At 51.8% G+C, this 68,729-nt stretch overlaps 3 protein-coding genes and 1 long non-coding RNA gene across 12 annotated transcripts; 2 read left to right on the forward strand and 2 right to left on the reverse strand.

Annotated features, from left to right (window-relative positions):
• Positions 1-963: 963 nt before the first annotated feature.
• LOC130846126 (uncharacterized) lies at positions 964-4,174 on the reverse strand. The gene is made up of 3 exons (XR_009051513.1): positions 3,813-4,174; positions 2,126-2,286; positions 964-1,364 (listed from the first exon to the last, which is right to left on the reverse strand). It is a non-coding gene; the product is annotated as an uncharacterized LOC130846126 (long non-coding RNA).
• A 738-nt stretch (positions 4,175-4,912) lies between these two features.
• On the forward strand, positions 4,913-12,653 carry PTGES2 (prostaglandin E synthase 2). 2 transcript variants are annotated; one of them, XM_057724157.1, is made up of 7 exons: positions 4,913-5,258; positions 6,392-6,589; positions 7,262-7,320; positions 7,675-7,824; positions 8,090-8,290; positions 8,615-8,732; positions 9,302-12,649. In XM_057724157.1, the coding sequence occupies exons 1-7, from the start codon at positions 4,989-4,991 to the stop codon at positions 9,422-9,424; spliced, it is 1,119 nt and encodes a 372-aa protein (XP_057580140.1). In that variant the 5' UTR covers positions 4,913-4,988; the 3' UTR covers positions 9,425-12,649. The 2 variants fall into 2 exon arrangements, with proteins under 2 accessions (XP_057580140.1, XP_057580139.1); XM_057724156.1 differs by lacking the exons at positions 4,913-5,258; positions 6,392-6,589; positions 7,262-7,320 and adding an exon at positions 7,538-7,591 and having other exon boundaries at positions 9,302-12,653.
• A 5,061-nt stretch (positions 12,654-17,714) lies between these two features.
• SLC25A25 (solute carrier family 25 member 25) lies at positions 17,715-49,009 on the reverse strand. 6 transcript variants are annotated; one of them, XM_057723521.1, is made up of 11 exons: positions 48,669-49,009; positions 25,955-26,081; positions 25,777-25,864; positions 25,012-25,047; positions 24,640-24,751; positions 22,779-22,937; positions 21,346-21,498; positions 20,897-21,004; positions 20,638-20,805; positions 19,917-20,067; positions 17,715-19,803 (listed from the first exon to the last, which is right to left on the reverse strand). In XM_057723521.1, exons 1-11 carry the CDS (start codon positions 48,921-48,923, stop codon positions 19,619-19,621), a joined length of 1,542 nt encoding a protein of 513 aa, XP_057579504.1. In that variant the 5' UTR covers positions 48,924-49,009; the 3' UTR covers positions 17,715-19,618. The 6 variants fall into 6 exon arrangements, with proteins under 6 accessions (XP_057579504.1, XP_057579506.1, XP_057579508.1 ...); XM_057723523.1 differs by lacking the exon at positions 48,669-49,009 and adding an exon at positions 35,055-35,273; XM_057723525.1 differs by lacking the exon at positions 48,669-49,009 and adding an exon at positions 28,400-28,704.
• Positions 49,010-49,927: 918 nt separating this feature from the next.
• On the forward strand, positions 49,928-54,551 carry NAIF1 (nuclear apoptosis inducing factor 1). 3 transcript variants are annotated; one of them, XR_009051407.1, is made up of 3 exons: positions 49,928-50,618; positions 52,304-53,949; positions 54,035-54,551. XR_009051407.1 is itself a non-coding variant. In XM_057722684.1 (2 exons), the coding sequence occupies exons 1-2, from the start codon at positions 50,108-50,110 to the stop codon at positions 52,750-52,752; spliced, it is 960 nt and encodes a 319-aa protein (XP_057578667.1). In that variant the 5' UTR covers positions 49,928-50,107; the 3' UTR covers positions 52,753-54,551. The 3 variants fall into 3 exon arrangements, 1 of the variants encoding a protein (XP_057578667.1); XR_009051408.1 differs by having other exon boundaries at positions 52,304-53,825; XM_057722684.1 differs by having other exon boundaries at positions 52,304-54,551.
• Positions 54,552-68,729: the final 14,178 nt, after the last annotated feature.

Below are 68,729 nucleotides of genomic sequence, written 5' to 3' on the forward strand. Positions count from 1 at the left end.
CCTCAGGTCCCTCCCTTCTCTGATCAGAGCTCTCCCCTTTTTATCTATTAATTATCCCCACTAGGATCAGGGAGCTGCTTCCTCCAGCTCCTGCCCAGTGAGGGCTATTTTGGAGAATCACTGGGGAAGTGGAGGGCTGACTTCTGATCTTGGAGCTCCTGGACTGGAGTTGAACTACTGCCAAGAAAAGTCAAAAGGCAGGCAAGGGATGGGCAGGGTCCGCCCCTGCTGGAGAGGAGAGAAGGGGAGGCTATCGGGAAGAGTCTGCTGCTCCGAAGGGCAGCCAGGGAGGGGTGCCTGGTCTTCCTGTGGCCCAAGTGGACCTTGGGGAGTGCACCATGGGGAGGACCCATTTGAAAAGCAATCCTGGTGAACAGCAGTCTGGATACTCTGACGGGCCCTCCCTCTGCCAGACAACCAGATCTAACGTGAAATAAGCTCTTAATGCCCTGCTGGGCTCAGGATAAACAAGGGACATGCATGGCCTTAAGGGTGTGTTTTAGAATAATTAGAAAGGTGGCAAAATCATAAGCAAAGTGTCCAAAATAAAAATTTATAAAAGAAACCACAGAGCAAATCCAAAGAAAACAGAAGGAAGGAGAAAATGAAATTAAGATAAGAAATGAATAAAATAGAAAGATACCATAGGACTATCAAAGCCAAAAGTTGACTCTTGGAAAAGACTAATAACATAGACAGAAATTCAGAAAAATTTCTTAGGTCAGAAAGATACAAGGCACAAATAAACCGAAGTAAAAGAAGAATATAACTATAGATTCTATAGACATTAAAAGGGCAGGTAAATGTTACAGGTAATGAAATGGGAAATTTCCCAGTAAATTGTAACTTGCCAAAATGGATTCAATCTGAGCTGCCCTATAGCCACCACAGAAAAAGAATCAATCATTAACAAATCTTCTCACAAATACCAGACAAGCAGTGTAAACTAAGCATGTTCTAAATGCAGAATTTGACAAGCTTTTAAAAATAAACTTTTAATTTAAAAAGTTTTAGATTTACAGAAAAATTGTGAAGAGTTCCCATATACCCTGCACCCAGTTTCCCATATTATTAACATCTTATACTAGTATGATACATTTGTTACAATTAAAAACCACCAATGATACTTTAACTAAAGTCCATGCTTTATTCAGACCTCCTTGGTTTGTACATAATGCTCTTTTCCTGTTCCAGGATCCAGGTTACATTCAGTTGTCATGTCTCTTTAGGCTTCTCTTGGCTCTGACAGTTTCTCAGATTTTCCTTGGTTTTGATGACCTTGACCGTTGGGAGGAGCACTGCTATAGGCATTGGGTAGACTGTCCCTCTATTGGGATTTGTTGGGTGTTTTCCTCATGGTTAAACTAGGGTTATGGGTTTTGGGGAGGAAGAGCACAGAGATCAAGTGCTGTTTTTGCATCACATCCTATCAAGGGTGCATACTATCAACATGGCTGATCGCTGCTGATGTTGACCTTGGTCACCTGGCTGAGGGGTGACTTTCAGGTGTCTCCACTGCAGCTACCCTTCTCCCCCCTTCCCACACTGTCCTCTTGGGAAGGAAGTCAGTCTGCACAGCCCACACCTAAGGAGGGGGGAGTTTTGCTCTACCTCCTTAAGGGCAGAGTGTCTACACAAATTACTTGGAATTCTTCCCTACGGGAGATTCGTGTCTTCTCTCCCATTTATTTATTAATTCAATCGTTTATATCAGAATGGACTCATGGATATTTATTTTATACTTTGGGTTATAATTCAATACAACTTTATTTTGTTGATCAAATTGTTCCAAATTTGGCCATTGGGAGCTCCAAAGTCCTTGTGACAGACCACTTTCATTGTAGTTTTTGAGCAATCTTTTGTTATAACATATATAAATCCCCATGGAACCACCACTGCAATCAAGACAGTGAACATATTCATCAACCCCAAAAGATTCCTCATGTCCCTTCCCTCCTGCTTCTCTTCATCACACACCCCCTACCCCACACCCATGCAATCCCCAATCTTCTTTCTGTCATCGTAGATTAGTTTGCATTTTCTAGTTGTATATAAGTGGAACCAAACAGTATATACGCTTTATTGCCTGGCCTCTTTCATTCAGGATAATTATTCTGAGATTCACCTCTTCAGTAGATTTTGGGTGAGATGTAGGGGCAGTGGGACATCCGGGTAGAACCCACTGGGGTGTTAGAGAGGGGTAACTGGTAGGGTCAGGAGAAGTGGCAGAGCAGGCGCTGGGCAGTCGTGGGGGGTGAAGAGGTTGGTGGGGCTCTTGGGTTCTCCCTGGATGATGGAGGCAGGAGCAGAAGAGGAGAAAATGATTAGGTGGGGAAGACAGCCAGTTGGGTGGTTGTGCCAGGATGAAGGGGGGGGGGTGCCTGGGGGACATCCCAGCTGTCCCAGAGGCAGTTGTAAACCCAGGAGAGGGCTGACCTGAAACCACAGGCTGGGCATTCACGACACAGATGGTGACAGAAACCAGGGGAGGGAAGAAGTGGCCGAAGCAACGTGTATGGGGCCTAGAGGGGCCAAGACTGAACCCTGAAGAACCCAACTTTTAAGAGGCAGGGCTGCAGAAGAGGGTGAAGGAAAATGAGGGTGAGGCCACAGACCCACATTGGAGCTGTGTCCAGGAGACTGGCTAGTAGGGTCATATACCAATGGGAGGTCACAGAAGCTATCACCTGGAATGGGGCTCCTGGGTTGGCAGGATCTGGGCTATGCCTGGACTGAGTCTCTGTCCTCTCTTCTATGTGAGAGCCGGGCATCTCGGCCACCTGTCCCCAGATGTCCCACAGCAACAGGGAAGAGCACAGCTATCCCTGAGATTTGCTCAGACTTGAGCCTAGGGATCCACCCAGCTCAGCCACAGACAGAGGGCCCCTGGCTGGAATGAATTAAGGAAGAGGCAGGATAGGGACCCAAGGCAGTATAGGGACCCAAGGCAATGAACACTGGCCAGCAGACCAGGAGACATGGGCCTGCCCTTATGTCCTGCCAATCTTGGCCAGGAAGACAAAGCGAGAATTTGCCAAGTATTTTGGTGGAAGACTGGGTTCTTGGGTTTCCTTCCTATATTTGGCAAAGGTGAGCAAGCTGCCAGGTGGGCAAAAATAGGGGTCCCTAAAACACCCTCCTCACTAGCCTTCAGACTCTCCCCATTCGTTTTCCCATTTAATCCTGACACATCTCCATGCAAGAGACACTAACCATTATTTTTATTTTACAGACGGGGAAACTGAGGCTCCAGAAGGTAAGAAGGGAGCTGATGGTTCTCTCTCCATACCCACCCTCCTTACCCCCGCCCTGTAGTGCTGTACAGGCAACAGGCTGCTTTGTAAGCAAGTCACATTTGTCAGGGCTCCAGGCCACACCAGCAAAGGTGGCTGGGGACGCTGACTCAGCAGGGCGGCACGCCCACCCAGAGAGCCCCTCCTGCCAAGCCAAGAGGGTCCGCGCCCGGCCCCGCCCCCGCCCCCTTAGGAGTCTCTGTCTCCACCCGGACTGAAAGAGGTGGCTGGAGCAAATCCCAATCCCAAAGGGAGAGTGACCCTGAAGCGGCCTCAGTTTCCCCATCTGTAAAACGGGGCCGGTTGCTCACAGTTCTCGAACGCTGCGGCTTCCAGGGACCCGCTCGCAGGTGCTCGCCCCGAACCCCGGAGGGCGCCTGCAGCCCCGGAACCACCCTGGGGCGGGGGATGGGGAGGACTCTGCAGTTCCTTCCCGGCCCCTATCCCGGCCTCGATCCCCCTTCCCAGGAGGGCACCTCCGAGAACGCAAAAGTCGCCTCAGCAGCCCCCCTGGGTCACCTGCTGCCCCGAAGCCGTCGTCCTCGCCTTCCGCTCCCGCCTCCACCGGCATGCCCAGGTCCCCGTTGGGGCCCGACATTGCGGGCTCGGGCGCCGCCAGGGCCGAGCGACAATGGGACGCGACGACTGTCGCATAGAAAGCCGGCGCGGGGTGGAAGGTGGAGGCGGTGGAGGGAGCTCGGGACCAGCGGGGCGGGACTGCACGGCGGAAAGCGCCCGGGCCCCGCCCCCACCCGCTGTCAGCCTCCGCCCCACGTCCCGCCCGACCGAGAGCCGGGTCCCCGCCGCAGCCCAGCTCTCGCGCCTCATCCCGGGAGCGGAGCTCGGCGCGCACCTGGCCTTCAGACTCCGCCCCGCCGCGCCCTCAATCTGCACCGCCCTCAGGTCCCCGCCCCCTCCTCGAGTCCCACCCCCTCTAGGCCGCCGGGAGGGGCCATCCCGGGGCTGCCCGCCGCGAAGCCTAGGTAGTGGAGCCTCGGGCCCTCAGCTTGGGCGAAGGAGCCTGACGGAGGGGCGGGGCAGCTTGGAACCCCCGCCACTCCGCCACTCTGCCACTCCGCCCCGTCCCGCCGCTGGGGACCTGCGGGTCGGCGCCTCGGCGCCTCTGGGTGCGTGAAATCGGAGACACGTGGTTTCTAAGGCCCCCGGTGTGTGGAAAATTTTATGGTTCGCGCCACAGAAGAAACGGTGCAGCGGTGCGGGAGGGCAGAAAAAGCCCGAGTCGTGGACGCCCATCTACCGTGGGTCGGGCAGGGCAGTTTCTGTGGCTCTCATGGACCGGATGCCGTGACGCTTTCCCTGAGACTCCGAAGGGTTCAATCTCTTTCGATTGGGTGCCTATTACGGATGACGCTGAGGGCCACATGGCGAGCTGAGGGCTACGTGGCCGAGTTCCTGCGTTCAGCTCCGGCTCACCACCGAGGCCAGTTACATCTGCACTTTAGAAGCCGGGGCATTTAGCAGACATCCCCAGGTGTGTTTCTTCGGCTCTGACGGATGCGTGGGAAGCTGGGCGTCGGGGACTCCCGCCCAGTCCCACGAGCGTCGGTTCCGCCGGCTCGGCGTCACTGTCACCCCTGGCAACCTGCGGGGCGCCGGAGACGCGCCCTTTAAGAGAACCCTGCGCCCCGGCCATCTTTGTTTCTCGCGCCCTCCCGCGGCGCCGGCGGAGCAAACATGGCCCACGCCGTGCGGGCGCTGTGGCCTGGCGGGCGCGCTCTGACCTGCAGGCTGGGCGGTCGCCCCGCTCTGGGACTCCCCGCGCAGAGCCGGGCCGGCTTCACCGGGGCTGCGGGAGGCCCGGGCCCCGCCGCCGCCACCCGCAAGGGGGGCCCACGGCTCCTGGGGGCGGCGGCGCTGGCCCTCGGGGGAGCCCTGGGGCTGTACCACACGGCGCGGTGGCATCTGCGCGCCCAGGACCTCCGCGCCGAGCTCTCAGCCGCGCAGGTAAGCCCGGGTCGGACCGAGCTTTGGGTAGGGGCGCTGGCGTCAGCGCCGAACTTCAGGACTTCTGGGGGACCGGCGGGGACAGGATTCGCCTCTGTCCGCTCTTGACCTTGGGCCAGTGGCTTGGTTTTAAGCCTCCGTCCTCATCTGTGAAATGGGGCGCTACTGATGCCTGCTAACGAGAATTGTCTTTGTTTCAAAGTCGTTTTCCTAATGTGTTTTAAGAGTTTTTAACAAAAATTTGGAAAGATTTCACTGAAAAGGGAAAGCCTCTTGCACAGTTGATCGCTTTCCAAACATTTTATCATGTCCCTCCTACTCTCTCCAAATCCTGAGGTTGTGTATTTATTAGTGCTGTTTTTAGTATTTTTACGGAACTGATGACCCTTAGACTCCAGGCCCCGAGACAAGGAAGAACTAGGGTATGTCTCCCGAACGGGGTGGTGGCCCAGCTGCCCTTGCAATGCTTTGTACGCAGCACCAGCATCCGTCCCCACCACACCCACTGGCGCCCCTTTCTTAAACCCATGGGAACAGAAGAGGGTAGATGGGGAGTGGAGTTCTCTGTATCTCCTGCCCACCCACCTCCGTGGCCCAGCCTCAGTCTCCCATCTCTGAACAGTGGGGGCGGGGGACTGCAGCTGTGGCTTTCAGACAGGAATATGCTGCAAGCTCACGTGGGGCTCTCCTGCCGTGTGCAGGCCAGTGGCCCAGATGCAACCCTCCCCTCTTGTAGATTTGAGGTAGACCCCACTCGGAATCGCTGGGCTCTGCCCCTGCACCCCTTGAGGGAGTGGGGGTGGCGGTGTCTGAAGTTCCCTTGGGACAGGAGAGGAGAGATGTCTGTCTTGCGTTGGGCAGAGATGAGAAGATTCCTCCTACACAGAACAGACTTTCTACCTGGGGAGCCCGCTGGATGGGCGCTTGAGCCTGGGCTGTCCTTGGCAGGAGCCTGCTCTCCACCTTCCCGCCCTTCCCTTTCTCCCTGCCACCCATCCCCCATTCCTTCTGATGTTCTCAGGGTCATCCTAGAAAACTCCCCTGGGAAACCTTTCCTTGGGGGTGGAGCCTGGACCTGGGGGCGGGGCCTGGGCACCAGGCCTCAGAAGCCCCCTCCTCTGCCCCTCATCCAGCTCTCCCTGTCGAGCCGCCTGCAGCTGACTCTGTACCAGTACAAAACGTGTCCCTTCTGCAGCAAGGTCCGCGCCTTCCTCGACTTCCATGCCCTGCCCTACCAGGTGGTGGAGGTGAACCCTGTGCGCAGGGCCGAGATCAAGTTCTCCTCCTACAGGAAGGTGCCCATCGTGTTGGCTCAGGAAGGAGACAGCTTGGTGAGCCTTGGGGAGCTCCCCCTGCCCCAGTGTCCTGGCTTGTCCTGAAATACCCCTGAGTCAGTCCCTGCTCTGCAGCCCTGGAAGGAACTTGGGCTCTGTGGGCCTCAGATGAACCAGCAATTCTAAGGGAGGCAGAGCACCACAGAGCTTAACAATGTGGGTTCTGAAGTCAGGGTGGTCTGGGTTCAAGGTGGGGCTCTGCCGCTCACTGGCTGTGTGACTTGGGGCCAGTCACTTGGCCTCTCTGAGCTTTCTTTGTTAATCAACAGAGAACCATAGTCTCCAGGGTATAGGGCTTGGCTCCTAGTATGTAGCTTCTGAGTCCACCCGGCCCCTCAGTGCCCAGGAGGCCAGGCGGGTGAGTGAGCAGGGCTCAGATCCTGGGTGCGCCCCACATCGTCCTCCCCATTCGCCACACTTGGGTCTCCCTTACTCAGGACAGGGCGCCGTGAGGGTGGGGACTGGGTCCTGGGGGAGGGGAAAGCTCAATGGGCATTGATTTTACGGGTGAACCTCCAGGGACAGATAAACAGTGCCGCCCGACCAGATTCTGCAGAATGCCTGGGTGTCAGAATTGTTTAAGAGCCCCTGGTGATCCTACCAGTGGCCAGTCAGCCAGTCCCCCCTGCCCCCCACCACAACCTTCATCTAAACGATCCTCTTCTCCAGCAACAACTGAACGACTCCTCTGTCATCATCAGCGCCCTCAAGACCTACCTGGTGTCGGGGTAAGGAGCCCCTGAAGCCCAGGCCGGCCCTGCATCTCATCCCCTCTCCTGTCTCAGGGAGGCCTCCCCAGGTTCCTGCATGGGAGTGGGGTGGGGCTGCTGCTTAGATTTCCAGAATGGGCTGTGGGCATCACTCTGAGACCCTTCCTCTCCTCTGTGCATCTCCCTCTGTTGGGGAAGTGCTTCTGGTATCTGCCCCAGATCCCTCTTGCTGCAGGACCTCCTGTGTCACCCACAAGAGGGTGGAAAGCTGTTGTGGGTCAGTCCTGGGGTAGGTATTCATCGCGAGGAGGTGAGGGCTTAGTCTCCTGGAGGAAGAGGGAGTCGGAGTGAGACTCTGGATATCTCCCAAAGGCAGCCCCTGGAAGACATCATCACCTACTATCCACCCATGAAGGCTATGAACGCCCAGGGCAAGGAGGTGACCGAATTCTGCAACAAGTACTGGCTGATGCTGGATGAGAAGGAGGCCCAGCGGATGTATGGTGGGAAGGAGGCCAGGACGTGAGTGGGGCCGTGGGTGGGGGGAGGGGCTGGTCTTCCCCAGAGGAGACCAGGCTGAGCGAGATGCTGTGAGCGGGGAGCAGCACGGGAGAGGAGACCACGAGGGCTGGGGCTGAGCCATGGGTGGGACTCAGTCTTCTTGAGGACCTCCCGCTCCCATCCATACACTGGGTGGTCTAGATAGTGGTTCAGCTCCCCCATCTCCCAGGCCCTGGCTCGGGAAGCCCACCTGGCCGGCCCTGTGTCCCCCGCCCTCTGCCTGCAGGGAGGAGATGAAGTGGCGGCAGTGGGCAGACGACTGGCTGGTACACCTCATCTCCCCCAATGTGTACCGCACGATGGCCGAGGCCTTGGCCTCCTTCGACTACATTGTCAAGGAGGGCAATTTCGGGACCGTGGAGGGCGCTATGGCCAAGTACATGGGTGCAGCTGCCATGTACCTCATCAGCAAGCGGCTCAAGAGCAGGTGATGGTGCACGTGTGTGTGTGTGTGCCCCTGGGGGGCCTGCCCTCCCCAGGTCCCTGCCATCCCCAGGTCCCCAGCATTAGCCAAGCTGAGACTCAAACCCAGAACCCCTGATTGCCTCCCTGACCCCAGGGGAAGCAGGGCTGGCCTGGGGGTCCAGAGCTGGGTCCCTGCCTTGTCCCTCCCTCTGTTTCCCTCTCCATGGTTGGGCCTCTTGTCCCCCTCCGCCCCCCAGGAGTAGCCCTGGCCCGCGGGCTTTTGCGTGCTCCCCACCTGTGCCAGGTGTCAGAGTTCCACTGATGGACTTCCCCCATCCCTGCCCAGGCACCACCTCCAGGATGATGTGCGCGAGGACCTCTACGAGGCTGCCAACAAGTGGGTGGCCGCTGTGGGCAAAGACCGGCCCTTCATGGGGGGCCAGAAACCAAACCTGGCTGATCTGGTGAGTGTGGTGGTGACGGGGTGCAGAGACCGAAGGGTCTGTCCTTGGGGTGGGGGAGGTGGGGAGAACCCAGATGTAGGTAATACCTGCATCTCACAGCTCCTCCATCCCAGAGGCACCCGGCTCCACTGGTTGTCAAGGGCTTAAGGAAAACCAGTGCTCCAGGCTTCTGTCCAGCAAAAGTCCTGGGACAGTGTCTTGTGGGCCTGACTTCAATGCCAGTCCTTGAAGCCGTCCTACAGCCAGGGCAGAAAACATTAATTGCGAGGTTCAGGTCTTGGAGCAAATGGTGGGGCCCCCTCTTCCCAAATCTCAACACCTGAGGGTGGGGAAGGGCATTTTCCCAAAGGAAACGCTGGGGGACGGGGGTTGTTGCCCAGAAACGGGGTGTGGGTGCAGGACAGGCAAAACCTACAGCCAACCCACATGCTTCATTCAAAGCCCCACGTGCAAAATCGGCCCATTAGTGGGTCACGGGGCTCCCAGAAAGGGGAGGTGACGGGCCCAGGGCACACACCTGGCAGAGGGCGGGGCAGGTGTGGACCCCTTCTCTGTACTCCCCCCGCCAGGCGGTGTACGGCGTGCTGCGTGTGATGGAGGGTCTGGAGGCCTTTGACGACCTGATGCGTCACACTCACATCCAGCCCTGGTACCTGCGGGTGGAGCAGGCCATCGCTGAGGCCCCCCAGTGAACTGAGCATCCCTGCCGGGAGGAGGGAGAAGACCAGCTGTGGGGGAGCAGGGCCGCTGGGCCAGCACCTGGCGATGCTGTGATGCTGTGCAGCGGGGGGGCAGCATCGTTCAGCCTCTTGCCCACCCCGCCCTGACTGCCCTCTCACTTCTAACACTGGACGTCTGCTGGGGCCCTGGGACGCTGGGGGACAAAGCCCAGGCTTGGTTTCCATTCACAAAGGTCCCCCTGCCCCCCAGGGCACAGAGGGCTACCTCCCATGCCGGCTGGACCCCTTCCTGGGCCTCCCTGCTCTTCAGCCTTCTCTGGGGCTCTCAAGGCTGCCCTGTCTACACCTCGTGGGTGGGAATCAGGTCGGGCTCCTACCCTAGGCAAGGGAAGTAGGGACTGTCCAGTTTAGGGAGGACCTGTCCCTGGCTCTCCCTGGTTCCTGCTCTTCCCAGGTGCCCCTGGGACTGTGTGTCACGTTCGCAATAAAGAAGAGGTTTGCCGCTCCCCGTGTGGCGGCGCTGTAGTGGAGGTAGTGGAGGTGGGGGGTCCACGGCCAGTGCCGGTTAGGGAAGGCTTCCCTGGTGGTAAATACTATTTGTCCAGTGCTTATGAAGCGTCCGCCCTGGGTGAAAGGCTCAGCAGGCTTTGTGTCCCGTATTCCCTGGGACACAGCCAAGGGATGTGAACCCAGTTCTGCAACCCGCTGACCGCGGGACTCTGAGCAGGGGCACGTTTTCTGAGCCCCAGTCTCCTCATCTGTCACATGGGCACAGTGGTGGTTCCCACCTCAAGGGGAAGTTGTGAGGGCTCGACCACAGGATGCAGGTCAAGGGTGTGGAAGGATGCCTGGCTCAGCAGAGGCCAGAGTTGTTGCAATCCTGCTCTATAGACCAGGAGACCAGGGTTCAGAAGACAGTGCCTTCCAGGGCTCTCTGACAGCAGACGGCCACCCATGGCTTCAGTCCCAGGCCTGGAACTTCACAGGGGGTGGACGCTGGGACAGGGGTCTATAGGGAGAAGCGGCTCTGGGAACAAGGAGGGGCTGTGGGGTCCCTGTTCCCCCGGTTTCAGCAGAGGGGGGCATGCGGGTCCGCCGAGGTGGCCCTACAGAGGCCGGACAGGCAGCTGGGGAGCTGAACTCTACGCCCAGGTCCTCCCTATTGGGGAGTGACTGGGCAACCCCCTCAGAGCCTCTCAGGAGCGTTTAAATATTTTTCTTTATTAACTTGTTTAAAACAAAAGTAATTCATGGTCTGTCTTTGTGTTAGCAAACATTCAAATAAGGTAGAAGTGACAGGCACTCTGGAGGCCGACAGCGTCACGTGGGGGAGCGGCCGCAGCTCCTGCAGGGCTCTCTGCCTCCTGCTTGTTTTTGTTCTCATTGCGAGCATCTGTCCTTGTCACCGTGTCACGCTGGCTGGGTCTTCGCAGCTGCAGAGAGCTCCTGTGGGAGGAAGGAGGGAAGCGGAGGCCTGAGGCCATGCCGTTCCGTGGGACAAGGAGCCATAGAAGCCGCCTCTGAGGGGCCAGCCCGTGTTGAGGTCTCCAGTCACCGCTGTGTCCAGGATGCTGTTTCCCCTTCACTGATCAGTCTTTTAAGTCCCGAGGGGCCTTTGCTCCAGGGACCTGTGATGGCCTGTGGACCCCAGGGCCTCCCTCAGCAGGGCAGGAACCAGGCCAGGAGCGCCACAGGGTGCTGTGGGGGGTGGGGGGTGGGGGTGGAGGGGCTTCCTGCATCCCTGCCCCCCTCCCCACTTTCCCTTCTCGTCACAGACAGCCTTTCCTTGTCACCCGCCTGGGGTTACTTGGTACTTTTCCAGCTGCTCAAGGAGGCTAACTCGCCTTTCTCTGTCTCAATCCCAAATTCCCCAAAGGCAGCATTTGATGTGGCCTGCTTGGGATAAGGTGTCCACCTTCAGTCCATGACCCTGTGGCCCAGGGAGGGTCCAACCTCCCACAGCCCCGCCCTGTGCGCCCTGGCCTTTCTGCTTCTCCTGCTAAACCCAGTGATTGTGTCTCCCAGCCTTGGCTTCCCCTTGAGGCCTGGTCCTGCTAAGGAGACCCCAGGTGCAGGCCAGACCCCAGCTACTCATCACTACCCCTCTTCTTGTTTTTACAGAGATGTTTTCTTCTGTCTTTGCATTTCTCAGAGTGGGATACAGTTGATGGCAGAGCCAGAGCCCTGGCAGGGATAGGGGCTTGACTCCCGACTGGGGCTTTATCACTGGGGCTGCTGCAGGCAGAGAGGAGCCCACCCACACCCTCTTCTCCCACCTCCACTAAATGGCCGCCTTGATGAAAAGGACTGTGCTAACTAGAGCCATTTCCTGTGATGGGCTGGGAATGGCCAGTCAACGCAAGGCCACCACAGGGCACTGAGTCCTGCTTCTGTCACCAAGTATTCCCTCAAGAGGTGACAACTTTGCCTGTTACCCTTTCTCATAACCAGCAGAGGGCGGTAGAGGATGCAAAAAAACCCCCAAAAAACAACCCCGTAGGAGCGGGTGCCAAGGCCTGCTGCTGCCACCTTGTGGTCAATTTTGGAATCGCATCTTTGAACCACCTTCATTATCCAGGGACTCTATTTGCCCATCTGTAAAATGGGTTTAGCATGCAAGCGTCTGAAAATGGGTGGGTAGGAAAAGTTACACTTTTCAAGGGGAAGGGCTGGAAGCTAGGAATCCTTGATGCATCTTAGTCATGCTCAGGTCATGGCCTGTGCCCTGTGGCATTTGGTGGTAGCAGAAGGCCTAAGGTGGGAACTCTGTGCTGCAGTTGTTTGCTGTGAATTTGGGCAAGCCCCATCCTTGCCCATCCATGGGCAAGCCCTTGGAGGTCAGTTAGCCTTCATGGGGTTGTTGTAATCAGGGATGGGAAGGTTGCAGAAAGTTGATGTGCGCTGTTGATGTGTGAGGGGTGTTAATCTGTAGCCAGTGGAGTCTAATGTCTCTTCTCAGAACACACTCCCTGCTCTGTTTCCAGCTGGGCTCCTGGAGTTCATGGCCAAGAGCTCCAGGAAGTAAGAAGTGAAGAGAGTCGTGAGAATGGTGAGATCCCCCTCCCTGGGAGTCAGGGAGGGCTCCCTGGGGAGAGTGAGGATTACGGTTTGCTTTTTTTGTTAGATTATTAAATTTAAAAATTTCATTTTGATTATGCAAATAATTGTTTATGGTGTATAAACAGAACCTGCAGATAAGCAAAGATGATACTGATTATTCACACATCTATCACTGAGATTTAAAATTTTTTAAATCAAAAATTAAAAAAAACTTGGAGAATAGCTTCTAGTTATTTTCTGTGTAGTCTGCATATTGTGTGTGTATACACATAAAATATTTTATATTTATATATAATTTATATTTTATATACAGTATTTATATATATCGAACAGTCAAATGGTGCTTATTTTGTGGCAAGCACCATTTTAAGCACTTTAAACATATTACCTCATTTAATCCTTTCAACACCCCTATGAGGTAAGTACAGATATTCCCATTTTACAGATGAGGAAGCTGAGGCATCAGAAAGGTTAAGTGAATTGCCTCGTGTCACACAGTAAATGGCACAGGCAGGGTCTGAACCCAGATCTGCTGGATTATGTCGATGATCTTAGTCACAATGTCACATCACTCCTCTCTCTCTAGATATATACTTTTTAAATAAAAATTCAGTTCACACAGTAGCTCCATTACATTCCAGATCAGTAACTGTTCTCCTTCACCATTTCTAATGACTGCTCCACGTATGCTGTGCTCCACTGGAAGACTGTTCCCTAATGTACTTAACCAGTCGAATGGGAAGGATTTGGACGGGCAGAGGTGTCTAATGGGGAACAGGGCTGGTAGTGGGGGGACAGTGTGGTGGGCTGAATAATGGCCCCCAAATATATCCAGGTCCTAATCCCTGGAACCCGGGAATGTTATATGGTAAAGAGACTCTGTAGGTGTGATTAAATGAATGATTTTGAGATGCAGAGATTTTCCTGGATTATCCAGCTGGGCTCTAAAGGTACTCACTGTGTTTATAAGAGGGAGGCGGAGGGAGGTTGGACTAAAGAAGAGGGGACGTGAGCACAGACGTGAGAGGCTGGAATGACCTAGGAAGAGGTTGCAAGGCAAGGAAAGTGCTGGCCTCCAGAAGCAGAAGAGCAAGGAAATAATTCTCCTTGAGAGTCTCTGGAAGGAGCAGCCCTGGTGGGACACCTTGATTTCGGCTCAGTGAGACTGATTTGGGGTTTCTTGCTTCTGGAACTGTAAGGGAATAAATGTGTGGTTTGTTTTGGTTTTTTGGCCATGCCATGCGGCATGTGGGATCTTAGTTCCCCGACCAGGGATCTAACCGGTGTCCCCTGCAGTGGAAGCACGGAGTCTTAACCACTGGACAGCCAGTCCCAAATTTGTGTTGTTTTAAGATGCCACATTTGTGGTGGTTTGTAACAGCAGCCACAGGACACTGATAAGGATGGTACAGACCAGTGTTGTCAGGGAAGAGAACCAGCTACAGGGAGCCAGGTGACCCCGGGCAAGTCCCTTGCCCGGTGTCAGTTTCCTCCTCCGTAATATGTGGGGCAGGGGTTGGGCTCCTTGGCGCGGGGTGTGGGTGGAGCCAGCTCATGGGCCTTCACAGCTGCCGCGGGGAGATAATGTTTCCTCCTCGGCCACGGGGATCTTGAACAGCAGCGATGGCAAATGGCCCAAAGAGACCGTTCCTTTGTGCTGCTCCCCCGCCAGCCTCCATGTTATGGGACACGGAAAGCAGAAGAGGCCCAGGCTTGTCTGGCTCCTGGGGGCTGAGGCAGGCCTCTGGCTTCGCTGGCCTCAGTTTCCTTATTCTTGGTTCCTCCCTGCCCGCATCACTCCCCTCCCTCTGGCCTTCCCCCCCCCCAGTGCTGACCAGCCGCTCCAGCCACTATGACCGGGCCTCATGGGTCTGCTCCTGCTTCCTCGTTGGCCCTGGAGGGCAGGGACCAAGGTTCACGCCTGGCCAGCGGAGCCTGGGCTTTGGGGCCCAGCATGCAGGCTGTTCCTCTTCTCACCCTTCCCCTACATTCCAGCCCACTCAGACCAGTGAGATCGGGACTGGGGGCAGCCGGCTGGAGCCGAGGTTGAGAACAGGGCTTCAGAGTCAGCAAAGCTGGTTTGAATCTCAGCTCAACATTTGCCCTTTTCTTTGGTGGTGGGGGTTGAGGGCAGGCTCACCGTGGCTTGCGAGATCTTAGTTCCCCCGACCAGGGATCGAACCTGGACCCTCAGCATTGAGAGTGTGGAGTCCTAACCACTGGACTGCCAGGGAATTCCCAGCATCTGCCCTTTGTATGAACCCAGACGAGTCCCTTCCGGCAAATGTTATGCCCATCTTCCTCATGAGGAAACTGAGGCTCCAAGAGGCATGAGATTTGCTCAAGCTCATGCCGCCAGGTGCCAGGGTTCAAGCACGGGCCTGCCCCACTTTCCCCTGGTTCTCTGTGGCCTCCTGGCCAGGAGAGCAGCCAGGGACCAGGTGTCACCTACCTGAGGCAAGGCAAGGAGCACCTGCCCCTCAGTGAAGGTCCCCGCAGGTGGGTTGCAGCGTGGTTCCGGGGGCCCCAGCAGAGCCACATCCTCATGCCTAAGCGTGCAGCACGACCGGGCTCCTCTGACCTGCCTTGGAGGCTTTATCACCTGCTCACAGTGAGGCCCTGGGCAAGTCCCTTCCCCACCCGGAGACTTAGTCTCCGCCTCTGTAAAATGGGGACAAGGCGGCAGCAGCACTCGTGCCTGGTGTGTGCAGAACCCCAGCTGGCGCTCAGCGATGGCGCTCCCAGGACTAAGAGATGAAAGGGTCTGGCTTCAGGGAGCAAGCAGGTAGAGGATGGGCCAGCGCCCACAGTGGAGGGTGGGGGTGGGGCAGATCCCACGGCAGGAACCGAGGGTTTGGGGGGCCCTCTCCCGTGCCAGAGATCCCAGGCCTCCTCACCAGGGAAGTGAGGGTGGAGGGGGGAGACTGGAATGAAAAGCATTTAGGGGAAATTACTCTGCGTGTTTGGAATCCAGGATGGGGCAGGGGAGCTGCGAGATAAAACTCTTTATTAAGGACCAGCCATTTCCGTTTCCTGTCTCATTTCAACTTTCCAACAGCCCTCCCAGGCTCGACTGGAGGTCGGAGGTCTGAAAGGCGTCTTGCTGGGCTAAAATCAAAGCTGTCCGAGGGGGAGCGTTCCTTCCCGAGGCTCTGCGGGAGACTTGTCTTTGCCTTTTCCAGTTTCTAGAGGCCTCAGGATTCCATGACTTGGACCTCCTCCCTCCGTCTTCGAAGCCAGAGACCTCGGGCTGAGTCCTCACCCATCTCCCCGCCTCCCTCTCCCGCATGGAAGGATCTTATGACTGCATTGGGTCCACCTGGATAATCCAGGCTATTCTCCCTATTTTAAGGTCAGCTGATTAGCAAACCTAATTCCTTCTGTGACCTTAATTAGGCTTTGCCATGCCCCCTAAGTCGCAGGTTCTGGGGATCAGGACGTGGGTATCTTTGGGAAGGGGCATAATTCTGTCCCCCACACCACAGAACACTGGGATGGGTTTTAGCCAATCAATACCTATTCCTTAAGCAGGTAGTGGGTGCCGGGCACCTACTGGGAACCAGCAGTGAGAAAGCTGACAAGTACCCCCACCCTCTAGTTGGTGCTGAGAAGTGCCAAGGGTGGGGGATGAGCTGGGCTGCGGGTGCGAACAGGGCTGCCATTGTAAGTAGGGTGGCCAGGAGAAGCCTTGGTAAGAAGGTGACATGCGATTAAAGACTGGAAGGAGGGAGGAAGGAACAAAGGCAACCACAGGAAGCTTGGCTTGGGGACATATCAAGTGTCACCCACCTCAGAGCACCTCCCAAATTAACTTCTGTGCTGGAGAAGCCCCTCTCCAGCTGGAAGGAACTGAGGAACTGAGGACCTGGGACCTGGGGACCTGGCCACGGTCCCAAGGAGAAGCCTGGACAGGGTAGGTGGGGGACCAACTTGACAAGACCTGATTGTTGGGAAATGGTTTATGCTTGTTGCCCTGGTAACGAGCTGACGCAAGTGGCATATTAGTTTCCTACGCTCCTGTGACAAATCCCCAAGAACTTGGATGGCTGAAAACAATAGAGATGAATTCTCTCACAGTTCAGGAAGCCAGAAGCCAGAAATTCAGGTGCCAGCAGAGTTGGTTCCTTCTGGAATGTTTCAGGGAGAACTCGTTCCTGCCTCTCCCCTCGCTTCAGGTGGCTGCCTGCAATCTTTTTTTTTGGCCGCACCCCAAGACGTGGGATCTTAGCTCCTGACCAGGGATCGAACCCATGCCCCCTGCAGTGGAAGTTCGGAGCCCTAACCACTGGACGGCCAGGGAAGTCCCAATCCTTGGTGTTTCTTGACCTGATAATGCATCACTCCAACCACTGCCTCCGTCCTCACGTGGCCTTCTCCCTGCGTGGTGCTCTCTCGCACGTCCAAATTTCCCTCTTTTATAAGGACACCAGTCATTGGACTTAGGGCCCACCCTCACCCAGGATGGCCCCATCTTGACTTCATTACATCTGCAAAACCCCTATTTCCAAAGCAAGAGACTTCTGAGCTTCCCAGTGGATGTGAATTTTGGGGGGACTCAACCCGGCACAAGTGGCATTTCACACCCGGGCACACCTCTGTGCCTCCCTACAGCCTCTCAATGCTGGAGCCCCCTGGCACGTTCCCCATGCTGCTTCACACAATCCCCTGCCAGCCAGGAGCGCCCAGGGCTGTCAGTGGCGGGATGGGGACTGGGGTGCCGAGTGATTTAATGAACATTTCATCGAGCACTCTGTGCACCAGGCACTGTCTCAGGCACCAGAGGTACAACTGCAAACACATTCCCCGTCTCCAGAAAGTGAATAAAGAATGTCTGGGGGGGCCCTCCAGCATCTGGAAGTCAGAAGGATGGGCAGGAACCAACCCTGAGGCCGGGGAGGGACAGCCAGTGAGGTGAAGAGGCGTGGTGGTGTCTGGAGGGACTCCAAGCAGGAGGGAGGGATCAGCCCTGGCTGAGATGGGCTGAATCAGGTGATGGCTGAGGGAGGACCACCGGACTCAGAAATTCCCAGGGCACTGGTGACCTGTGGGAGCACCCCAAATCCAACAAACATCCACGCCAAAGAGGAGTGCCACCAGAAGCTCAGAAGGGGTAGCTGCTCTTGGGGGGGGGGGGGCGGGTAGCTTTCTCATGTTCTCTGGTGAGAAAAACGGATTTTGCATTCTAACATGTAAACAGCCCAACGCCACCCAAGCCTAGGTCAGGAAAGCCATGGCTCCGTCATCAGCTCTGAAACAACTTTATTAGATGGCTGTTTTAAATGACAACTTCCAATTGCTTAATTCGCTCTGTCACCGATTCCAGTTACACCTCTATTTATATGTAACAACCATTTCTGCATTGACCTTTGCATCCTACTTAAATTCTCCCCATCAGGCCATTCCGGTGAATGGAAGTGTGACGGTGCAGTTGCACGTAGACCAGCATTATTGAGCAGGGGCAGCGGGGGGCCTGGGACAGAGGGAGCCCACTTCACAGGTGCGGGGGGCGGGGGGGAGCCGGCTGCCCTCTCCCCCAGCCCCCACCCCAAACTCACAGCGACAGGCACCTCACTGCCTTGTCCTTCAGAAAGTATGAACAAAGAAATCCCTCCCAGTCCAAGAAATGATTTGGACTTGCATCTTCCATGGGGCTGAGATTTCCCCTACTCTTCCCCTCCCCCGCCCAGATCAAACCCTCGGATCCTAAGGCTTCCTGGGTGCCGGCCCCACCCTGACCTGCCAAGGGACTGTCTCTCCGCGATCAGGGCCCTTCTGCCTTCTTGCCTTTCTTCTGTCACCCGTTCCGAGAGGAATTTCTTTGGACAGACACATGCAGCGGCGAGAAGGGTCATTCCCACGGCCCCCTCCTTCCTCTCCCCACCCCACCTCGCAGGTGCTGGGAAGGTACAATCAACCACAAACATAAATACGAATAAAAAATGAACTTGAAAATGACAGGCTATTAATTAAACAAATCTATAAAAATAGTCAGGACATAACCCTGTTCAAATAAATATGAAATAAATAGGCTCCAAGCAGTGTGATACGTTGAGTCAGTGGAATGTCAGGCTGGTCCCACCTTGCCCCAGCTGGGATTGGACAGGAACCCCCAGGGACATCAGAAGCAGACTTTAACGCGGTCAGCTAAGCCATCGGCTCTCTGTCTTCCCTCCGGGAGAACGGAACGTGCGTATTTGTCCAGCTTGTCCTTCTGAACAAAACCCTTTTCCCCACAATACATCATTAAGGCCTTGAACACCTTTTCCTTCTCTCGCCAGGGCGTAAAGACACTGGGCAGAAACGGCCCTTCCTGCTTCCACACAATGCCCACTGCCCTCATGCCAGCGGGGAGGGGCAGGGAGCTGGTTCGGAGCTGGTGCCAGTCCTGACAGAGTCCGGGGCCAGCTCAGAGCCCCACGAGCCCCCCAACAGCAGGGAGCAGAGGCCCTCTGGGTTCCAGGACCCGTGAAGCCATGCGCCAGGATGGGAGGCAGCCTTGCCCCCGTCATGCACACGGGCATCCAGGTGCCCATCTGCGGGGCAGCTCAGAAGCCAGACTCCTCCCTCTTCCCTGCACAACCGAGCCCGCGGCAGCGCTGCCGGTAGGGATGTCGGGCTTAGGTCAGGTAGAACTACCCTTCCCCACGGACTGTGCAGAGAGGAGCAGTGTAGGAATTGGGCTGGGGGCCCTCCTCCTACCATTTAAAACAGCAGCAAGGAAGGAAGCAAGGTGGGCCTGGGGAAGACGCTCAGTAGGCCAGAAGGCGGCCCACGCCCAGGGTCTGGCTGCGAGGATGCGATGGAGGAACCAAGCCAGCCTCCCCACCCAGCTATTCGGCAGGCACCGCAGGGAACGTTCTGTCCCCACGCGCACACGAGCCTGTGTCCTGCTGAGCCCTGGACCCTGAGGAACACCCACAGGTCCTCCCTGGAACGGACACGAGGGTCGGCCAGGGTCAGCAGGACAAACCCAGTGGGCCTGCTGGCTCTGCCCCCACCCTTGCAGGTGCGTCCCAGGGTTTTCACAGCTTGGCTTCAGTCAGCTTAGTGTTGGCACATTCACAGAATGAGATGGCTACACGTCCCAGGGCTGCAGGCCCGGGATCAGCGAGTCTGTGCGAGCGGGCTGGCCTCCCCCACACCCCGTCACCGTGACTGCACGCCCAGGGTCATCTTCAGGTTCTCGTACACCACGTAGCTGATGCTCACGGCGGGGATCACCTTCATGAAGTTGGGGGCCAGCCCCCGGTACAGGCCGAAGGCCCCCTCAGTCCGCAGGATCTGTTTGAAGAGGCTGCTCATGGTTACCTCCGGAGCGCCCTCGATGGAAGCTGCAGGGGGAGAGGTCGCCCATCAGGGGGGCCTTTCGTCCCCTCCTCCCTACAACCCAACCTGCCCGGGGAAATGGGCCCCTGGGGACTGACTGGCCTAGGACCAGCCTTACCTTGGGCCTGCATCCGGGTCCTGACCAGGGCCAGTGGGTAGCTGGCCAGCTGGCCACAGGTGCTGGACATGGTGCCGCAGGCCAGGAGCACAAACACGCCGGGGTCTGCGCTGTTCACTGCGTAGCGCTGCAGCCAGGCATTCTTGAGCGTCTGGAAGGGCAGAGGGGGGCGGGGATGAACCACAGCGTCTGCAGGCCCCAGGGAGGAAGAGCTTGGGAGGCGGTGAGAGACCGGGGGCCGGGGGGACAGTTATCGGATCCGCTCGGGAGGCGCTGGCCCGTCACACGGGATCCGCGAGGCCACTGTAACCTGACTTGCTTGGCCTGGGCTGGCCTGGGGCTGGCTGGGCTCCCGGCCTGCCTGCCCTTTGTTTCTGCTGTCACTGGGGATTCCTGGACAGGATGCGGAGCAGGGACGATGCAGGGACGGCCCCCCTTCCCTCCCCAGAGAGCTGGACTCCTGTGCTCCAGAGCCTGCAGGGGCCCGGGGAGCCCCCAGGGCCTCACTGTGCTCTGCAGATCTGCCTACCGCACGAGCCCCTCGGGGTACAGAACCTGGGGGCCACCAGGGGCAGGCAGTGTGACAGGAGACCCCTGCAGTGGACAGAGGAGTCTGGAAGGAGACAACGTGGGGGGGGGGGGCAGAGGGGTGAAACATGGCCAAGAGGGGGTTTCTGAATCTCTCCTGCTGCTCAAGGGGCCTGATCCTTGAGGGCCTCACCTCGTAGACGGCCAGGTCGATCCCGGCGTAGGGGATGATGCCCAGCATGTTGGGAACATAGCCCTTGTAGAAGGCGGCCACGCCCTCCCTGGCCAGGATCTTCCTGGCACAGTCCAGCATGCCCGAGTACTGGCCCGTCTTGCGCAGGGCCATCCGGGTCTTCAGGACCTGCAGAGCCCAACGGGAAGCGTGAGCCCAGCCCATTCCACGCCCTCACCTCCACACGCGCTGCCTGCCCTGGGACCAACGTGGCCCTCACCTCCATCGGGTAGATGCTGCTCTGGGCGATGGCCCCTGCCAACGACCCGGCCACAAGCCTCTCGTGAATCCTCAGCGTCTCCTGGTCACTCCCAACAAGACGCTTGATCTGGAACAGGGAGTGAACAGACTGATACCCCGCCAGAGACCAGCACACCTGCTCCTGCCCTGCCCTTCCTGCTGGAGCCGGCTGGGTTCCGCCAAGACCTGGTGTCCCTGGCGCTTTTGATGCTGCCCAGAAATGGAAGGAACTGGCCCCCAGTGGAACTGGCTGGTGGCAGAGCTGGGGTCAGACCCAGGCCTTCCCACCCCCGGCCTGGCCCTGCTGTCCCTCAGGTACAGGGACTGGTTCCAGGTTCCAGGGAATCAACAGGGCAGGGACCCCGTTCCAGGGGAAGCTCAGGAAGCAGCTGCCGATGGGCGACTCTCCCTGGGGAGCTGGGTCCTCACCTGCTCATAGGCCATGAACTTGATGGCCGACTCAGGGGCAATTTTGAGGACGTTGATGCCGTTGCCCCGCCACAGTGATCTGGCCCCTCCTTCTCGAATCATCTGGGTGAACCCACCCACGATGCACATATTGTTGCTGCGGGAGGCGTGGACCTGGGGAGGGAAGGACAAACAGTCAGAAGCTCAGTGGTCACCAGGCCACCGTCATCTAACAAAGAGCCAAGAGGGAGGTCCGCAGGCAGGCTCTGCCCTCTTGGTATTCTGAGGCCCACTCGGCACCCTGAGAGTCAAATGTGGCTGCTCTAGGTCCAGCTAGACTTTACTGTGCACCTGCTGGTGCCAACACCATGCTAAACACCTCCACGAGGACGACTTAAAACACGCAGCTTTTATTATGGAAAATTTTCAAACATATATAAAAGTACAGAGGATTACATAAAGAGCTTCCATGAAACCCATAATGAGCTTCAATCATCGTCAAACCAGTCAATCCATGCCCCCCGTGCCCCACCCCTGATCCCCTGCCCCGACCCCCTTAGTTTTAAAGCACATCCCTGGCATTTAGTCATTCCACCCAAGGACAGCTTTTAATCTCTACAGCATTCCTGGGGATTCGGTTCAGAAAAACAAACATGAGGCAATTTGTTCGAGTCTCTTAGTTTCCAGAGGGATAGGAGCCCTGGGGGTGAAGTGACTTGCCCGAGGTCACCCAGCTGGGAGGGTGGGACCCCAGGTCAGGTCCCAGGCCCAGAGCTTCTCTCTCCGAACCACTCTGCTTCCCTGATCCAGCACCAAAAGGGAGTTCTCATTCTTCCATCCACAGGCCTCAAACTGAGGCAGGCCCAGGGGAGCGGGGGTGGGGGGGGGCATGCAGGGAAAGGATGATGCCTTCTCTGAACCGGGTTCCTGGCACAAAAAATGCCAGAACACAAGCTAGGGGACAAGGGGGTGACTGGCCACCGTTCAAAAGACACTGAAGTCCACTGGTGTGTCCTTAGGCAGCTCGATTTCACAACCCTGCCCCCGACACAGGTTCAGCTTATCTATGCCCTGTGGACATGGAGTCGGACGCCCAGCCAAGGGAATGGTATCCAGGCCGGGGTCCGCTCGCACTGCCCCCCATGGGGTGGACTACATATGATGCACCTAAGGAAACAGGTTCCTGCCACACCCCAGTTCTCACTGGGGTCATTTGTCCACAGTATGGCCCTGTAATGTGACTCCTGGCTTAAGGGCGTCAGATAAAATTAGATCAGCTGTGCACAAAAGGTCACCTAGGCCAGGATCTAATGTCAGAGCAATAATTCCAATCTGATTTACTGGGTTAGAAAAGTATGGGCCCAAAGCAGGGCCCCAGATAAGGGAGGGGAAACCAACCCACCAAAGAACCCCAAGTGGGACACCAGGTGGCCTGGGGTCCGTTTCCTGCGTACCTGCATGAGCACCTTGAGTCTGTCCAGGGGGGCCGTGCAGGTTCTTGACACGGCCCCTGCCCCGCCGCCCGCCACCAGGTGCCTCCACCACATCCCCGTTTGCCTCTCCTCCACCGTGAACTCATCGGGGACCGTCAGGTTCTCACCCACGTCAAAGATCTGTGAGGAAGACCAACAAGGGTAAATCCAGCAGGCTCCCCACGCTTGAGGCAGAGCTGCCGGCGACGGCCAGCACACAGCCTCCCCTCCACCCCTACCCCTTCACTCGTGGGGGTAACAATACTGTGAGCCTTGGAGAGGCCCAGGTGAGAATCTGAGAGCACAGCTACAAGAACGCAGGGACAAAACCAGGCGGACGGCCCTTTTAGACAACTGCCTGGGGCTCCTGCGGGAACAGCTTACAAAGGCATTTCAGCTAAGGATCGCCAGGCTGGCTGTACTGGAAGCATCAAGTCAGGGGTAAAAATTCTCCTGAAACCCGATGTGTAACCGGATCATGTTGGCAGAACATTACGCAAGGCTTCTGCAAACACGAGGGGGGTGTGATTCCTGGGCAATACCCTCTCTCCCGGGTGGCATCCTGGCTCGACAGGCAGAGCCAGCCCTGCTCCAACCCCGGGGCTGCAGGCCAGACCCACGGGTCCGCCGCCTCCTACCCACGGAGCCTCCACTTCATTCCACCAACAAAGATGCCAGGCGCCCCCTGAGGGCACCTCAGGAGACAGAGGAGGAGCACGCACCTGTGGCCTCCCCTCCTGAAGCCGATGGTCCGGGGCAGCTAAGACTGCGACCAGGGGGCACTCGGCAAGGAGCAGGCGAAAGGGATGCTTGTGTACAACGGGCGCTCGCGGGCAGGGGGTCAGTGGGGCCACCACCAGGGAGGGTGTGGAGCTCTAGGTACTTCTAACTGGGGGTGAAAGAGCAGTATGTGTGCGGCAGTAGGGGGGATTCTTTCACCATAGGGAGAAATGACACAAACAATGGGGTGGGGGAGGGGGGAAACTGAACAGCTCTGCTATTGGATCTCTACAGAGCAGCCCCCCACGGCCTCCCAGGAGGCTTTGGGAGAAAAGCAGGCTCAGGGACATAATTCAAAAAGACACATGCACTCCAATGTTCACTGCAGCACTATTTACAATAGCCAGGACATGGAAGCAACCTAAATGTCCATCCACAGATGAATGGATAAAGAAGATGTGGTACATAGATACAATGGAATATTACTCAGCTGTAAAAAGCAAGGAAACTGGGACATTTCTAGAGACATGGATGGACTTGGAGACTGTCATACAGAGTGAAGTGAGTCAGAAAGAGAAAAACAAATATCGTATATTAACACATATATGTGGACTATAGAAAAATGGTACAAATCAACCGGTTTGCAAGGCGGAAGTAGAGACACAGATGTAGAGAACAAACATATGGACACCAAGTGGGGAAAGTGGGGAGGGTTGGGGGGGAATGAATTGGGAGACTGGGACACCAAATTGTACACCCTAAATATATGCAGTTTATTGTATGTTAACTGTATCTCAATAAAAAAAAAAAAGAAAAGAAAAGTAGGCTCGGGGAGAGGGTGCTTACAGTGGACCTTGAAGAACAGGCAGCACGTGGGGACAAGAGGGCATCATTTCTGGCAGAGGGAAGCCTGTGTTTGGGGAATGGGCAGGCTGTTCAGGTTGGCCGGCACGTGGGAGACAGAGGGAGCACATGGAGGGCTGGCAGAGGGGTGGAGAGCCCTGCTGTTGAAGAGGAGGCAGGCTAGGAACCCTTTCCAGGATGGGGACTAATGCTGGACCAGTGGGACCCTATGAACGGAGCAGGGAGAAACTGCCCTCTGGCCCGGGAGCGCAGGACCCACCGTGGAATGCTTCCAGTACAGGATGATCTCAGGGATGTTTTCCACGGGATGCAGGAGGTGATAGTCTCGCCACTCGTTCCAGTCGATGGTCATCGTGCCGTTCTTGTCCATGCTGCAAGACAAACGCGCGGTTGCCCATGTGTAAACAGGCCCCATCTGTCGGCCACACTTCCCACCTCCAGGGGAGCCAAGGGCAGGCACGTGGCCACCAGGAAACCATGGAAGGTGCCTCTGCCCCGGAGGAGACAAGGCCAGGTGGCTCCACATCCCACCTGGCACAAAAACGGGATATGATGGCCCATGAGAACCCGGTTCTGATCAGGCACAGAGGTCAAGAAGGGAGGCGATCCCCAGGGTGACATGGATACTTACTAGGTGACAGGGCCCCAGAAGTGGCCCGTTCGTATTCTGACAGACAGACAAAGGAGGATGCAGAGGAGAGAGGAGAAACAACACAAATAAGTGCTCTGAGCGGAGGTTAGTGAGGCAAGCACACGCCGCGGCACAGCACGAGGACATGCCCTGCACAGCACGAGGACGTGCCCTGCACAGCACGAGGACATGCCCTGCACAGCGTGGGGAGCGTGGCCACAGGCTACTGTCCCTGACCAGCTGGATTCAGGCCCCTGGGACTCGGGGAGGCTCGGGAGGACAGGGGGAGTCTCCGGGGCTGTTCTGTGCGAGTTCCCAGCCCAGCAACGATGCCAGTCCCCAGGACCACTGCTGGCCTGTGGGCTGCCTTTTCAAGCAGCACATCTGAGTACGGTGCTAAGAGGAAGTTGCCGTCCATGGAGGGCGGCTACTTCAGCCCTGCCCTTGCACGACGGGGCAGAGAAGGGTGTTCCTTGCTGGCCTGTCACCTACGGAAATCCTCCCGCTAGCCTTTTCTTTCTGTGGGTGGCTGGTGCTCGACGCCCTGCAGGGGTGACCTGTGATTCTTCCACTGAGAGCTGACCTGGAACCCGGGGAGTGGCTTGTCTCTGGGAGGGGTTACTTATTCATCCCTTCCAACCACCAGAAGCCAAAGCTTGCAGAAACAGGGTCAATACAGTGAACGACATACACACAGTGACTCCAAGAACCTCTCTTTCGTCATACTTTCGTTAAACCAAACGCAGGGGCTGGCGACGCACTCACCTCTTGAGGATTTTTTCTGCCTGCTGTTCAGATATCTTGACCCCCAGGTCCCGCAGGGACTGCATGATCTCCTGCGTGTCGATCCGCCCTGGAAGGACAGAGGCCGTGAGCCTGGAGCCAGGCCGCGGAGAGGCCCAGGACCGCTGGGTCGGCTGCTGGCCCCTGGGGCAACACTCACCATCATTCTTCTTGTCCAAACTCTTGAACACCAGCCTCAGTTTCTTCTCGTGATCTTGCAGATAATGGACAAACTCTTCAAAGTCTAGCTGCCCATCAAGGTCTTTGTCGCCAGCTTGTACAATTTTCTATAAAACAAAAGTAAGGTTTCGTCCTTGAGTTCTCCCCGTCCCTAGTGGTGCCCCGTCCCCAGGAAACAACTGCTCAGCCGTGAACAGAGGTGGCCTCGTGATCTGAGACGCTTCCCCTCCTCCACTCCCAGGGCCACCACCTGGATCCCTCAGGGCTGGCCGGAACCCAGCCAAGAGCCTGCCGTGCTTCCCTCACGAGCAAAGAGGAAAAAGAGCCCCCAAGAGGAGCCTTCAGGCAGAGGCTGGCGGCGTGGGGCTTGGTATTCCACCAGGCCAGCTGCCCAGCTCCCCTGCGGCACTGCCGCTGGCGCCAGGCCTCAGCCCCCATCTTCTCTGCCCACATGTGGGGTGGCCCTGGAGCTCCAGATTCCCCCGCACTTGCTCTTTTATCCCTAAAATTGGCACTGGCCCAAGAACAACTGGGGGCGACCAGGGTAAAGGTACAGTGGTCAATGCCTGCTTGGCGGAAACACTGCCAGAGAGAACTCTGCAGGATGGAGAGGTGCTAAGAGCCGCTGGAACTATTCTCAGGCCTGTGCTTGCTGGCGCTGCCCGTCTCTGATCTCAGGGGAGCCAGATGCTCTAACCAATCCCAGGTCTTGTAACCAGGCACTGAAAAGCAGGGCAGCGCCACTTAGGAATAGTTCAGTGACGCAAGGAAGCTTTAGGAGACCCTTTCCTTGGCAGTGAGATTCCAACAATCGGCGCCTGCCCTTAGACATGAGCTCTGTTCAGCAGCTGCAGTCCATTTTGGATGCTCAGCAACTGGAACTTTTCCACAAAAGCACAAGCTCTTGGCTTGTGCCCTGGGTCCCGCTAAATGCTTTACCTCTAGGAACCCGCTGAATCCTCGCAAATGGCTGTAGGAGGTGGGTACTATCATTTCCCCCATTTCTCAGAGAAGGAAACAGAAGCTCAGAGAGGTTAAGTAATTTATCCAAGGTCACACAGCTAAGGAAGTGGTGGGCGGGAGTCAAGCCAGGCCTGTTGGGACTCCACAGCCACCTCCCTATAGAGCCTGCTACCATTCTAAAGGTTAATCTCAAGAAGGTGAGGGACATACGTGAGTCACCCTCATCCAGCAACACCCTAAAACTGGGACGGAAAATCTCCTAAGGAAAATGGTTATAGGATCCCCGTGTTGCCCAATTCTCTCAGCAAGAAATACACCCTCTATCCACAAACCAATGTGGGTTTCAAAGTCTTCTGAGCCGGTGGGTTCGGAAATTGATGGACCATTGGCTAGCTGGTCCTCTCCAGATTCTGTGTCACCTAACATGATCAAAAGAACGGCTGGGGGAGGGTGTGGCTGGAATGTGAGATAGAGGCTGCTGCATGTTCTATCAGCTATCTGGAGTTATGTTAGCTTCCTGCCGACATTTGTGCTCTCTGCCAAGAAGGATACGCATTACGTATAGGTTATCAGCCTAGGTTTACGAGAGGAGCGGAAATAGAATCTACATGTCATTTAGGGAGGAGGCAAACGCTAGGCATGGAGCTTCTTGGCTGGTACCTGCGTTGCTCTGGCCCCAACACAATCCACGCGCCTTGCTGGGATGGGCGCCCGCGGTACAGACAACCCAAGGACCTGCTCGTGCAGCTGATTCCAAAATATCCCATGTCCTCGCTTCTACCTTAGTCCTGTCTCCTTCCCAGGATATGCACATCACCACCCCCTACACACACCTGACCTCCACTGCCATCGTGAGCACTGGGGGGGGGGGACACAGCACGGGATCCGATTAACGGGGAAGTCGGGGTGTCCTTTTAGGAGGCAGGTGACCCCCTCGGACTCTGTAGCTGTTTCCCCATATTTAACAGGGTAATGATTTCTGCTGCCTCCTGCTCCAAAGACATGCCTAGGAAGCCCCCCTCACCCCTGCTCGTTAGTTTGTTTCACCCAGGGCACGGCCCTGTCACCTCCAGCCTCTGCGGCCACAGTTCCAACTGCTGGGCCTCCAGTGAGGGCCCTCTCCCCGCCCCGCCTGCCACCCAGCTCAGAGGAAGAGCCCCGCGGCAGCTAGACTGTGCCCCCACTTCCTGGCCCTGAACGTCTTAAAACCCCGCCGTCTGCAAGAAAATTCCTTTCCATCTCCCACAAGTGCCTTCCCTATAATTCCAGCCTTCCTTGGAAGTCACATGAGAGCCAGTCACTCCTGTGACGTAGCTCTTTAGCCGGCTATAGCCACGCGACAGCTGGGGGAAAAATATTGGCAGTTAGAAATGCTGGGGACCTCTGAGGTATGCGGACCCTCTACCAGCTCAAGCATTCACTCAACCAACGCGGATGAAATGCCCGCTGCCCCCGTACAGACCTGCTTCCACTGGCGGTAGGTGGAGAACTCCTGGGAAGGGATAAAGACACTGAGTTTGAAGATGGACTTCAGCTCGGCAGGAAGCCCCTTGGACTCAAAGTACTGGAACTCTGTCTGGGCCTCCCCGATGAGGGGCACATACAGGCACAAGCAGAGCATGGTGGTGAGAGCTGCTTCAGGCGGCGTGGATGCCGGGGAATGCTGCCTGACCCGGCACACTTGCACAAGATATGCTGGGTGCAGCTGTCATTGGCTGCCTTAGCCCTGCCCTTCTACTTAATTGAAAAAAGTCTGCTCACTGTACCTCCTGCCCACAGCCAATGAGCACAGAGCCCGACGAGGAGGGAGGAGGCAGGGAGGCAAGCAGAGAGATAAAGATCAGGACTGACGTCACCTGCTTCCCAGTTAACCCTTCAGAGATGGGCAGAGCCTTCTGCCCTGCCTTGGGATCTGCCCCAAAAACCTTCACCCTCTGGCTGCCAACCCCTCTAAACAAACAAACAGCCCTTGGCCTGTTTCTCCACAAGGTCCCCAAACGCGTCACACAATACAGCTGTTTCTCCCCTTAGTAAATCATTCCCAGCAGAAAAATAAGTGCAGGTGGACTGAATCAACGCTCCCCTGAAATGGCCCAGTTTAGCTGTGAGGGTAGAAGTCAGTGGGGGGTGGGCGGTAATCCTGGAAGTAGCCCCACGGTTGGGGGGCTCATTCACCCACAGCGGGCTGCCCTTTAGCGGGCTGCCCTTTAGCCGGCTGCCTGGGCCACACACACGGCCTTCCAGGCACAGTTCCAACTGGCTCCAGTGACCTTCCCAGGCCACCCTGCACATGAGCAGCCCTTCCCCTGAAGGCTTTGCCTGGGGACCCCACGAGCGCTGAGAGGCTGACATGGTGGGGGCAGGAAGAGGACACTCTAGGCCAAAGGTCACTGTGCCAGGGGACTCCTCGGCAGGACCAATCTGGGTTCAGCCTGGGCCTCACTTAAGACCCACGGATGGAGTCTTCAGAGCCCAAGTTCACTCAGGACACTCCACAAAATTCAGTGGATTGGAGCTTTCTGGCCTAGAACTGTGCTGCTCAATATTCTTATTTTTTTCTACTTTACTTTGCTGTGTGGTGCAGCAGGTGGGATCTTAGTTCCCCGACCAGGGATCGAACCCGTGCCCCCTGCATTGGAAGCACGGAGTCTTAAGCACTGGACCGCCAGGGAAGTCCTCAATTTTAAATAAATTAAAATTAAATGAACCTAAAAATTCATTTCCTCGGTCACATGGCCACACATCATTTCCATCATCACAGGAAGTTCTACTGAGAAACACTGCCCTAGAACATCCGTTTAGGTGAGGATGAGAGGAGACCTCAGGTCCTGGACAGTCAGGATCTGAAATTTAAGGGCCACCTTGCCACCTCCACCTCATTCCTTCCCACGGAAGGTGTCAGGTTTGTGCTGCAGAGGAAGAGCCCACATCACAGAGATGAAAAAGGAATCCGTCTAGCCATGTTCCATCTACAGTGCATCACTTCCCAATATAGACAAAACCTCGCGACCAGAATGGATTAAAAATGATGGTTATCATTTGGGGATCCAACAAAGGAAAAGGAACTTCTTAAATTCACTAAAAAGCTTTTCGTTAAGAACTTGAAAAAGGTTCTGAAAATAAGATGCTGATGCTTATGTACATGATCATGAAACAGATTTTAATAACTTATATGATATTTCGGCCCTTCTAAGAGATCAGATGATGAGTCTGCAAAAACAGGTCCTGGCTGTTTCATTCATCCTCTAGGGTGGATCCGATGAGGAGGTATCCAAAGGGAGCTCAGGATTATCCAGGCAAATTCCTGCTCAGCCTCCACCTAAATCCATGATACTCAGCTCTCTTAAGCCACTGGATCCAGAATGTTCTTTTTTAGGGCTATTTTTACATACATCTTATCTCTACTGTTGGGGTTGAAGGCAGGGCCTTTGTACCTCCTTGCCTGGAAGAAACCCTTACCTGGATCACGGAAGGTGCAGTTTCTGAATGAATGAATCATGCTTGGCAGACCTCCAGGACCCCAAAAAACAAACATGACCACTCTTTTTTTTTTTTTTTTTTGGCACACGGTCTTAGTTGCTCCGCGGCATGTGGGATCTTCCTGGAGAAGGGATCGAACCCGTGTCCCCTGCATTGGCAAGCGGATTCTTAACCACTGCGCCACCTAGGAAGCCCCACATGACCACTCTTGATGAGGACCTTAGCTTTGGTTTCCCAAGTGTCTGCAGATAGAGTCCTCGGGTACTCTGTCCACCTCAACAAGATACTGCATTATTATTTTTATTTTAGAGGAAGATCACATTTATAAATAAAAGAGCTGAATTTTAAATGCTGATTTTCCTTTTAAAAATTATTTATATTTGCTTCTGAAATGGAAATAAATTACATAGATCTGTTGAAGTGTCTCATTTCAATGATGACTGCAGTCCTTCCATTACAAAATGGCAAATATTTTGACTGACTATATAAGTTGTTCAACTGGAGATATTCATTTCCTAATAAACTGTGTTTTTCAAATAATGTTGATAAACACAACTGTACCACTGAGGCTTTTTTTGTACCATTGAGTTTTATGATGTATTTACAAGACAAATCTGAGAAGAAATTTGAAGACAATACCAAATGAAAGTGAAATCAATATTCGATACATAAGGAACAATTATTAAAGCATCATCAAACAAGGGCAACTATCTTCTAGAATAAACAGAATGGAACCTCCTTGATTATAACAGAGCTCATTACTCTACAGACCAATGGTATCACAGGGTCAGGAAATGTTCTCTGAAAAGCTCTGCACATGCTTGCCAAGATGTTATTTTACAACGCTTACATTAATTCTATTCCAACGTTAATCTTAAAAAAGGGCTCCAACGTATTTCTGTTTTGCAACAGCGTTCGAGTCCAACAGAATGTCTTCATTGGACAAACGTAAACTGGCGTTTGCTTATTTATTTAAACCACTCATCCTCCTGAGTTGCACAGGTCACGCAGAACTCTGTTGTCACACAGACACCATCACTTCTCAGTTGAGCCAATCTCCATGCACCCGGTGTCCAAGGCAAACGCTCTCTCCCTGGAATTACAGACACTGGGCCCCAGAGCGGTCCTGGGGTCATCTCTTAATCTCCGAGATGAAGAGACAGACCAGGAGAGGCCACCTGGTTTGCCCAGGCCCCAGAGCCAGTTGGCGGCTGGGCTGAGGCTCACCCAAGGCCCTGGCTCTTGTTACAACAGCCGCTTAAAACAGCACCCAAGGGCTTCCTAGGTGGCGCAGTGGTTAAGAATCCGCCTGCCAATGCAGAGGTCACGGGTTCGATCCCAGCTCCAGGAAGATCCCACATGCCGCGGAGCAACTAAGCCCAAAAAAAAAAAAAAAACAGCACCCAAGCCGGACACTGGCATAAAGAGATTTCAGAATTCAGTTTCCAAAGAACACTTGTCAGCCTGAGCCTGAGATTACAGTGAGCAGTACCTCACGTGGGGAAGCAGCCAGCGTGGGGAAGCAATTTTAGCCTTAGCTAAAAAACCACAAAAAACCGTATCTGTTACAGCTCTGAACACATATGTGAGAAATACAAATAAGGAAGAACAATAAAGCAGGGCTCGGGACTTCCCTGGAGGTCCAGGGTTAGGACTCTGGGCTTCCACTGCAAGGGGCACGGGTTCGATCGCTGGTTGGGGAACTAAGATCCCACATGCCGTGGCCAAAAAAAAAAAAAAAAAAAAAAGGTCATGAAGCAGGGCTCGTGTTCCGTTCCTGGTGTTTCACAACAGCTCCTGGTGCTTCTGGATCCCCGAGTAACGGGCTCTCTCCCCTCATGCCACCTACACGTCGTCTCTGCTCTCTTTACCTGTTCTAATTTTGTGACCCAGATCTACTTTTGCTTCCTTTCTTCCAATGCCCCCTCCTGTAATAACCAGTGCTCAGAAACAATGTCAGCCACTCCAGATCCCTTAGAATTTAGTGGTATTTGATTTCCCTTAATCTGCTAAGTAGCAGTTCCTCTCACGAGCATCTTCTTACCCTCAGATCTGCCAATGCCCCCATCCCACAAGCTTTCCTTGTTCTACCACTGTTTCATGCCAACGAAACAGGTGCTTCCCGTATGTGCTAGGATACCATGAGCAAGAACAGGGCAGGCAGCGTACCTTTGGGAGTGTGGCATTGGCTCATAAAATATTTCGCCGCCCCCCTCGATGACTCAGACCAAGCCCAAAATATTAACATGTGAAGCAGCCTTTGCCAGTATCCGGCTATGCTAGCCCCACCCACCCGTAAGGCTCTGCAGCCTCATTTGCTGCTGTGGCCGTAGTGTCATTTGATGATCCGGTTGCCATGACAGTGCAGTGGACCCGGTTTCCAGTGAAACCTGCCTGCACTTGGCAATTAGACACACAATGAGCAAAATTCTCTGAGCTTCTGAGAAGACAGCCCCTCAGGATTTGAAAGCTTGAATGCCGCTCAGGGCACCTCCCACTCCAGACTAATGGCTTTCTTCTCCAACTGCAGATTGACTACAAGACAAAGATAAAGGGGGAACCTGGAACAGTTCCTAGCATAAAAGCCTCCAGGAACCTGACTCACCAGCAGACATATGAGAGTCAAACAAAGTAGTGCCGCTGGGAAACTGAGAAGCCTGAGAACCAAAGTGAACGTCTCTATGAGGTTTCCATGAGGTTGTGGCAGCCTCCGCCCTGGAGAAATGGCGAGCCAGGCCCCACCGGCCAGTGATCACAACCACCAACCCCTACCTTCAAGAGCAGCTGAGGCTGGTGAAACACTATTCCAGTTCCTCATTTATCTGCCTTTAAAGGGAGGGTCCAGGGGCTTCCTAGGTGGCGCAGTGGTTAAGAATCCGCCTGCCAATGCAGGGGACATGGGTTCGATCCCTGCCCCAGGAAGATCCCACATGCCATGGAGCAACTAAGCCCGTGTGCCAAAAAACACAAACAAACAAAAAAGGGAGGGTCCACACCACCCAGATGTGCTTTCTTGCTTGCTTCAAGCCAAACCCGCTGAACCACCTCCCTCTTGGGGCTCCCCCACCCCCAGCCAGCTGATCCATCTCCCTTCTGGGGAGAAGTGCCAGTGAGAAGCCTGGGTCTCAGGTTCAGCCTGCCTTGGTCCTGATTCTGTAGGCCAGGAAAGAAGCTGTTCAGAACAGAGCGTCCCGATGCCAGGCCAGGCCCAGGGGCAGGGCTGGCAAGAAGTGCCAGTCAGTGTGAGTCTGGGAAATGGAGCAGTTAATTATTAAAGGCAAAAGTGGGTGAATTTAAAAGGAGCCAGCCAATCCCTTAATCCCTTGGCCATAAGGCAAGCAGGTCTAGAGATAAAAGTTCCTCACAACAGATAACGCCATGGCCATTTCTGAGCTCCTGTAAAACAACCAAAAGGTGGAAAGCGAAACCTGTCACATCTCAGGCACAGTGCAGATGCAGAGATCCCTGTCACCTGGGATGAGCCCGTCACAGACTAAGGATTTTCCTCAGTGCTTAACCTGAAACCACTGCAAAAGTTGTTGCATCAGAAGTCCCTCCCACTTAGCAAAGGCAAATGAACACCCACTTCTTAAATGCATCAATTCAACTCAGCAAAACCTTTTTTGGACTCTACAGTGTGCCACACACGGGGCAGAATCTCCTTCCTTTTTCCTGTTGGTTTTTATCCTGAGAAAGGAGAAAAGATTCGAAACAACCAAGCCTCAGGAGGTGACCAAGGGACTCCTATCACAGGCAGGAGAAATCACAGCCTTTCTGTTCTAATCCTGAGAACTCGACTGGTCCCATTAAAAACGGCTTTCTGAAGGGAAGACGAGGCAGTACGGGGCAAAATTCCAAGTAGACTGGAGTGAAATCTCACTTCTACCCCTTCTTAACTGTTTAATCCTGGGCAAATTCCTTAACCTCTCTGCACCTCGGTTTCCTCATCTGTGAAATGGGGGCGCCACCACTTACCCTGGCTCTTGTGAGGATCAGATGAAGTAACCCACATTTGGCACACGAGACGGACAGAAGGCCGAGGCACTCAGCAGACCCCCAGACCCGTGAGGAGCACTGGCCTCCACGCACTGAGATTCCAATCTCCACTCTGACCCATCACTCCCTTCCTCCCAGACAGAAAGTAAGAGGGGTCCTCTGCCCATCAAGGCAGAGGGTCTGACCTTCGGGATGCAGGGCAGGCCGGTCCTCCCCAGCTCCTGGCAGCTGGGTTCACCTTTGAAGGTTCGCTCTGGTGCCAGCTGAGCTCTGTCCTCCCTGTGCTGTTTAAATATGCTAAGACCTAAGACACGCTGTAACTGTTTCTCCCTTCCTTTCGAATGGCTTTCTGGGGCCAAAGCGACAAATCCTAAGGTAAATCTTCCATTGCATTCAACCTTCCTTCTTCAAGCGGCCACACTGAAGTGGTCACAATAGGGTAATAAAGCTCGTGCAGCGGCCACAGAAAGATTCTGGACTGGAGTTGGGCTTCTTCATTGTCTAACACTTCTCCCCAGGCCCCCGGTACCAAACAGATTCATTCATAAGTCCTCTCTTCCTCCCCCACACTCCAGCTTTTTCCGGGAAAACGATCTTAGGCCAGCCCCTAACCTAGGAGGTCCTTTCGGCATTGCCATTACCTTAGGAAACTGCTCTGCAGGTCCAACCACCAGCAAGATGGTGGGTCTCTTTTCCGTGGCCTCAGTCCTTCCGTCCTGTTTCCCCAAAAAGCTGGGGATCTGGTCTCCCCGAGCCAGAGCCGGGGTGCCTCTGACTTCATTCCTGCTCCCCTCTCCGGAGCCTTGGCACCCAGCCCTGGGGAAAAAGCTAGACAGAAAATGCCACAGCATCTGCAACATCACGGCTTCCTCCCCACGCCGCCGACAGTGACCGTTCACTTTTGAGGAGGGATGTGACCACAATACCAAGGGTCTGTGGCTACACAGCTGCTTGGACGACTAGCCTGGGGAGTTGCAAGGCTGGCAGCTCTGCACGCAGTGGCTGTTTCCTGCCTTCTCAAATGTGCTAGCACTGCGGTCGTGCCTGGCCTGAGAAGCAGCTCACTCGGAGAGTCCCCGCCGGCGTGCTGGAGAGAGCAGCTGGAGCTTCTTCAATAAACACTCACTTTTGCAGGTGGACAGTGATCAAATGTTTGGCTTTTTGAAAAAGGAAAAAGCGATAGCCCGACAGACCTCTCCCAGAGGCAGAAAGAACTTCGAGCTCCCAGTTATTCAGCTGTCCTCGCTCAGCTGAATGATCATCACACCAGCGAGGACCCGAGCATCCAGCCTGCATTCTCACTGCAGCAGGGCGCGGCCAATCACCTCTGCCGACACTACCGAGTTCATTATCCCACCCGCAACATCCCTCCAATCACAGCCGGCCGATTCCCTGCGTGCGGCCGGCAGTTCTGCAGGGAGGTGCCCGTGGCAACCTCCAGAGGAGCTTCGAGTCTTACAGAATCCACCTTGTGCAGGCTGGTCCTCAGGAGTCTAGCTTCCTTCTCTCTACCTGGCTGTTTCCGGGATGACATTCTCCGTCAGGTTTAGCATGATCCAGAGATGCTGGCAACACTTCCTAAGACATCCAGCAACAACTTTCCCTTGTTCCATTATCCCGTTCTCTGCAACTGTGCTTAACACAATGCACGCCATATCACAGCCACTGCTCCTCTGTACCTCACTCAACAAGATGAACTGCTCAGGACAGGGACCAAGTCATAGATCTTTCTACCCCTAGTACCCAGAACCAGGCACGGATGAAGTCTGTGGACTGAACTGAGTAAATGATCATGAACGCAAGGGAATTAATCTTTGGTCATTTGTTTCTTACTTTACTAGCAGACAAATGCAGTGCCGGGTCATCCCTCCCGAAGGCAACCCTTTGATATAGTGTTCACAACCATTACTTTAGAAACAAACACAGCATGAAAAAAGTTTAATAGACTGTGTTGGGGAGAGTACAGAGAAACATATATCCTCATATGCTGCTAGGGGAGTGTAAATCAGTATAATCCCTCTGGAGAGCAGTTCAGTCACAGCTACCAACACATCAAAAGCACAAACCCTCTGACCCAGAAATTCCACTTTTAGTGCTTTATCCTGCAGACACATTTGCACACGTGGGACATGACATATACATATGTGATATATATGGGATACATACGTGTGATCAAATATAAGGATATTTTTTGCAGCCTGATTTACAACAGCACAGGTTTGGAAACAATTTAAAGTTCTTTAAAAGCGGAGTAGGTCGTAAATTCATGCACAACCACACAATGGAGCCCTAGGCAGCTGTCAGAAAGAGTAAGGCAGCTCTACATCTACTATTACGGAATGACTTGAAAATATCTTGTTAGATGGAAAGAGCAAGGTGCAGAAGAAAGGGGATACAGTGTTGCCATCTATTTCTAAGCTTGCATTTGTGAAGTCTCTCTGGAAAGACACACTAAAACAGAAGAGTGGCTTTGGGGTGGGGGCAGGGGGGAACTTGGGGTTTGAAGGAAGAAAGGTAGATGGGAGACTTATTTTCATTGAATATCCTCTTATAACTGGTAAAACCAAATCGTGAGCATGTATGACCAGGCACACATGTGCGCATATAAAACCATTTTTTAAAAAGAAAACACAAGGAGGGAAAGCAAGACGACCATGCTTGTTTGAAAGCTGAGGCGTCCCCATCACTTGCCCTCTCACTGGGTATACACGACAACTTTACCTAGAAGCGGTTTTGTGTGTTGATTAAATGTCTAGTCTTTGGAGCCAGACCCCAGGTTCAATCCTGGCTGTGTGATCTTGGTCAAGTTACTTTACCTCTCTGTGCTTTAATAGCCTCATGTGCAAAAAAGGGATGGTAACTGAACCGTATCATTACTTTACAGAGTTGGTTAAAGACTAAATTAAATAATGTATGAAAGCTCTTAGAATAGAACATACTAAATATTTTATCTAGAAAATGATTGTGAGGGACTTCCCTGGCGGTCCAGTGGTTAAGACCCCGTGCTTCCACTGCAAGGGGCATCGGTTTGATCCCTGGTAGGGGCAGTAAGATCCTGCATGGTGCATGGCGCAGCAAAAAAATAAAAATAAATAAAAATAAAATTAAAAAAAAAGAAAATGATTGTGAGTTCATAGAACTAAACAGTTTTAATACTAGAGAAGAGCCAGTCCAGAGCAAAAATCCCTATATAAATAAGTCACCCTTTAGTGAAAATTAATCTTTTTTTAAGGCACTGAAAATCTGGTGAATTGGGGAGATGGTGATGTTTTAGGACCCCATCTACAAACATGAGATAAACCCCTTATTGAGTAGGTTACTGGCTTTTCATCTAATGGACTCCTCTGTACCACAGAACTGAGTTATGAACTCAGGGAGTTCCAGCCAAGATGGAGTAACGGGAACCAATTCACCTTCCTACCTATAACAACTAAATGTCCAGACAAAATATATGAGAATGGTTTTCAAGACACTGGACATTAGGCAACGAAGGACAGTGACTCCTGAGATTTCTAAACAAATGAGTCCCTCGATTGCCCAGGCTTCCTGCCTGGAGTTTCCAGGCTACAGTGCAAAGAGTGGATACCCAGCAGAGCCCAGTAGTCTCCCTATGTTGAAGAGAACAGAGGTGAGGACAGCTAGGGTTTGCAGGACAGAGTACAGAGAAGATGGAGCTGCACAGAGAGCAAGCTCTGGAGCTCTGCTGAGGGCCCCCAGGAGTCAGAGAACACAAGTATGGGGAAACTGCCTGTGGGTGGGGAAAGACCAGGCGGAAGGGATCAAAGGGCTAAGAACAGTTCCTGTTCCCACCAGCTGGAGTGGAAAACCTCATAATATAGGGAGGTGCAGGAGGGGTACGCACAGGGTTTTGCCTCAACAGCTGGGCAAAACTGGCCCTAGCCTAAATGCTGTTGTTGCCTAAGAAAGCTTTAAAGAGCCAGCCCTGAAAGGCTCAAACTTCTTCCAAATAACTGCAACCCAGATTAAAGCTCAGGAATATTTACAGGATTACAAAAATATCCAAGATAAAAATCCCATAAAAAATTAACAGCAATGCAAAGAAGCAGGAAAAGATGACCCATAATGAGAACAGATGTCAATCCATTGAAACTGACCCAGAAATGACACGTATGATAGAATTAATACACAAGGATATCACAGGTCATAACTGTATCCCATATGCTCAAGAAAGATCAAGCACGTTAAATAGACACTGCAGTTACTCTAGATGAAAACTACAATGCCTGAGATGAAAATACACTGGATGGTTGTAACAGCAGACTAGACATTGCAAAGGAAAAGCTTAATGACCTTGAAGCCACAGCAATAGAAACTTTCCAAAGCAAAACACAGAGAGAAAAAAATAAAACACTACAAAAAATGAAAAAATGCATTAGTGAGCTGCTAATAGACTAATATACACAAAACTGAAGTTCGTGGAGGTGGGGAGAGAAAAAATATTTAAAGAAATAATGGCCAGATTTTTTCCAAATTTATTAAAACCTATAGATCCAAGAAGTTCAACAAACCCCAAGCATAAGAAACATCAAAACAAAACAAAACAAAAAACTACACCCAGGCACATCACAATTAAATTTCTGAAAACCAGTGATAAAGAGGGAAATCTTAAAAGCACCTTGAGAAAAAGAGCCATCACTTACAGAAGAACAAAACCAAGAATAACAAAGGGCTTTCCATCAGAAACTGTTAACCCCAAATTTTATACTTAGAAAAATACCTTCCAAAAGGAAGGCAAAATACTTTTCAGACATACAAAAGCTGAAAGAATTTATCTCCAGCAGATCTGCATTACAAGAAATGTTAAAGGAGTCCTTCAAAGAGAAGGAAAATGATACCAGACAAGAATGGAATGAAAGGAATGAAGAGCACTAGAAATGGTAACTGTGTGGGTAGATAGAAAACTTTTTTCTCATTATTTAAATCTCTTTCAAAGATAAGTGACAGTTTAAAGCCAAAATAAAACAATGTAAAATTGTGGGTTTATAACATATGTAGAAGTGGGGCTTCCCTGGTGGCGCAGTGGTTAAGAATCCACCTGTCAATGCAGGCGACACGGGTTGGAGCCCTGGTGCGGGAAGATCCCACATGCCACAGAGCAACTAAGCCCGTGCGCCACAACTGAGCCTGTGCTCTAGAGCCCGCGATCCATAACTATTAAGCCTGTGTGCCACAACTACTGAAGCCCGCACGCTTAAGAGTCCCTGCTCCACAACAAGAGAAGCCACCACATTGAGAAGCCGTGCACTGCAAGGAAGAGTAACCCCTGCTCACCACAACCCAAGAAAGCCCGCATGTAGCAACGAAGACCCAACACAGCCAATAAATACATAAAAAAGAAAATATACTTAACACATGTAAAGTAAAAATGTATGAGAACCATTGCACAGAAGCTGGGAAGAAAGAAATGAAGGTATACTGTTTAAGATTCCTAAAGTATCTATGAAGTGGTATTGTATCAGTTGAGGTAGGCTGTGATAAGATGTATACTATAATTCTGAAAGCTACCAATAAAGAGAGACAGAGAGTTATAGCCAGTAAGCTAACAAAAGGGATAAAATGGAATCATAAATAATGTTCCACTGACCCAAAAGAAGGCAGAAAGAGAAAGGAAACACAGAACAGATGGCGCACTTAGAAAACAAACAGTAAGAGGGCAGATTTACACCCAACCGAATCAATAACAACAGCAGGTGTAAATAGTTTAAACATCTCAATTCAAAGGTAGAGATTGTCAGCTTGGACAAAAAATGCAAGACCTAGCTATATGCTGCCTATAAGAAACACACTTTAAATGTAAAGATACAAGTAGGTTACAAGTAAAAAAGAATGGACATAACAATCCTAAATGTTTTTGCACCACATTACAAAGCTTCAAAACACAGGAGGCAACACGCAACAGAACTACAAGGGAAAGGAGACGAATCCACAATTATAGTCAGATCTTAACTCCCTCGTCTCAGTAAATGGTGGAACAAGCAGACAGAAAATCAGCGAAGACAGAGAAGATTCGAACACTTAGCTATCTACCAACTTCACCTAATTGGGCTTTATAAAACATTCTACCAAACGAGACTAGAATGCACATTTTTTTCAAGTACACACAGAACATATTCTGGCCCATAAAACAAGCCTTATTAAATTTAAAAGGATTCAACTTGTACAAAATGTTTTTTGACCACAGTGGAATTAAACTAGAAATCAATGACAGAGAGATATCTGGGGAAAACCTAAATATTTAGAAACGAAATAACACGATTCTAAATAATCCATGTGTCAAAGAAGAAACCAAAAGAGAAATCAGAAAGTATTTTGAATGGTCTGAAACCACAACACAGCAAAACTTGTGGGATGCAGCCAGAGCAGGACTTAGAAGGAAATGCCTAAAACAGAAAAGAGAGGTCTCTTACAAGAGTGTAAAGCAATTATTTTCCAATAAAGAGCTTAAAAAAAAAGAGAGAGAGAGGTCTCAAACCAATGACCTCACTTTCCACCTCAAGAAACCAAAAAAGAACAAATTAAACCCAAAGTCAGCAGAAGAAAAGAAATAATAACTAAGGTCTTCCCTGGTGGCGTAGTGGTTAAGAATCCACCTGCCAATGCAGGGGACATGGGTTTAAGCCCTGGTCCGGGAAGATCCCACATGCCGTGGAGCAACTAAGCCCATGTGCCACAACTACTAAGCCCACGTGCTACAACTACTGAAGCCTGTGAGCCTAGAGCCCATGCTCCGCAACGAGAGAAGCCACTGCACTGAGAAGCCCTCGCACGGCAACAAAGAGTAGCTCCTACTTGCCACAACTAGAGAAAGCCCGCACGCAGCAATGAAGACCCAAAGCAGCCAAAAAAATAATAAAAGTAAAATAAAAATTAAACAAAAACAAAAACAAAAAACAGCCTCCTGCCCTAGACTCAGCCCACAATTAGACAATGAAGAGGAGCCAGGCACTGGCCTCATTTGGCACTGAAGATGACAAAACTGCAGTAATGAAAAAGGTGAAATCCCCTAATCTATTTCCATTTTAGGAAGTAAAACCAGAAAATCTAGCTTTGGCCAAAACTCCCTGAAGGGGACTCCTGCAACTGTGGAAAAGAGAAGTGTACTACAGAGAAAACAGCCTCTTGGACGCTTATTTAGCCCTGGCGAAAAGCTAGTCTCCATCGAGGTCCCAAGTTCAAGGTCAATGCCTGCTAACAAAGGTGTCTTTTTCTTTTCTCTAAAAGAAAGTCAGGGGTGTACAAAATTAACCCGATTTTAAGTACAGGATTTTGAGATATAGCACGTAAACTAAAGGTCTGCAGAAACAAGAGACCACGTAGAAACACAGTAAAACTTTTGTTCTTTTTCTGCCCTTTCAGGAGCCTGGTTCTCCTTTCAGATTAGATAGATGCCAAGTGGGGGGGGGGGGGGGGGGGGGGCAGGGGAAGAATATGGTATTGAGGCCGGCATGTATATAAACACCTAATCACCTTAAATGATCAGAAATGGCTCAACCATCCCCAAATTGGCCAGTGGGAACCAAACCACTGGCACATGTTCAGCCTAGCTGTGGCAGCCACGCTTTCTTATTCGCTCCTTCTCTGCTCCCACGTGAAAAGGCAAACTAGCAGATTTATTATTAAAGCAACACTAAACGTTTGTGGTTTCTTAAAGCTGATTTCAGGAAGGTACTCTAAAGCTGAGATTGTCTGAATGAGTGCGCACGGAGCTGTCACCACCTGCTTACTCTGTCCTGGGGGAAGACCTCAGAGAGAAGAGCCCACACACAGGCGTGAAACCCACCGGACGGTCGGCTGCCTTCAGCAAATATACATCAGAGCAGCTCAGGGTGTGAAGGGCAGCTGGGAGAATTCTGGATGAGAATGGCTGGTTTATATCGTCAGCACTTAGAAACAATTCAGAAAAGGCATTTTTTTTAGCTATAGAACTATTTACCAGATCCTATTTTTACTGCTTATATAGGCTAAAGAAGAGACTCTAGAAAAAAAAAAATACATCCAAGATGTAAATGAAAAAAGGAAAAAAAGTTAACTGTGTGTCTATAAATGCATCACTAAAGGCTTCTATAAGCATGTAATCTCTCCCCATAGTGCTTTCTGTAAGACCCTGGACAAGTCATCTAACCTCTCTGAGTGGGACAAACCTTGAAAGCCTCTCCAGTTCTAACATCCCAGGGGTTCCAACTCAATCTAAGGCCATCAACCAGAAGCGATGGTGGGATGGGGAAAAGGCCAACAGGATGGTAAATGTGGGCATGGTATCGGGCTGGTTTTAACCAACAGGACTCTTCAACCGCATCAGGCCAAAGACAAGGATTCGACACTTTGGGCTCATTCTGGGTGATCTAAACCATTCCATTCCCTCCCCCCGCCCCCCTTTTTTTTTCACCACTGAATTTCTTTTTCTTTCTCTTTCTTTCTTTCTTTCTTTCTTTCTTTCTTTCTTTCTTTCTTTCTTTCTTTCTTTCTTTCTCTCTCTCTCTCTCTCTCTCTCTCTCTTTCTCTCTCTCTCTCTCTTTCTTTCCATCCCTCCCTCCCTCCCTCCTTCCTTCCTTCCTTTCTTTTTTGCAAGCTTCCTCACACAACAGAGGTAGTTTTCCTTGTGTTTGGTACAAAGCGTCACATCAGACTCCAACCCAGGAGGAGGGAGGGCTGAAGGAAAGAAGCCACGAGGTCAGGGGTGGGTGGAATGTGGGAAGCTTCACAAAGCAGCAGCAGGAATAGGGACAGTCAGCAGCCCAGCTTCCCCTGGACCCTGGGAAAATAAGCCGTGACTCACCTCCTCTTTAAGCTGCCCGGCCAAAAGTTTAAAGCAGATAAGAAGCGCCTTCGGTCCTACCTTTGTTATTCCTTTACTTTAAAGGAAGGTGCATCTTTAAGACAACTGCTTTTCTTAGGTATGGTGTTGAGTCTTTCATAGCCCAGAGCGTACCCATCACTTCAGACCCTGCTTCCTGAGTGCCATCGGGGGTCTTAAAATACTCAGCTGGTGTCATGACACAGACACTTCCTTGTCACCAACTGTGAAAATAAAGGCTGCAAGGTTTTAAGGGCTAGTAACGTACCTCCAGCCACGGAAGGAAGGAGGCAGTGTACGTTGAGCTAAACTGGGCAGAGTCCAAATCCTGAGTTCTGCCACTGCCTTTGCCTTCAGCCATCCTGACCTTGGAGCCTCAGTCCCACACTACAAACATACGAGGTGAGTGAGATACTCTCCAAAGGTTTTAATTAAGCTCTACTTGAAGCTTCCATTTTTACAACCTCAAAGTGAACTCCATGTTGGAGAAAAGACCATCCACGGCTCATGAAATGGGCAACAGGCTGACAAGAGTGGTGCCCAGGAGCCCATTTCCATCCAGGGAAACATTTGGGCCAAAGACATTATCGGATGTGGAGTGACACGACAGCTTTTTAGAAATCTCCTGCCACCGGGGTTCGTTCATTCCTTTCTTTCTTTCTTTTTTTTCTGTTTTAATCTTCCTAAAGGCTATAGGGCCCAGGCTTTCCGCAGCCCTGTCAGCTGACCAGAGGCTGTGCTCCCCTGGGTGCTACACACCCTTTATTACCGACACACCCTTTATGACCAGGCCTTCTCCTGCTTAGTCCACTTTTCACCTTAGCAACCTAAGAAAAAATGTAGAGGATTACAACCAACTGCGGGCATCTTATTTTCAAAGACTCACTGGGGGGTGGGGGGGGGGGTGGAAGTCACTTTGTGTTGAATCCTGTCCCAGGTTCTTTATGTACTTGTTCTAATTCAATCCCACAACAACCCACTGAAGTAGGTATTCCTACCACCAGGGTAAGGAGACCGAGAAGACTTGGAGCGGTTGAGTAACTTACTCAAGGTCACACCGCTGGAAAGCGGCACATACAACACTTGAACCCAGGTTTATACCACAAAGTCTGTATTGGGTTATTTAAAGCAGTTTTACTGAGATATAATTTGCATACTATACAAATCACCCATCTGAGTTTACAATTCAGTGGCTTTTCGTATATTCATAGATATATGCGACCACTGCCATGGTCAATTTGAGGCCATTTTCATCACCTCATAAAGAACCCTCCCCCCACCCCCCCCAAAAAAACCCCCAGACCTGTTACTAGTTATCACCTTCCTAGCTCTCTGGTTCCCTCTGCTCCCAGGCCTAGGCAACCACTAATATACTTTCTGTCTCTACAGCTTTCTATATTCTGGGCTTTCACAGAAAATGGATCCTGTAATATATGGCCTTTTGTGAATGGCTTCTTTCACTTAGTGTAATGTTTCCAAGAAAAATCTGTTGTCTTAACTCCAAGACACACTGCCTCAGGGGGAAGGGACCATGGAAGTGTGCCCAGCACACCATGTGAAATCTACAGCAGCAGAGGTTATAGGCAGATAGCTGTTTTCAGATAAGACACCTGTTTTCAAAGGCCCTTGGATCACGTTTCTGGGTTGTTCCTGAAGGTACACTTGGGGCAAACGGATAGCAGCTGCAAGCAGATGGACTTCAGCCTGATCTAAGGAAGAACTCATAAAGGCCCTGACCACGTCCACAAAGAAATGGGCTGGACCCTCTGTGAAGGATGCCACAGGAGGAAGGCTCCCCACACTGGGTGGGGGGCTGGCCTGTGATGGCCAGGGACGCGTCCAAGACAAAATTCTTCAGTTCTGCCAAATTCACATTAGTAAAAGAAGAAATGGTTAAAAATGAAAAGTCTGCTCAGATTTAGTTTAATGAGACTAGTCCTCTCTGAGTACAGTTTTGTTCACAGAATTCTTGCCGCGGCTGTGTACTCAGCTGGACTAGAAATGAATACCAGCAAAATATTTGTTTCTTTCATTTCCCTGTGGTTTCTGTGAGGCTTCAACAATTGATGGCTCTTTGCACATCAATGGAATTCGTCCACTGAGGCTCCAGATCAGGCCCACTCTGGTATATTCTTATTTATTACTTGGCTCCACCTTTCCAGATGTCAACTAAGTTTTTAAAATATCTTCTAGTTGACTTGATAATAATTCTTCCAAGCCAGAAATTTTACAATATAACACAATCAATTTAGTACGTGAACTCAATCCAGCCTGTAAAAAGGGTTTTTTTGTTTTTCTAATGCGTCATTCTATTATACCAAATCATATCTACCCCTTTGCTACGGAAAATGCTCTTTGTTCTGTAGACTACCTTACCTAAGTCCAGCTTTGTAGGCAAATACCTGCCCCACAAATGGCCAAACACTGAAAAGGTATAGAGTTCAACAGTACCGTCTGATTAAGCAATACCACCGTGACATGAATGACCTTCCATTCAATTATTTCGGTCAACAGCGACTGCCTCCTGTACACTGCTCAGGTCAAGGAGAGAATTAGGGCAGGGTAGATTCTCATCTTTGACAGGATAATCTCTGGATAATCCTGAAACCTCTTTTGGGAATAACAGATGTGGTTCTAAAAGGATCGCTCCTCAAGTTCTCCCCAAAGCCCAGTTTGTGAGGCTCAAACCAGACAGTGCAGATGCAAGTCTCTGAATCAGCAAGCTCGGCCATGCCAACGTCTCGAGTCCTCACCTGCATCAAACACCAGCCCCTTAGGAGACCCTCACACGCCTCAGCTTAAAGAACAAACTGCTGACACGTAACACAGATTGTGTTCTTTCCTCACTTGGCTTGCCTGAGTTCTAACCTATGTTTTAAATTTGTTTTCAGGCAGAGATTTTGTTTGGTCACATGAAAATGCCTTAAATAGGCAATGCTATAATTAGCTCTAGCTGCAGTCTCATTTCCAGAAGTTGCTACTGTTGTCCTCAGCTTTTTTCTGTCTTTCATAAACTCTTCCCTTCTTTTGTCCCAGGACAGGCCTCTTGCTCACACGCCCTTTACAAATTTCTCTGGCTGGCTGCCACTGGTTTCTCTGCCCACTGCCACTGTAAGTAAATTTTCCTCGACTGTCCCAATTTCTTCTGAAACAAAGGCAGATGCCAAAAATTGCTGGTTCATTTGTAAAGAAAACTTGAGCCGATGGTGGCAAGCTAGCGGGAGGCTTTGTGCAGTCCCAAGGCCTGCATGCACCCATCACCCACTGATAAGCCCTGGCAGCTGACTGCTCTGCAAACCCCAGCACCTCAGACTGGTTCTGAGGGTCATATGAAGCAGCTGCCGGAGTCTGATGTCGTGTTTTTCAATGCCTATTCCCATGGCAGATAACCCATTTTGAACTGAAGGGCCCCAAATTCTCTTTTGCCTTTACTACCTCTGCAAAACTGCAGCACTACTTTCTCTGCCCGTAGCTAATACTGATAGGACTGCAGCAGGAAGTGGTGCGGGAGTTCATGAGGCGGGGTGTCTTCCTGTGGCCCAGCTATTCACAAAAAAGCAGCTTCTCTAATACTTAAACCATTCGCCACAGGGCTGGCCTGTGCTCCATCATGGGTAATAAACGAATAAAATGGATCCGTCCCAATCTCTCAAAGCTGCTGAATTTCACATTCATAAGCTGAAAGTAGAGGTCCATACTAAAGCCACACACCGAGAGGATAAAAAAGAATTTTGTTTCCGATGATAGAACTTAGTCACAGAGTTAAAGATTGTAGAGCCAATGTGACCCCAATGGGGTAGGCTCCCTTGGGTTAATCAGAAAGGTTTCCTTTCCACACTGGAGAGAAAAATGATCACTTTCTCCTTATTTGCCCTTAGACATTCACTGCCAAAAAAACGGATTAGGATCAATATCAGATGTGCCTTGAGTTGAAAAAGCACTGTGACTCCAGTTGAGGCACAAAGCGCGGTGTAAACACTGAATACACCCCCATAGCCAGGCGTCCTTGATATGCCTGGTGGCAGAGGCCAGGTGGGTAGGTTCATAAAAGTAGAAAGGCTCACCTAGGCCCATACCTCCCTCAGCCCGTAAGGCACAGACCCTCTGAGTTCAGCCATCCCATCTTTCCAAGTGATTTATTCATCAGTTATGGATTGGAAAATATCCAGCTCACAACACCATTCTGCATAAAACTCACTTGAAAAGACTTTTTAAAAAAACTTATGTCTAAGCCTCTTGGACCTAACCCAATGATTCTACCTTGCATGGTATTACCCTTGGTCTTCCTAGGCTGAGTCTAAGTAGGTTACAAATGTTGATCCAAGATATTCTGGACATGAGTTAAAAGCTTTATGTACACCTCCTTGACAAACTAATTGGTTTAATTCACTGGCGTTTCACCAAAAATTTTTTTCACACTTAGCTATGAGATTCTCTAATTGCGGTGTGTAATGGACCAAAAGGACTAACTTAGACGAGAAACAGGTTACTAGGTAAACTCCTCAGTAGTCTTCCTCCAGGTTATAAATCAGGCTAAGCCACAATACATAAAATACTTGGAAAAGGGCAGCTACAGCTACAAAGTCAGATAGGAAAACGTACCATGAGAGACAGAAGGGGGAAGAAACAGTCTCTGCTTGAGGTTTTTATAAAGGACAGCACAGCTCCGTCCTCCCTTCTCCTTTGGCCAGGAGCCCATTCCAGGACAAGAGTAACAAAATCCCCTCCTAAGTGGACCCACACTTTCACTTTTAGGAAGAATGTCCCTCTAGATTCTTTCATTCCAATCTGCAACCCTGTAAGAGATGACTATCCCATTTTCCAGATCAGCATGTCACTGGGGATGAGTGTAACCCAAGAGAACTGCCAGTTCTCACCACCCACATGTCAGAATCTGCCTGAAACCCCAGTTCCCATTTTTTCCAACTCCCACAAGCTTCTGAGAGGAACCAGATCGGGGCCCACCGCTGGCATGGAAACGAGAGCGGAGGGAGCCATGCCCCTGGAGGAGGATGGATGAAACCATTAATGACAGGTAGAGGAGAGTATGAAAGCTTAGTCCTGAGGTCAGAAGGTGACATAAGGCAGACTCTTGAGACTTGACCTTCTACTCTGGGGAAAGCCCCAGCAGAAAGGGGCTTTTCTACCATCAGAATGCCCAGAGGGTGCCCACCTGTACTTAAGGAGAGCCTTCCCCCCTGCCCAAACGCCTACAGAGGCCAAGACGGAGCTCTACTCCCACCAGGGCATAAACGGGCTGTCCGTCTGTCACTCAGGGGGTCCTAGCCAGCCCGAGAGGCCGTCCACCAAGCCTGCCAAGCTCCAAGGGGCTGCCAAAGAAGCCGGTCGTGCAAACCAAACCTGTCACCTGGACCTCCCGGAAGTGCGGGGGAGCGAAGGGGTCCCCTCCCCGCCCACGCGGACGGTGCGCACTGCCTACCCGGAGCTCGCCCTCGGTGCGGTGCAGTCCCAGGCGCCGAAGTCCCACGGCCAGGTCGTTGACACACAGGCCGCCGTCGCGGTTGACGTCGAGAGTCTGGAAGAGGCTCCAAAGGCGCAGCCGGTGGTCCGGGCCCCCGCAGACGGCGCCGCCGCACGGATCCACGGACGCCGGCGAGGAGGCGGACGACGAGGCGGCGGCGGCGGCGTCCGGCGGCGGGGAAGCCACGCAGCGGCACAACACACTGCTCACCATCGGGCGCGAGGCAGGGGTGGCGGGCCGGCGGGGAGAGCGCGGAAGACACGCCGCTGTCCTCAGTCGACTAGCGCGGGCTCCGCGATGCCGGCAAGCGGGCGGGCTGGGCCGCTTCCGGGAGCCCCGCCCCGCCCCGCCGCGCGCCTCCTGGATGGCCACGCCCCCAGGCACGACGCCGACCAGTCACAGGCCCGGACGGCCACCCCCCGGGGGGCGGAGCCTCCCCGAGGACTGCCCACGCAGACCTTGACTGCCCGGCTCAATGGGGAGGGCGGGGTGATACCGGCTCAGCCTGAGGCCATTCAAACTGAGGCAGGCGGGGATTGGCTGAGCCGGGCCGGGGGAGAGGAAATCACGGTGCGATAGGCAGAAGTCATGTGATTGGCAGGGCCTATTTCCATTGAGAAACGCTGTTTAGAGGGCGAGCTCGTAAAGATGGGAGGGGCCGTCGTGTACGGAGAGATGGCAACAACGGGTGGGAAATAGAATTTGTGTGAGGAGCATTTGTGAGCGGCGGTTGCATGGCAGAGTCTGCGCCCTTGGGTGGAATTGAAAGTTAACTGGCTAAGGGCTCAAGGCCGAAAGCACTAGGAATCCTCAGGAAGCCGGGTTTTGGTAATCTAACTCCCTAAACCACCAATAAAATAGCTGAATTTAACGGCGTGAAAGTCGTAATACCGATGATTGAACGACAGGACGACTTTCCAATGGAAGTCAGCAAAGGCTAGGTTGGGTGGAGCGCTCCGTAGCGACAGACACACCTTTACACCAATGATCAGGCCAGTTGCAGTAAGTAGGCGTGTTCTTTAGCTGAGCGACAGATTGAAAGAACCAGTGAGCGACGTGATATCTGAGCCGCGGCCAACCGGGAGGTCGGGTCCCCCTGGAAAAGCTCTGGGAGGCGGGAAGAGGGGAAGTGGGCGGATCTCCGCACATCCCGGCGGAAGAGGCAGATTCAGGAAGCCATTACGCAGCTGGCTGGCAGCGGCTGGGCCGGTCGGGGCTGGGCCCTACGTACTTTGCGTAGCGAGGGGGGTTACCGAAGGCCCGGTACTTGGCCTTGGACAACCCCGGCTTACCCCTGTAGAGGGGGTGGGTGAGGAGCGAGGCTGAGGAAGGTGAGAAGGGGAATTGGGGCAGTTAGGGGATTATAGTTTCTTTAAAAAGCAGGGTGGGGAGAGGCCATGGCCGTCCCAGCCAAGAAAAGGAAGATGAACTTCTCAGAACGAGAGGTGGAGATCATCGTGGAGGAGTTGGAACTGAAGAAGCACCTGCTGGTGAACCACTTCAACGCGGGGGTCCCTCTGGCTGCCAAGAGCGCGGCGTGGCACGGCATCCTGAGAAGGGTCAACGCCGTGGCCACCTGCCGCCGGGAGCTGCCTGAGGTCAAGAAGAAGTGGTCTGACCTCAAGACCGAGGTCCGTCGCAAGGTCGCCCAGGTCCGGGCGGCCGTGGAGGGTGGCGAGGCCCCAGGGCCCACTGAGGAAGACGGAGCTGGTGGGCCTGGGACAGGTGGGGGCAGCGGCGCCGGCGGCCCAGCTGTAGCCCCCGTACTGCTCACCCCCATGCAACAGCGCATCTGCAACCTGCTGGGTGAGGCCACCATCATCAGCCTGCCCAGTACCACAGAGATCCACCCCGTGGCCCTTGGACCCACGGCCACTGCAGCCGCAGCCACGGTCACCCTGACACAGAGTGAGTGACCTCTCCCACCCAGTCTGGCGTGCCTAAATGGGAAGGGCCAGCAAGTGCTGGGGGCAGCCCAGGGAAGGTTGGCTGCCAAGGGTCAAAGGTCAGATGGGAGTCTTGAAAGACCATGAGGCCTTCCAAGAGCTCCCCAGACGGAAGTGATCTTGTTCTCTCTGGGACTTCCTCACCAGCAGTCTGGACTTCTGACGGGCTGGCTTCCTCTCCACTCTTTTGCCACCATTCATGTCCATGACTGAACTGTGTGGTCCTTGAAGACAGAGACCATGTTTATATCCCCACAGGACTTATCACAGGGTCTGGCACCTAGTAGGCAGTCAGGACATATTTGTTGAGTGAATAGATAGATGGACATCCATTCTGGACAAAGACATTGTGGTTTTCAGTGTGGTGGACATTCATCAGGCACTGCTGAGGAACCTCGTGGTTCTGGTGTTAATCTACCCCTCCGTTCACTCATCAACCCATTAGCACAATTCTGTGCCAAACCCTGGGCTTGGCACTGGGATGACCAAGGTGTCTAAGAGATAGGCTGGTTATATTCTAATAGGACGGATAAGACACATATATGAATAACTGCACTGCCATTTGGGAGAACCTAAAGACTCAGAAGAGAAAGGAGGCTTCCTGGTGAGGATGGGGGCACACAGTTGACTTTGACATTAAAGGGTGGAGAAGGCTGACCTTCCCTACACGCTTGGAGGCCCAAACAGCCCAGCTAGAATGCCTTCAAAGGTTCTCGGCTATGAATGACAATGAAACTGGTTGGTTGGACTTCTTAGTTCAGATAAAGGGTTGCACCAATGTCTGTTAAGTGCTCTTTGTGATGGGCTGGAAACTGTTTCGGTCAGTGATTCTCAATGGGGCTTGGGGGAGTTAAGGGGGTGTGTGTGAGTGCCATAGCCCCACAATGTCATATTTCTCAAGGATATGGAGGTGGGAAAGGGGATCAAACACTGCCCTAACTCAGTTGCTATTCTGGAAGAGGAAGGACCATTAGGTATTCCTTTGACCAAGGTGATTAAGGAGACAGAGAGGCATTTAGCTGCCGCCTTCCCACTCCCACCTCCTTTTCTGCTTGGCCATAAAAGACATAGAAGTCAACAAAGCACTAAAGGAGGTAGGACCAGTGGGGCTGCAAACCACTCCAGTAGAGGGTCCCAGCCAGGATGCCTGCTATGTGCTGGCACTTCGGGGAGCATGTGGCCCTGCCTCTTTACCCAGAAGCAGCTCAGGGGGGTGGTTGTGAACACATTGGACTCCGGTATTGGGAGACCTGCGTTTCCTTCTGGACCTGATAAATAAGCTGTCTGACCTTGGGCAAGTCATTCCATGTTTCTGAGTCTATCTCCTGCTCTCTGAAAATGAAGGTAACAGTATCTACCTCTTGGTATCATTATGAGGGTTCATGGAGCTGATGAGTGCAAAGCGTTAGCACATAGAAGTTTCCTCCCATTTTTTTTTTGCCAGTCTTACTATTAGCATCTTTGCTTTTGCCAGATCTAGGGCTGGCCCTTTGGTTATTAAGTTGATTAAGATTCTAAACACCTTAGATTCTAGATTTATACAAGAAAGGCTATAAAGCCAGGGGATGGCCTCCTCCCCACTCCACATGGCCAGCCTCATTCTTTCTAGAAGGTGACCTGCCACTGCCTTTGCTTTCTTCCCCGCAGTCCCCGCAGAGACCGCCTACCACACGCTGGAGGAGGGAGTGGTAGAGTACTGCACGGCCGAGGCCCCCGTGGAGATGATGGCCCAGCACACCGACACCTCGGTCAAGCCGCAGGCGCTCAAGAGCCGCATAGCCCTCAACTCAGCCAAGCTGATCCAGGAGCAGCGGGTCACCAACCTGCACGTGAAGGAGATCGCCCAGCACCTGGAGCAGCAGAACGACCTGCTTCAGATGATCCGGCGCTCCCAGGAAGTGCAGGCCTGCGCCCAGGAGCGCCAGGCTCAGGCCATGGAGGGCACCCAGGCAGCCCTGAGCGTCCTCATCCAGGTTCTCAGGCCCATGATCAAAGATTTCCGCCGCTACCTGCAGAGCAACATGCCCAACCCCCCCACTGCCTCCGACCCTGGACAGGTGGCCCAGAATGGGCAGCCAGACAGCATCATGCCATGAGGGCAGGGGTCGAGCCAGCCTTCTGCTGCAAATGGATGACACCACGTGGTCTTGTAAGTGGCTCGTGTGGCTGGCCTCAGGCTAGGCCCGGCCACATGGACAGCTCCCAGTTTGATAGACATTTAGGGGTCCACTGTTTTCGAGAAATGAAGGAGACTGGGAAGAAGAATTTGTTGGGTTCCTGGGACCCAAAATCTCTTAACCCCCACCCCTTGAGCTGTCCTGCTAAGAACCTGAAGACTGAATATAGGTGGGCGTCAGGTGCTGGTGACGGGACCCATGTTGTCATGAACCAGGGCTTGTGACATGACCCAGACTCGGACTAGGACAACAGTCGGCTCTCACGGGGAACCATCTCACAGCCTGGGGTCTGTGCTGAAATACCGCCCCCGCCCCACCCAGGTGCCATCCTCTGGAGTAAGATAACATCAGTGGTGCTGGCAGTAGCACAAAAATATCTTCTTCCTCCCTTGGGAGGCAGAGTGACAGCTGGGCCTGAGGAGGAAACCCCACCCTTCTCTCCTCACTGTGCCTCAGTTCTCAGGGGACTCTAGTTAGTGCCATGCTGCCCCCCGCCCCACCACACCCGGGCACAGCGGGGGCCCTGTCCGTGCCCTGGGCTGCCCGTGCAGTACACCCAGGCTGCGGCCTGTTGGGCTCAGGAGTGCTGTGTGTGGTGGGGACAGCCTGGCCACCATCTGGTCTTCCACTGCGTCCCCGGGCAGCTCTTTGGCGGTTTGTCCCGATAGCTTTTGACTCAGGTCAAGCATCAGGCTTTGGGTGCTGTAAATTTTACTTACTGCCCCCCTGCAGTGGGTCTGAAGCGACCTGTTGGCTTCTTCCAGAAGGCTTGCTGCAAGGCAGTTGTATTTATTCTGTACACGAACCCCACTGGGAAGGCCTCCAGGACCTCTGAGGGCAGCTCTGGCCACACGCCCTTCCTCCTTTCCTCTCTACTGACTGCGTTTCCAAAACTCAGTGCAGAAAGCAGCCTGCTCAGCATCACGCCCTCGACTCCCTTCACACAGTATTCAGCGCCTCATGTTCTTGCAAGACCCCCACTGACTGGTTAGGTGAGTCTGAAGGCCTGATTGGCCCTGAATGTATGCGATGGGAGAGCTGAAACTGACCTAAGAAGTGGGACCTTGGACTTCTGTGCTTGGGGAAGAGCAGACCGACCTCGGAGTGCCGAAGGAGGTGGGGTTCCGTGTTCTGTCTTGACACTTTCTCCCCGTTTGTGAGGATTTTACCCAGATGGCATTTTTGTCTGTTTCGTTTTCAGAATCGCCATCAATTACCGAGAACTTTGCATCTTCCCCGATCATTTCCCAAGTTGGCCATTTTGCTGCCGAGGCCTTGGCCACACGTGACCGATGGTTACAACTCAAGACTCCAGATCTCAGCTGAGCAACGAAGGTGCTGCCCTTCTGGGCACATTTAGAATCGCTCAGCTCCACTGTTGCAATTATGAGAAGATGCCCCCAAAGACAGGGACGTGTGCAGTGCCAGCTGCAGAGCCATGGAGAGGAATCAGGCTGGTGAGGGAGTTGGGTGGCAGAAGGAAAGCTTTTCTCAGCGTGGCTGGAAAGCAGCAGCCCCTGGCAGCCTGGGAGCCCTCCCTCCATGGAGCCCGATGGCCCCATCAGGGTAGCTTCGGGGACTTCCTGAGGGTTTGCAGCTTGGTTTGGTTTTTCTCTGGGGTTGGCAATCTGAGCCAATATCGTGTCTGTTCCAATTGGGTATAAAGAGGAAGCTTGGATCACTTCAGCTGACTGATTCTTTCCAGGTCATGATTTTAAATTAAAGAAATATCACTTTTTTTTTAATACACATGTCTGTGTCTTCACTGGTTATATATAGAAGAGACGTGGGCTGGCAGAGAGCAGGGACTCGCAGGTCAAATCCAGCCCTCCCACCTGTCTTTGTATATAAAGTTTTACCGGAACATAGCCATATGCCTTCATTTTCTTAATGTCTGGCTGCTTTTTGTGCTGTAATAGCAGAGTTGAGTAGCTGTGACAGAGCATCTGGCCCACAAGCCAAAAGTATTTACTCTCTGGCCCTTTCCAGAAAAGCCTGCCTATCCCTGATTTAGGGCAGTCCTGATTTCAGACGCTGGGTGAGCATTACTTGGGGTATTTGTTAAATATAACCAAGCCCTGGCCGCACCGAAAACCCAGAAGAGACTTCTGGAGGGAGAGCTCTAAGAATATGCACTGTAAACAAGTTCTCTGGGTGATTCTGCTATTTTCTGAAGGTTAAGAACTGTGGCTCAGAGACTGGAAGAGACACTCAGCTGGAATGGGGATAGTGCCCCAGGGAGGGCTGGTTCTCAGGAGTTTCTGCTGAACAGTTGAGAAGTCCTGCTAAGCAGAGATTCTCACTTGAGACTGACCTTCATCCTGGAGGGAGCCCAGCCCTTCTGGGCACAGTTATCACTCTCTCCAGTATTTAATGATAATAAAAGCTGACAATTATTGAGCCCAGGTGTTATAAGCATTATCTTATTGACTTCTTGCAACAGCCCCAAGAATTGGGCACTAATGCTGTTCTCAGTTTACAGATGTTCTACAGTTTATACTAAGGATCAGAGAGGTTAAACAATTTGCCTAAAGTCACACGGCTACCTTCCTTATACCCTGGGGTGGCCCATCTCTTTAACTGCTGTTCTTAATTTTTGACCTTGCTGCCAGTGAGATGCAAAATCACTTAGAGATAATCTGAGCCTGATCTTGAGTTTGTAGTTCAGATGAGGGGGTCCTGGAGGCAGCTTGTGTTATTGTTCTTCCTGGCACTTGAAAGGGAACACAGTGACTTCTGCTCTTTGTAGGCTTTGGACTTATTCATATAATAGGGAAAAGTGTGGTTTAACAGAATTGAACCCACTGCACCTTGATGGGGCTGGTGGAGAATGGTCACTTGTATGGGGGTGATTTATCTGGAATCCTTCCTGAAATGTGGCATTTTGTAAGCGAAATCCTCCAAGCCACTGAAGCCTACTACTTCAAGTATTGAAAACTTTTGCTTTTTTTTTGGCAGTGCTACGCGGCACGTGGGATCTTAGTTCCCCAATGAGGGATTGAACCCATGCCCCCTGCAGTGGAAGTGCAGTCAACCACTGGACCGCCAGGGAAGTCCCAAAACGTTTTACATTTTAAACCATTTTGATGGAAGTCTCTCAAAAAGATTCCTTTTGGGAGCTGTGTTTTACCCAGCTGTTTCTTATTCAATAGAGTTTGCACAGCATGTCCAGAGAGGCAGTGCTTCCGCCTCTGGAAAGCCCCTGGGATCGGGCATGTTTGGGCTTGAGATCGGCTCCACCCCTTAGTCACTATGTCTCTGAAGTTTTCTGGGCCTCAGTTTTCTCAATTCTAAAATGGGGATGGATGAGGGCTTCCCTGGCGGTCCAGTGGTTAAGACTCCTCATTTCCACTGCAGGGGGCATGGGTTCCATCCCTGGTTGGGGAACTAAGATCTCGCATGCCATGCAGCCCAGCCAAAACGAAACAAACAAGAAACTCACAAGAAACCACACAAAACTTAAAAGAAAAAATAAGTTGGGGATGATGAATAATAGTCTCTACTTGACAGGGTCCAGACACTGTTCTAAGCACTGTGTGTACTAACTCGTTTTGTGAGATCATGTATGTACACTTAGCATGTGCCTAGGAGGACATAGCACGAGCCCTATAAATACTGGCTGCTGCCATTGTTAATACAGTGTCTGATACTCCAAAGGGCTAACTAGTGCGCCCTTCCTTCCTCCCTCCCTCCCTCCTTTTTCCTTCCTCCCTTCCTCCCTCCCTCCTTTTTCCTTCCTCCCTTCCTCCCTCCCTCCCTTGTTCCTCCCTCCCTTCTTCCTTCCTTCCTTTCTTTCTTTCTTTCTCTTTCTTTCTTTCTCTTTCTTTCTTTCTTTCTTTCTTTCTTTCTTTCTTTCTTTCTTTCTTTCTTTCTTTCTTCTTTCTTTCTTTCTTTCTTTCTTTCTTTCTTTCTTCTTCCTTCCTTCCTTCCTTCCTTCCTTTCTTCCTTCCTTCCTTTCTTCCTTCCTTCCTTCCTTCCTTCCTTTCTCTCTCTCTCTCTCTCTCTTTCTTTCTTTCCTTCCTTCCTTTCTCTTTCTTTCTTTCTTTCTTTCTCTCTCTTTCTTTCTTTCTCTTTCTTTCTTTCTTTCTTTCTTTCTTTCTTTCTTTCTTTCTTTCTTTCTTTCTTTTCTTTCTCTCTTTCTCTCTCTCTTTCTCTCTTTCTTTCTTTTTCTTTCTTTCCTTCCTTCTTTCCTGCACTGCACATGGCATGCACAATCTTAGTTCCCTGACCAGGGGTGGAACCCCTGCCCCCTGCAGTGGAAGCTTGGATCCCTAACCACTGGACTGCCAGGGAAGTTCCTAGTGCATCTTTTCTTGAGATCACCATGGGAGCTTTGTGAAAAGTGGCTTGAGTCAGATTACAAAAGATGCACAGGGAGCAGAGAGTAGGAAGGATTGAAGGTAGAGTGGGGCATGGGAACCAAGGCCAGCAGGGGGAAGGGCTGCACACAGGAGGCTCTGGCTACAAGGGCTCTGAAAAGAGGTGGGTTGAGCAAGTTGTCAAGAGCTGAGATGCAGGAATGCCCTGGCGGTCCAGTGGTTAGGACTGTGCGCTTTCACAGCCAAGGGCCCAGGTTCAATCCCTGGTCAGGGAACTAAGATCCCACAAGCTGTGCAGCACAGCCAGAAAAACCCCAAAACAAACAGAAAGAGCTGAGATGCCATGTGTCACAGTAGACAACAAGCCCCAATGAGAGTAACAGTCAAGCCTTTAATGACTTACTTAGGTGATATGCGCAGGAGGGGAAAGCGCCAGCGCTCCCAGTGCTGCATTTCCCCTCACGGGACAGTGCTGGGCAGGGTCAGATGAGGAATCATTTCACTACGGAGGGATGCCCCTGCTTTACAAACTTGTGTGGTGGGGGAGGGGAATGAGAGCAGGAAGGGCCAGGAATGCAAAAGTACTCAGTCAGAGCAAAGTGTCTCCTCACTCCTCCTGATAAGAAGGTCTTGGCAGGGACTTCCTAGGTAGCACAGTGGTGGAGAGTCTGCCTGTCAATGCAGGGGACACAGGTTTGATCCCTGTTTCAGGAAGATACCACATGCCACAGAGCAACTAAGCCCATGCGCCTGAACTATTGAGCCTGCGCTCTAGAGCCCATGAGCCACAACTGTTGAGCCTGTGTGCCACAACTACTGAAGCCCACGAGCCTAGAGCCTGTGCTCCACAACAAGAGAAGCCACCACAATCACCACAATGAGGAGTCTGTGCACCACAATGAAGAGTGGCCCCCACTCACGGCAACTAGAGGAAGCCCATGTGCAGCAACAAAGACCCAATGCAGCCAAGAGAGAAAGAAGGAAAGAAGGAAGGAAGGAAGGAAAGGAAGGAAAGAAAGAAAGAAAGAAAGAAAGAAAGAAAGAAAGAAAGAAAGAAAGAAAGAAAGAAAGAAAGCAAGCAAGCGAGAGAGAGAGAGAGAGAAAGAAAGAAAGAAAGAGAAAGAAAGAAAGAAAGAAAGAAAGAAAGGGAAGAAAGTCCTATTTAAAAAAAAAAAGAAGAAGGTCTTGGCAGAGACAACTGAGGCCTTGGAATGGAAGCACCTAGGCTAGGAATGCAGCTTTGCATAGGAGCACATGAGGCCTGCCACATAAAGCCATTGAAATAGCCTGTGATTGTGCCTGAAAGATCACACATTGGTTTGTGACCAGGAGCTGGACTCCTCACAAGTGTGTCCCAGGACTTTGGAGTCAGTCTGCTTCTTACTGGTTGTGTGGCCTGGCATGAGGTCATTTACTTTCTCCAAGCATTGGTTTTCTCATCTAAAAATCCTTCTCTAATGAGGCCGATGTGAGAAGTTAACAAATTAATGTTCATAGAACATTTAGCCCAGGGACTTTCCTGGTGGTCCAGTGGGTAAGACTCTGTGCTCCCAATGTAGGGGACCCAGGTTTGATTTCCTGGTCGGGGAATTAGATCCCACATTCATGCCACAACTAAGAAATTCACATGACACAACTGAAAAAGATCCCACGTGCTGCCAACTAAGACCCAGCACAGCCAAAATAAATAAGTTAAAAAAAAAAAAAAAGAATACTTAGCACAGTGCCTGGCACATAGTAGGTGCTAAATAATGGTAACTGCTTGTTTCAGTGAGCTATTGCTGTGTAACAAACCACCCCAAAACTTAGAGGCATAAAAACGATAATCCTTTATTTGCCCATGATTTTGCAGGATGAGCAGGGCCCTGAGGGAACAGCTTGTCACTGTTTCTCAGTGTCAGCTGGGGCAGTTCTACCCGGCCTGGGGGCCCATCCACTTCCAAGATGGCTCCCTCACATGTCTTGAAAACTGATGCTAGATGAGGGCTGGCAACTCTGCTGGGTTGGTCACTGGGGCCGGGGTGGGGCGGGCACCTCAAGCTCTCCTCTACCTGGGCCTCTCCATGTAGCTGCTTGGGCTCCCTCACAGCATGGTGGTTGGGGTTCTGAGAATGAGGAATTGGAAACTGCTCGTCCTCTTAAAGGTTGGCTTAGACCTGGGACAGCATCACTTTGTCATGTTCTCTTGGTCATGCAATCCTAGGCTTTTTTCCCTCTTTTTAGAATTCTATTAGATTTTTCTCTCTCTCTTTTTTTAAAATTTTATTTATTTATTTATTTTGGCTGTGTTGGGTCTTTGTTGCTGCACACGGGCTTTCTCTACTTGTGGAGAGCGGGAACAATTCTTCATTGCAGTGCACAGGCTACTCATTCCCATGGCTTCTCATTGCGGAGCACAGGCTCTAGGCACGTGGGCTTCAGTAGTTGTGGCTTGTGGGCTCTAGAATGCAGGCTCAGTAGTTGTGGACCATGGGCTTAGTTGCTCCGAGGCACGTGGGATCTTCCTGGACCAGGGATCAAAACTGTGTCCTCTGCACTCGCAGGTGGATTCTTAACCACTGTGCAACCAGGGAAAAAAATTATTTATTTACTTATCTATTTGGCTGCTGCCAGGTCTTAGCTGGCAGCACATGGGATCTTCGTTGCGTACGGGATCTATTTCCCTGACCAGGGATCGAACCTAGGCCCCCTGCATTGGGAACGCAGTCTTAGCCATTGGACCACCAGGGAAGTCCCTAGACTCCGCCTCTTGATGGAAGTGTGGCTCCTGATACAGGGAGAGGAGGACCTGATGGTGGCCATCATTGAAAACAAGCTAACATGCTGCTTTTATTATAAATTGAGGTCAGGACTCCAGACCCATGAAAGATAACCTCTCCTCCTCCTCGTTAAGGACTCCTGCAGTCCACCAATCAGGAGACAAGGGAGCTCCCCAGATTTTGCCAGGGAATCTATTGAAGTTATTCCATTTCCTGTAGCTCTGAGTCAAGAGGTTTGAAGGAGAAACATTTTGGCAGGACCTGGGTCACTTTGACTTTTTTTACTCTGGAAACCTTTACACATTAGAAAGGACTTCTCTGGCGACACAGTCATTAAAAATCTGCCTGCCATTGTAGGGGACATGGGTTCAATCCCTGATCCAGGAAGATCCCACATGCCACGGAGCAACTAAGCCCGTGTGCCACAACTACTGAGTCCATGTGCCACAACTGCTGAAGCCTACGCACCTAGAGCCAGTGTTCCACAACAAGAAAAGCAACCACAATGAGAAGCCTGCACACCACAACGAAGAGTAGCCTCTGCTTGCCACAACTAGAGAAAGCCCGCGTGCAACAACAAAGACCAAACAAAGCAAAAAAAAAAAAGGACATGGGGTCTGGGTGGGGCCCATCTGTGCACACCCAATTGGAAATCTCCTTAAAAAGACTTCCTGGGGACTTTCTAGGTGGTGCAGTGGTTAAGAATCCACCTGCCAATGCAGGGGGCACAGGTTCAATCCCTAAGATCCCTCATGCCGTGGAGCAGCTCCGCTCATGAGCCCATGTGCCGCAACTACTGAAGCCCACGCACCTAGAGCCCATGATACGCAACAAGAGAAGCCACGGCAGTGAGGAGCCCATGCACCACAATGAAGAGTAGCCCTGGCTCGCCGCAACTAGAGAAAGCCCTTGTGCAGCACCGAAGACCCAATGCAGCCAATAAATAAATAAGTAAATAAATAAATTAAAAAAAATAAAAAATAAATAAATAAAAGAAAAGGCTTCCTGACACTGGGAGAAATTCTGCACAATTGGTTGGGGTCTTGGAGGGTGGCAAGGTGGTTGTTGAGATGGACAGGCAGGGACAAACCTACTCTCTTGGTTAGAGAAGATGAACGAAACTTGGTATGGTATCTGCAAAGGGGCATGTGGTTCTCAGAATGGCCTGTCCACCGACAGAGGCCTAGAGGCTGAGCTGGATGTGCTGTTTATCTGCCGACTCAGGGAAGGTACCCTCTCCGCCCCACCTCTTCCTGGGTAGCCCTCAGGGCTCAGCCTGGATCTCCCTTGCTCAGGAGACCCTTCCCACACCCCACACCAGCCCAGGTAGGCTCCCCGCTGCTGTGCACACCCATATCTCCTGCCATCGGCTCCCTAACTCTCATCCCATGTGGATTTGCTTATTTTCCAGCTGACCCCTCACTGGGAGCCTCTTGGTTTCAACGACCTTGTCCACTTTGTTCCAGCTTTAGCCCAGCTCTGCAAATGGGACCGCCCTTCCCCTGGGCTGCCCATGTGGGAAGCCCAGGTGACACCCTTGGCCCCTCCCACTGCTTCACACCTCACACCCGCTATCTGTTAAGAGTCCTCTGGACATTCCTTAAATCTGCCCAATCTATCTCTCTCTCCCCTAATCCAACCCCGCCTTCGCTTTCACCTGGGTTACCCACAGCAGCCTCTTCACTGGCTTCCCTGCCTCCAGGCCCTTCTGAGGATGGTCTTTTGAGGGAAATCTAACCAGGCTCCTCTCTGTTCCATCCCTCCAATGACTTTCCTTAACTCTCAAAGTCAAGTATAAGCTCCCGAACGTAACCTGCAGACATGGTCTAAGGCTGCTGCCTACCTTGTACTCCATTTCAGCCACACTGATAGTTTACTTCCTTGTCATTTACATCTCAATAAAACTGGGGCAGTGGGGAGGCAGGAGATAGTTTACTTCCTTAAAAATGCTGGGCTCTTTCTACCCTCTGAAACTTTGCCTTTGCTGTTCCTCTTGCTCAGGACAACTTTCTTGCCCATCCCTGTCCTAATTTCTATTCATCCTCCACCTCCAACTTGGGTGTCACTTCCTCCAGGGAGCCTTCTTGGGTCACACCCTGTGTTTCCTCTCTCACACTATGCTGTAATCACACTTTCATTTTCTTTTTAATTTTATGTTTTTTTAAAATTAATTAATTACTTATTTTTTTTATTGGCTGTGTTGGGTCTTTGCTGCTGCACGGGGCCTTTCTCTAGTTGTGGAGAGCTGGGCTACTCTTCCTTGTGGTGTGTGGGTAGCTCGTTGCAGTGGCTTCTCTTCGTTGCGGAGCATGGGCTCTAGGCGTGTGTGCTTCAGTAGTTGTGGCACACAGGCTCAATAGTTGTGGCTCGTGGGCTCTAGAGAACAGGCTCAGTAGTTGTGGCGCACAGGCTTAGTTGCTCCGAGGCATGTGGGACCTTCCCTGACCAGGGATTGAACCCGTGTGCCCTGAGTTGGCAGGTGGATTCTTAACCACTGAGCCACCAGGGAAATCCAATGTGTACTTTTTTAAAATTAATTTTTATTGGAGTTTAGTTGACTTACAATGTTGTGTTAGTTTCTGCTGTACAACAAAGTGAATCAGTTACATATATACATATATCCACTCTTTCTTAGATTCTTTTCCCATATAGGTCATTACAGAGTATTGAGTAGAGTTCCCTGTGCTGTACAGTAGGTTCTCATTAGTTATCTATTTTATATACAGTAGTGCATGCATGTCAATCCCAATCTCCCAATTTATCCCTCTCCCCTTTTTAATTTTTTCACACTTTTAAATGTTTGGGTCCTGCTATAGGAGGGCTTCTCAACCTCAACACAATTGTCATTTGGGGCTAGGTCATTCCGTGTTGTGGGGGACTGTCCTATGCGTTTTAAGGTGTCAGCGGCATCCTGACCTCTGTAAACTGGATACCACTAGCATGTCCCCCTCCAGTTGTGACAATCAGAAATGTACCCAGACATTGCCAAGTGTCCCGGGGTGGGCTGGCAAAATCACCCCCAGTTAAGAACAATGTCCTGGGAATTTCCTGGTGGTCCAGTGGTTACGACTTGGTGCTTTCACTGCCGTGGCCTGGGTTCAATCCCTGGTTGGGGACCTAAGATCCTGCAAGCTGTCCAGTGCGGCCAAAAAATAGAACATAAAAAGAACAACTGTCCGACAGCAATAACATCTGTCTTATTCATAGTTTCTTGTCAAGTGCATAGCATAGTCCCTGGATATCTATTTAATCCACTTTTCATTGCAGTGTTGGTTGAATTAAATGTCACCAGCATTCCCATAAGATGTTTTGCATTTCCACTTGATAGATGAAGAGACTAAAGCCAGGACTCGCCTGGCGGCACATCATTTGTAAGTGGCAGAGCTGGGAGTCTATCCCAGGTGCGTCTGTCTACTCAGCCTCCTCCTTATGAGTCAGCCTCACATGAGAGGCTGAGCATGAATCAGCCTTCTGCAGCTGTGGCCTGGACTCTGACCTGTGACAGGTGTGTCAGGAACCCCACCCTGAGTGGTTCTGCCTCACCTGAACGCTGCAACGTTGGGCTGTGGGGTTCCCCCTCCTGGGCAGCCCCTTGTGCCGAGAGCTGATGAGAGGATTAAATGAGAGAAATGGAGTAGGTGAGTGATGTAGGGGCTGTCTGTGCACGGGGTCTGGTCTGTAAAAGGTAAGGGATGTGAAGAGAGGGAGAGGCAGGAAGAAGCTCACCTGAGGACCCATGTTCCCACATTCTCCAGGGATTCTGCTGATCCCGGGGCCTGCAGCCTACAGCCACTCAGGTAAGAATCTCTTGGCTCAGATAACAAGTTCCTGCCTGCATCCGCAGAAGGTGAGCTAGATAGATAGAGCCTGAACTCTAGGCTTCGGGCAATCCTGACAGGCAGGAATGTGGGCTCAACCTGCCAGATAGTCCCTTTTTACAAAAGCAGCCAGAAATCAGGGCTTTTATGAGAAATCTCCCAGTTTAAATATTTCAACTACTATTTGTAAAGCCTGTGCAAGGCAAATGAGACACACCTGTGGGCTAGAGTCAGGCCATGGAAGTCAGCTTGCAAGCTGCACGTCACCTTTGGGAGCCAGTCTGTACCCCTTGGGAGGAGCCAGAGAAAGGCAGAGGTGGGTAGGCAGGAGGCCTGGGCACCAGATCCCTCTTTCTTTTGCACCTCAGTCTCCCCATCCATATGATGGGTGTTGCCCATCCTAGCTGGAATTTTTCCTAGGAAGGGGACCCCTCCTGGACACCCCTCCCTTGCCCAGGCTGGGCATGACTCAGTGGGAGGATCTGGGCTGAGCTCTTTGCTTGGCTCCAAGCTGAGTCAGCCTTGACACATGTGGCAGTGATAGTCACGTGCCACCTGCCTGTCAGGAACGCGCAAATGGGGACTGACCACTGTAGGGGATGCCCACCAAGGCAGAGGCTGGCAGAAGCAGTATTTCCAACAGGGTCCTGTACAGGTGGGAGGTTGGGCCAAAAGGCCTCCATGATCTCCTGTGGCTGTTTTTAGTGCCTGCTCAGCACCCAGGGCTCCTCCTGGCTCTGGGACTCTGGTTTTTCTTTGAGGACCCATCTGTCCTCCACTCTCAGTCCATGAAGTTTGAGGGACAGATCCCAATTCTGACTGCAGTGGTAAGGATGTGGCCCAGGACTGGTCCCTGAGAGTAACAGCATTCTTTTGTCCATGATGATTGGTTAAGGGTGAGCGTGTGACCCAATTGGACCAATGAGAGTCTGCTCTGGGACTTTTGCTCCTTCCATTGGCATTTCCATGCCAGCAGGATGAAAACCTGAGGCTCTGGAAAGGTCACCTAAGCCCACTTAATAAGGAAGCCAACCCAAGAAAGGCTAAGCAGAGGGTGGAGAAAGATTTCAGCTAGTTTGTTTTTTTTTTAATAAATTTATTTATTTGTTTATTGGCTGCATTGGGTCTTTGTTGCTGTGCACAGGCTTTTCTCTAGTATGATGAGCAGGGGCTAGTCTTCATTGTGGTGCGCGGGCTTCTCATTGTGGTGGCTTCTCTTGTTGTGGAGCATGGGCTCTAGGTACGTGGGCTTCAGTAGTTGCGGCATGTGGGCTCAGTAGTTGTGGCTCATGTGGCTCTAGACTGCAGGCTCGGTATTTGTGGCACATGGGCTTAGTTGCTCTGTGGCATGTGGATCTTCCCGGTCCCAGAATCAAACCTGTATCCCCTGCATTGGCAGGTGGATTCTTAACCACTGCGCCACCAGGGAAGTTCCTCAGCTGGGGTTTGGATACTTGAATCTAGCAATTTCTGAAGCTAGATCTACCCTTCTGGGTGTACCAGCTACAGCACCTGCAAATCTCCAGTTCTGCTTATGTCATTTTAAGCAGGCATTTGTCATTAGCAGATGAAAGAGTCCTAATGCTTTTTCCAACCCTAAGGTCTATGATTCACATTCCAGGTCAAAGTATCTTCAGAGTACTAGCTGTTTCTCATGCTATAACCTGAGAAGATTTAGCTTTAGGATCATCTGGGCTATTAATGCACATTTCTGAGCCCCACCTCAGACCAACCCTGATAGGTGCTGGCGGTGGTGGGGTGGGGGTAGGGATGTGGATTTTCAGCAAGCTCCCACGTGACTCTGACTAAACCTCAAGGTGGAGAACATTGGTGGCCTCTGCCCCTCCCTCCTTCCCTGCTCCTCCCTCCACATTTGATTCCACCCATCTGGCCACCGGTTGACTGGAGGAGGAGGGGATACCTGGTCCAAACCGGGCCAATTGGCTTTCTTTCCCCCAAATTTGAAATTGGGATCCAGAGACCTGCTCAGTGTTTGCGGCTGTTTGAAACTTCTTCCACCCCACACTCCAAGCAGAAAAGGTTGCTCCAGGAATTCCCTGGCTGTCCAGTTGTTAAGGCTCCATGCTTCCATTGCAGGCAGCATGGGTTCAGTCCCTGGTTGGGGAACTAAGATCCTGCATGCTGCATGGCATGGCCAAAAAATTAAAAAAAAAAAAGAAAAGCATTACTCAGTGGAGGGAGAGGAAGGAGGGAACACGGGAGGGGAGGCGGGGCTGAGAGAGTCCAAGGTGAGTGACCACGGTTCCGCAAGGTTCCCTGACCCCCTGCACAGTTCCCCCTTCCCCACTGCCTGCAGAACCCCATATTTTTACAGCCCCTTCCACTTTCTACAGTAACTAACTAGGGTGATTTCTGCTACGTGTAACCAAGAGACCTTTACCCAAGATGCAATTTATTTCTCAAGGTCTCAGTCTCCTTGTCTGTAAAATGACCAGTGCTGTGATACAGGACACCCTTCCCCAGTGCGAAGTGAGTCCTCACAGAGGAGCCCCTGCTTAAACCACGCCTTCCATCAGGAGAGGTCTTGATGACATGGGGTGTAGGAGGCAGAAGGATTTCACTACAACAGTGCTTCTCAAAGTTTGACGTGCATTGAAATTGCCTGGAATCTGTTTGAAATGCAGATTCCTGGACCCTTCGTGTGGAAGCTATGATCACCGAGTGGGCCTGGCGGGGCCCAATTATCTGTATTTTGTTCTACAGTTTTATTGAGGTATAAGCAACACATAATAAACTCCATGTAGTTAACAATTTGATGAATATATATGTATATCTGTGAAACCATCACTGCAGCTGAGACAGTGAGGACTGTCACGACAATCTCCATCACCACCAAGTTTCTTGGTGTCCCTTTTTAATCATCCATCTCTACCTGCTCCCTCTCCCCAGGTAATCATGGGTCTCCTTTCTGTCACTATAGATGTCTGCATTTTCCAGAATTTTACCTAAATGAAATCATGCAGTGTGTACTGTTCTTTGTCTGGCTTTTTTCACTCAGCCTAATTATTTTGACATGTACCCATGTCGATGTGTTTATCAATGCAGTAGTTCACGTTTTAAAATTAGTTAGTTAATTAATTTATTGGCTGTGTTGGGTCTTCTTTGCTGTGCTTGGGCTTTTTCTAGCTGCGACGAGTGGCGGCTACTCTTCATTGCGATGCTCGGGTTTCTCATTGCCGTGGCTTCTCTTGTTGCAGAGCACGGGCTCTAGGCGTGTGGGCTTCAGTAGTTGTGGCACATGGGCTCAATAGTTGTGGCTCACGGGCTCTAGAGTGCAGGCTCGGTAGTTGTGGTGCACAGGCTTAGTCGCTCCGTGGCATGTGGAATCCTCCCGGACCAGGGATGGAACCCGTGTCCCCTACACTGGCAGGCAGATTCCCAACCACTGCTCCACCAGGGAAGCCCCGACTATTCTATTTAAATTGTCCTCTTATTTATAAGTGTTTAGAGTTCTTTATCTAGATACAAGTCCTTTGCCAGCCATATTTTTGCAAATATTTTCTCCCAGTCTGTGCATGCCTTTTCATTTTTGTAATAAATGCCCTAGACTACTTTCATACACACTGAGTCTGAGAACCTCTCTTCCATGACAAACAGGGCAATTTCAAACAGTAGCAAGAGGTGCTGGCCCATCCAACTGGCAAAAATAAAAAAGAGGGTCCTCAGGCTTATTGGTGATGGGGAGTTGCGGGAACACTCCTGATACTCTTAGAAGGAGTGGAAATTAGTGCAAAATCCGAGGAGGACAATTTGCTGCCAGTTCATCAGAATCTTTAAACATGGGTTCCTTTGACTCAGCGAGTTCTGTTCTAGGAATTTTTCCTGAAAAAGTAAACAAGCAATAGCAGTAAGTTGTCTGTCGGGATCTTTGGTCCTGGGGATATGCTGACAGGAAGGGGCTGCAGACATGCCTGGCTGGCCACCCCAGGATCTTGGTACTCTGTCCTGTGTGGACAAGGAGGTCAGTGAGGCTGAAATCTGACCGGTCCCCACAGGGTGGCCGGAGGAAAGTGCTGTACAGGTCTCACCCGACTGCATCAGGAGTCTGGGTCCACCTTGAGCCTGAGCCTGACCTGCCCTTGCATTCAGGTTCGAACCAGCCACCACCAGTACAGACTGGAAACAGGGGACACTTGGCTGACACAGCTACCTGGGACCTAAGAAAGGACAGTGCTTTGCTCCAAATACCAATAGTTTCTCTGAGACACAGGGAGGTGGGGCCCTGACCAAAGCTGGCCAGGACTTGCTGGAGCTGGGCAGGAGAAGGGAGCTGGGAGCCTGAAGACCTGGGCTCTAGATTAGCCCCTGTCCTGATCGGCCACTTGGCCCAGTCTTTCGAGTCCCCAGTATCCTCAGCTGGATAGTGAAGAGGTGGATCAGGGAGTCAGCCCCCTTTGGCCCCTCCAGCAAGGACTGAAAGCATGGGTGTTGGAACCTTCCAGACTTGAGTTCCATTTCTGTCTCCATCATTTTCTGTGAGTTGGCATGTTATTTAGCCTCTTCGTACCTCAGTTTCTTTTTCTCTTTTTAAAAATTTTTATTGAAATATAGTTGATTTACATTGTTGTGTTAGTTTAAGGTATACAGCAAAGTGATTCAGTTATACATCCATCTATCTATCTATCATCTATCTATCTATCTATCTATCTATCTATCTATCTATCTACCTACCTATCTTCTCTCTCTCTCTCTTTATCATCTTCTATCTATCTATCTATCTGTCTATCATCTATCTATTCCTTTTTGAGTTCTTTTCCATTATAGGTCATTATAAGATATTGAGGAGAGTTCCCTGTGCTATATAGTAGGTCCTTGTTGGTTATATATTTTATATATAGTAGTGTGTATGTTTTAATCCCAAAGTCCTAATTTATCCCTCACCCCCCTCTCCCCTTTGGTAACCACAAATTTCTTTTCTATGTGTGTGAGTCTATTTCTGTTTTGTAAATAAGTTCATTTGTATCATTTTTTTAAGTTCA

This window comes from Hippopotamus amphibius, chromosome 2 (genome assembly GCF_030028045.1).
Source record: "Hippopotamus amphibius kiboko isolate mHipAmp2 chromosome 2, mHipAmp2.hap2, whole genome shotgun sequence".
Taxonomy (NCBI): Eukaryota; Metazoa; Chordata; class Mammalia; order Artiodactyla; family Hippopotamidae; genus Hippopotamus; species Hippopotamus amphibius.

What these genes read in the sequence shown, in the direction of transcription:
- PTGES2 (XM_057724157.1), top strand. Translation starts at nt 4,989, where the DNA reads ATGGCCCACGCCGTGCGGGCGCTGTGGCCTGGCGGGCGCGCTCTGACC. An exon ending in CTCAGGAAGGAGACAGCTTG is followed by an intron (nt 6,590 to 7,261) that starts GTGAGCCTTGGG and finishes CCTCTTCTCCAG; the next exon opens with CAACAACTGAACGACTCCTC. An exon ending in AACCAAACCTGGCTGATCTG is followed by an intron (nt 8,733 to 9,301) that starts GTGAGTGTGGTG and finishes TCCCCCCGCCAG; the next exon opens with GCGGTGTACGGCGTGCTGCG.
- SLC25A25 (XM_057723521.1), bottom strand. Translation starts at nt 48,923, where the DNA reads ATGGTGAGCAGTGTGTTGTGCCGCTGCGTGGCTTCCCCGCCGCCGGAC. An exon ending in TGTACTGGAAGCATTCCACG is followed by an intron (nt 22,938 to 24,639) that starts GTGGGTCCTGCG and finishes TCTTCCTCACAG; the next exon opens with ATCTTTGACGTGGGTGAGAA. An exon ending in GCAGCATCTACCCGATGGAG is followed by an intron (nt 20,806 to 20,896) that starts GTGAGGGCCACG and finishes TGGGCTCTGCAG; the next exon opens with GTCCTGAAGACCCGGATGGC.
- NAIF1 (XM_057722684.1), top strand. Translation starts at nt 50,108, where the DNA reads ATGGCCGTCCCAGCCAAGAAAAGGAAGATGAACTTCTCAGAACGAGAG. An exon ending in CACGGTCACCCTGACACAGA is followed by an intron (nt 50,619 to 52,303) that starts GTGAGTGACCTC and finishes TCTTCCCCGCAG; the next exon opens with TCCCCGCAGAGACCGCCTAC.